Raw genomic sequence first — 72,089 nt, 5'->3', positions numbered from 1 at the left:
CAGTTTCCTCTCTCCAGAGACCAAATACTGTTACCAGTTTTTAAAATACCATTCCACAGATATTCTACACACATACATGCTTATGTAGTTCCCATCTTTGTTACACAGATGGCAGCATGCTGCATACACTCTTATGGACCTTGCTTTCTTTTTTTTATTTTTAATTATTATTTTTTATTTACAATTTTTTTTTCTTTTTATTATTATTATCATTATTATTATTATTATTATTATTATACTTTAGGCTCTATGGTACATGTGTGCAACGTGCAGGTTTGTTACATATGTATACATGTGCCATGCTGGTGCGCCGCACCCACCAACTCGTCATCTAGCATTAGGTATATCTCCCAGTGCTATCCCTCCCCCCTCCCCCCACCCCACAACAGTCCCCGAAGTGTGATGTTCCCCTTCCTGTGACCATGTGTTCTCATTGTTCAATTCCCACCTATGAGTGAGAATATGCGGTGTTTGCTTTTTTGTTCTTGCGATAGTTTACTGAGAATGATGATTTCCAATTTCATCCATGTCCCTACAAAGGACATGAACTCATCATTTTTTATGGCTGCATAGTATTCCATGGTGTATATGTGCCACATTTTCTTAATCCAGTCTATCATTGTTGGACATTTGGGTTGGTTCCAAGTCTTTGCTATTGTGAATACTGCTGCAATAAACATACGTGTGCATGTGTCTTTATAGCAGCATGATTTATAGTCCTTTGGGTATATACCCAGTAATGGGATGGCTGGGTCAAATGGAATTTCTAGTTCTAGATCCCTGAGGAATCGCCACACTGACTTCCACAAGGGTTGAACTAGTTTACAGTCCCACCAACGGTGTAAAAGTGTTCCTATTTGTCCACATCCTCTCCAGCACCTGTTGTTTCCTGACTTTTTAATGATTGCCATTCTAACTGGTGTGAGATGGTATCTCATTGTGGTTTTGATTTGCATTTCTCTGATGGCCAGTGATGGTGAGCATTTTTCATGTGTTTTTTGGCTGCATAAATGTCTTCTTTTGAGAAGTGTCTGTTCATGTCCTTCGCCCACTTTTTGATGGGGTTGTTTGTTTTTTTCTTGTAAATTTGTTGGAGTTCATTGTAAATTCTGGATATTAGCCCTTTGTCAGATGAGTAGGTTGCAAAAATTTTCTCCCATTTTGTAGGTTGCCTGTTCACTCTGATGGTAGTTTCCTTTGCTGTGCAGAAGCTCTTTAGTTTAATTAGATCCCATTTGTCAATGTTGGCTTTTGTTGCCATTGCTTTTGGTGTTTTAGACATGAAGTCCTTGCCCATGCCTATGTCCTGAATGGTAATGCTTAGGTTTTCTTCTAGGGTTTTTATGGTTTTAGGTCTAACATTTAAGTCTTTAATCCATCTTGAATTGATTTTTGTATAAGGTGTGAGGAAGGGATCCAGTTTCAGCTTTCTACATATGGCTAGCCAGTTTTCCCAGCACCATTTATTAAATAGGGAATCCTTTCCCCATTTCTTGTTTTTGTCAGGTTTGTCAAAGATCAGATAGTTGTAGATATGTGGCATTAATTCTGACGGCTCTGTTCTGTTCCATTGATCTATATCTCTGTTTTGGTACCAGTACCATGCTGTTTTGGTTACTGTAGACTTGTAGTATAGTTTGAAGTCAGGTAGTGTGATGCCTCCAGCTTTGTTCTTTTGGCTTAGGATTGACTTGGCGATGCGGGCTCTTTTTTGGTTCCATATGAACTTTAAAGTAGTTTTTTCCAATTCTGTGAAGAAAGTAATTGGTAACTTGATGGGGATGGCATTGAATCTGTAAATTACCTTGGGAAGGATGGCCATTTTCATGATATTGATTCTTCCTACCCATGAGCATGGAATGTTCTTCCATTTGTTTGTATCCTCTTTTATTTCCTTGAGCAGTGGTTTGTAGTTCTCCTTGAAGAGGTCCTTCACATCCCTTGTAAGTTGGATTCCTAGGTATTTTATTCTCTTTGAAGCAATTGTGAATGGGAGTTCACTCATGATTTGGCTCTCTGTTTGTCTGTTATTGATGTATAAGAATGCTTGTGATTTTTGTACATTGATTTTGTATCCTGAGACTTTGCTGAAGTTGCTTATCAGCTTAAGGAGATTTTGGGCTGAGACAATGGGGTTTTCTAGATATACTATCATGTCATCTGCAAACAGGGACAATTTGACTTCCTCTTTTCCTACTTGAATACCCTTGATTTCCTTCTCCTGCCTAATTGCCCTGGCCAGAACTTCCAACACTATGTTGAATAGAAGTAGTGAGAGAGGGCATCCCTGTCTTGTGCCAGTTTTCAAAGGGAATGCTTCCAGTTTTTGCCCATTCAGTATGATGTTGGCTGTGGGTTTGTCATAAATAGCTCTTATTATTTTGAGATACGTCCCATCAATACCTAATTTATTGAGAGTTTTTAGCATGAAGTGTTGTTGAATTTTGTCAAAGGCCTTTTCTGCATCTATTGAGATAATCATGTGGTTTTTGTCTTTGGTTCTGTTTATATGCTGGATTACATTTATTGATTTGCGTATATTGAACCAGCCTTGCATCCCAGGGATGAAGCCCACTTGATCATGGTGGATAAGCTTTTTGATGTGCTGCTGGATTCTGTTTGCCAGTATTATATTGAGGATTTTTGCATCAATGTTCATCAAGGATATTGGTCTAAAGTTCTCTTTTTTTGTTGTGTCTCTGCCCGGCTTTGGTATCAGGATGATGCTGGCCTCATAAAATGAGTTAGGGAGGATTCCCTCTTTTTCTATTGATTGGAATAGTTTCAGAAGGAATGGTACCAGCTCCTCCTTGTACCTCTGGTAGAATTCGGCTGTGAACCCATCTGGTCCTGGACTTTTTTTGGTTGGTAAGCTATTGATTATTGCCACAATTTCAGCTCCTGTTATTGGTCTATTCAGAGATTCAACTTCTTCCTGGTTTAGTCTTGGGAGGGTGTATGTGTTGAGGAATTCATCTATTTCTTCTAGATTTTCTAGTTTATTTGCGTAGAGGTGTTTGTAGTATTCTCTGATGGTAGTTTGTATTTCTGTGGGATCGGTGGTGATATCCCCTTTATCAATTTTTATTGCATCTATTTGATTCTTCTCTCTTTTTTTCTTTATTAATCTTGCTAGCGGTCTATCAATTTTGTTGATCCTTTCAAAAAACCAGCTCCTGGATTCATTAATTTTTTGAAGGGTTTTTTGTGTCTCTATTTCCTTCAGTTCTGCTCTGATTTTAGTTATTTCTTGCCTTCTGCTAGCTTTTGAATGTGTTTGCTCTTGCTTTTCTAGTTCTTTTAATTGTGATGTTAGGGTGTCAATTTTGGATCTTTCCTGCTTTCTCTTGTGGGCATTTAGTGCTATAAATTTCCCTCTACACACTGCTTTGAATGCATCCCAGAGATTCTGGTATGTTGTGTCTTGGTTCTCATTGGTTTCAAAGAACATCTTTATTTCTGCCTTCATTTCGTTATGTACCCAGTAGTCATTCAGGAGCAGGTTGTTCAGTTTCCATGTAGATGAGCGGTTTTGAGTGAGATTCTTAATCCTGAGTTCTAGCTTGATTGCACTGTGATCTGAGAGATAGTTTGTTATAATTTCTGTTCTTTTACATTTATTGAGGAGAGCTTTACTTCCAAGTATATGGTCAATTTTGGAATAGGTGTGGTGTGGTGCTGAAAAAAATGTATATTCTGTTGATTTGGGGTGGAGAGTTCTGTAGATGTCTATTAGGTCAGGTTGGTGCAGAGCTGAGTTCAATTCCTGGGTATCCTTGTTGACTTTCTGTCTCGTTGATCTGTCTAATGTTGACAGTGGGGTGTTAAAGTCTCCCATTATTAATGTGTGGGAGTCTAAGTCTCTTTGTAGGTCACTTAGGACTTGCTTTATGAATCTGCGTGCTCCTGTATTGGGTGCATATATATTTAGGATAGTTAGCTCTTCTTGTTGAATTAATCCCTTTACCATTATGTAATGGCCTTCTTTGTCTCTTTTGATCTTTGTTGGTTTAAAGTCTGTTTTATCAGAGACTAGGATTGCAACCCCTGCCTTTTTTTGTTTTCCATTTGCTTGGTAGATCTTCCTCCATCCTTTTATTTTGAGCCTATGTGCGTCTCTGCATGTGAGATGGGTTTCCTGAATACAGCACACTGATGGGTCTTGAGTCTTTATCCAATTTGCCAGTCTGTGTCTTTTAATTGGAGCATTTAGTGCATTTACATTTAAAGTTAATATTGTTATGTGTGAATTTGATCCTGTCATTATGATGTTGGCTGGTTATTTTGCTCGTTAGTTGATGCAGTCTCTTCCTAGTCTCGATGGTCTTTACATTTCGGTATGATTTTGCAGTGGCTGGTACCGGTTGTGCCTTTCCATGTTTAGCGCTTCCTTCAGGAGCTCTTTTAGGGCAGGCCTGGTGGTGACAAAATCTCTCAGCATTTGCTTGTCTGTAAAGTATTTTATTTCTCCTTGACTTATGAAGCTTAGTTTGGCTGGATATGAAATTCTGGGTTGAAAATTCTTTTCTTTAAGAATGTTGAATATTGGCCCCCACTCTCTTCTGGCTTGTAGGGTTTCTGCCGAGAGATCCGCTGTTAGTCTGATGGGCTTCCCTTTGATTGTAACCCGACCTTTCTCTCTGGCTGCCCTTAACATTTTTTCCTTCATTTCAACTTTGGTGAATCTGACAATTATGTGTCTTGGAGTTGCTCTTCTCGAGGAGTATCTTTGTGGCGTTCTCTGTATTTCCTGAATCTGAATGTTGGCCTGCCTTGCTAGATTGGGGAAGTTCTCCTGAATAATATCCTGCAGAGTGTTTTCCAACTTGTTTCCATTCTCCCCGTCACTTTCAGGTACACCAATGAGACTTAGATTTGGTCTTTTCACATAGTCCCACATTTCTTGGAGGCTTTGCTTGTTTCTTTTTATTCTTTTTTCTCTAAACTTCCCTTCTCGCTTCATTTCATTCATTTCGTCTTCCAGGGCTGATACCCTTTCTTCCATTTGATCGCATCAGCTCCTGAGGCTTCTGCATTCTTCACGTAGTTCTCGAGCCTTGGTTTTCAGCTCCATCAGCTCCTTTAAGCACTTCTCTGTATTGGTTATTCTAGTTATACATTCTTCTAAATTTTTTTCAAAGTTTTCAACTTCTTTGCCTTTGGTTTGAATATCCTCCCATAGCTCGGAGTAATTTGATCGTCTGAAGCCTTCTTCTCTCAGCTCGTCGAAGTCATTCTCCGTCCAGCTTTGTTCCGTTGCTGGTGAGGAACTGCATTCCTTTGGAGGAGGAGAAGTACTCTGCTTTTTAGAGTTTCCAGCTTTTCTGCTCTGTTTTTTCCCCATCTTTGTGGTTTTATCTACTTTTGGTCTTTGATGATGGTGATGTACAGATGGGTTTTTGGTGTGGGTGTCCTTTCTGTTAGTTTTCCTTCTAACAGACAGGACCCTCAGCTGCAGGTCTGTTGGAGTACCTGGCCGGCCGTGTGAGGTGTCAGTCTGCCCCTGCTGGGGGGTGCCTCCCAGTTAGGCTGCTCGGGGGTCAGGGGTCAGGGACCCACTTGAGGAGGCAGTCAGCCTGTTCTCAGATCTCCAGCTGCGTGCTGGGAGAACCACTGCTCTCCTCAAAGCTGTCAGACAAGGACATTTTAGTCTGCAGAGGTTACTGCTGTCTTTTTGTTTGTCTGTGCCCTGCCCCCAGAGGTGGAGCCTCCAGAGGCAGGCAGGCCTCCTTGAGCTGTGGTGGGCTCCACCCAGTTCAAGCTTCCAGGCTGCTTTGTTTACCTAAGCGAGCCTGGGCAATGGCGGGTGCCCCTCCCCCAGCCTCGCTGCCGACTTGCTGTTTGATCTCAGACTGCTGTGCTAGCAATCAGCGAGACTCCGTGGGCGTAGGACCCTCTGAGCCAGGTGTGGCCTATATTCTCCTGGGGCACCGTTTCCTAAGCCTGTCGGAAAAGCACAGTATTCGGGTGGGAGTGGCCCGATTTTCCAGGTGCCGTTTGTCACCCCTGGAAAGGGAACTCCCTGATCCCTTGCGCTTCCCGAGTGAGGCAATGCCTCGCCCCTGCTTCGGCTGGCGCACGGTGCACTCACCCACTGACCTGCGCCCACTGTCTGGCACTCCCTAGTGAGATGAACACGGTACCTCAGATGGAAATGCAGAAATCACCCGTCTTCTGCGTCACTCGCGCTGGGAGCTGTAGACTAGAGCTGTTCCTATTCGGCCATCTTGGCTCCTCCCTCCTCGTTTCTTAATTTTATTTTGAATTGTTCATTGTTTGTGTATAGAAATACAACTCATTTTTAAGTGTTAATCTTGTATCCTGCAACTTTGTTGAATTAATTAGCTCTAACAATTTTTTGTGGATTCTTTAGGGTTTTCTATATATAATATCATGTCATCTGCAAATATAGTTTTACTTCTTTCTTCCCAATATGGATGCCTTTTATTTCTATTTCTTGCTTAATTGCTGTGGCTAGAACTGTGCTTAACCGAACTGGCAAAAGTGGGCATCCTGATCTTGTTCCTAGTCTTAGTGAGAAAGCTTTCAGTCTTTCACCATTGCATATTATGTTAGCTGTGGTTTTCCATACACAATGATGGTCCTATATCATGTTGAGGTAGGTCCCCCCAACTTTTTTTTTCTTTTTTTCTTTTTTTTTTTTTTTGAGACAGTCTCACTCTGTCACCCAGGCTGGGGTGCAGTGGTGTGATCTTGGCTCACTGCAACCTCCACCTCCCAGGTTCAAGCGATTCTCATGCCTCAGCCTCCCAAGTAGCTGGGATTATAGGCATGGGCCACCATACCCGACTAATTTTTGTATTTTTAGTAGAGACAGGGTTTTGCCATGTTGGCCAGGCTGGTCTCAAACTCCTGGGCTCAAGCAATCTGCCCACCTCAGCCTCCCAAAGTGCTGAGATTATGAGCCATCACCATACCCAACTGGAAGTTCCCTTTTAATCCTACTTTCTTGGATATTTTGTCTTAAACTGTTGTTGAAATTGTCAAATGCTTTTTCTACATGCAAGTACAACTTTTTTTATTTTATTTTTATTTTTTTTGGAGACAGAGTCTCGCTCTGTCACCCAGGCTGGAGTGCAGTGGTGCGATCTCAGCTCACTGCAACCTCTGCCTCCCGGGTTCAAGCAATTCTCCTGCTTCAGCCTCCCGAGTAGCTGGGACTACAGGCGCATGCTGCCGTTCCTGGCTAATTTTTTTGTATTTTTAGTAGAGACGGGGTTTCACTGTGTTGCCCAGGCTGGTCTTGAACTCCTGAGCTCAGGCAATCCGCCTGCCTCGGCCTCCCAAAGTGCCAGGATTCAGGCGTGAGCCACCGCGCCTGGCCGCAAGTACAACTTTTTAAAGAATTAGAAACAATACCCAGAGGTTGTCTTGTCCCTTCTCCTATTTCATGCTCAAGCCATGCAGGAAAGGGAATCAAGTTTTATTTTCCACTGTGATTAACCATAATTAGCCCTTCTTGAAGTCATTAATGAAAATAATGGTTAATATTTGCCCAAGAAAGTGTTTAAAGAACAACAGAGAATTTCCAGAATTTGTCTTAGAAATTTGTCATGACAGAGTGAAGGTTGGGGCTGGTTGTGTGACTTCCATCACCTGTATCATTTCACGTAGGATACACTAGGCGTTTCATATCTTGCCAACAGAATATAAATGTTACTCAAAAAAGGCAATAAGGACTAGCATCTCTTTTGACTAGATGAGTTCAACTGTCAAATGGCTCAGGAAACAGCGAAATCTCCAATGGACCGTACAGGCAAACACAAGAAACTTGAGAAAGAAAAACAGAGAAAACAAGAAAATCCTCCATGACAAGATCATCTGGGAGCTGAAAAGCAATTTGGATGTAGTGCTTCATAACACAAAACTTAAGCTTCTTTAAAGCAGTGCAAGCCCCGTTAAGTCTTTGTGGTGTTTTTTCATTTCTTCACACATGATTTAAAATTCACTTATTTCAAAAAAGATGTACAATGAAAAAAGAAGACAATAAACAATAAAAATAGAGATAATTTATAAAATTGTAACAAAGGAAGGGAAGGATATATGCAATTAATAATTAAATATGAGCGACAGTGAGATGCAAGGAACACTGACTGAGATGGCTATAATTTTAAAAGAAAAGAAAAAATGGAAAATAACAAATGTTGCAAGAATGTGAAGAAATTGTAACCCTTATACATTGCTGGGGGAGTGTAACATGGCGCAGCCACAGTGGAAAACAGTTCACCAGTTCATCAATAAGTTAAACATAGAATTATCATATGACCCAATAATTCCACTCCAAAGGAAATGAAAACAGGGACTCCACCAGATACTTGTGTATCTATGTCTTTGCAGCCTTATTTACAATAACCAAAAGATGTAAACAGCCCAAGTGTCCATCAACAGATGAATCCAGAAATAAAATGAGGTTTATATATTTCAACGGAAGATGAAAAGGGATGAAATTCTGACACATGCTACAAGATGGATGAACCTTGAAAACACTTTGCTAAGTGAAAATAGCCAGACACAAAAACAAATACTTTACAATTTTACTTAAACGAAGTATCTAGAATAGGCAAAACTCATAGAAAAATAAAGTTAATTAGAGGTTACCAGGGGTTGGGAGAAGGGAAAATGAGGAGTTATGGCTTCATGGTTAGACAGTTTTTGTTTGAGGTGATAAAAAAAAAAGTTTGGGAATAGTGGTGGTGGTTGCATATGTTGTGAATGTAATTAATGCTACTGAATTGTACACTTTAAAATGTTTAAAATGATAAATTTTATGTTTATAAAACATAATATGTATATATATATGTGTGTGTATATATATACACACACATATATATGTAAAACCACAATAAAAAATTAAATTAAATACAGCTCTAAGCATCCTGATGCCCAAGGCAAAGCGGAGAAATGAGGCTTCCACGCTAACAAGTTCAAGGCTGCTGGCTCTCGTCCATATGGGCTAGATACCCTCCAATTGAGGACAGTTCTGATACCAACCGCGTCCTTGTCACACACCAGATCTGTAACCCTATTCGCACCCTTTGGTCACAAGTTATAGCGACTGTGAATGGCTCAGGGCAAACCATTTGCCTTCATGAGAAAGAAACTCAGAGTGAGGGGGTGTGGCCTCCTTGTTGAGGTCAGTTCATTTTCCCCCAAATATGTGAAGTGGGATAATTTGGGGAGCAAGAGTGAAAGGGACAGATATGCTCTGGGTCTTACCAGGCGACAGCACTTTGGGTCCACTGGAGGGATGGGGTCTGGAAGCCCCTGGAGCCTCAGATTCCAACTCCCCAATCCTACCCCCATCTTCCCTGTTTAAAAATTCCATCAGGCAGAATTGAGCTCTCTTTGGCAATTCCAATTAATCTGGCCAATTCCCTCGAAATATTTGTTCTTGTCCTTCCCCGTTGCCCTTGCCTGGGTCCTTGTTCCTTTCACTCCCCGCTTGGATCCATGGAAATTGTCACCCAAAAGGTTTCCTCCCTTCAAGGTAATCCCAGCACTAACTCATCATATGGACTGCTGGTAAAATAATACTCCTACACACACGAGTGCAACAGGAAAAGTCTGATGGTGCCATCGAGCAGCCTCTCTCAAACTCCCATCTTAATGTGCCAACAGCCGGGAGGGGGAGGTGTCACTGCAATGGAGCTGTCGACAGTTGCTAGAACAGCCACACACCTTGTGAGACTTGAGTCACTGTTCTATTAGGTTGGTGCAAAATTAATTGCGGTTTTGCAAAACCACAATTAATTTGGCACCAACCTCGAATGTTGTAATACTCTACAAGAAAATGAAAATGTAGTAATTTTCTTAAAAATAAGTAAAATTAGGAGTGATTGTTTCAACTACTGGTATCAACTATGATCATGAAATCTCTGCCACCCAGCCTAAACAATTATTCAGCATCACCTCCACCTAAATAACATTCAAATCCCTCTTCTGCACCACTATGTCTCATTGTTCCTCACTGCTTTGGGGAGCTCAGGCATCTCAACCTGGCTGTGAAAATTCTTCCAAATCTAACTAACCACCATCTAGCTTATCCAAACCACGTCTGCTTTGCCCACATAAAACTCGCCGTATCACAAACTAAGGATGTTCATTTTCAAATTGCTTAAGCAATTCCCTTACCTAAAGTCCTCAGCGTTGTTCCTCCTCCTTTTCAATTCCTACTACCCACGAACAACAGCTGTCACTCCACCTCCTCCAGGAAGCCTCCCCTGACTACTCTCTCCCATTGATTTTTTTCACCATAAATATGTTGTTTGAATGGAATGCTAAATGATGACCTTTCATTGGTCACCATCTTTTATCACGATGGACCTGTTGAGTGTAGATTTCTTTTGTCCATTGAATTGTGTCTTCTTTATCCTACCTCATCATGATTCTTGTAGGTCAGGTTCCCTAGGACACAGACACTGAGATGGGAATTGGTATTCAGGGAATGTAGGAAGATTTGGGCCAAGGGGGAAGCTGAGGCATGACAGTTTCAACAAAAGTCACAGCTAACCCCACTGGGAAGTTCTGAAGCTGATCAGACCCTTCTGAGCCTCAAGTTGGGGCTGGGGCCTGGGCCTTTATATGCTGTGTTGATCATGTCTGAGGGCTGCTCCTGGAACAGGCAGCAGCCTTGTGTGAGGTGATTCCAGAAGAGGCTGTGTGGTGAGGTGAAAGCTGTTTGTGGAAGCTTTCCCAGCAGCCAAGAAGGGGAGTGATAGGGTTTGCCTTTGTCTCCACCCAAATCTCAACTTGAATTGTATCTCCCAGAATTCCCAAATCTCAACTTGAATTGTATTTCCCAGAAAGGGACCCAGGGGGAGGTAATTGAATTATGGGGGCCAGTCTTTCCCATGCTATTTTCATGATAGTGAATAAGTCTCATGAGATCTTATGGGTTTATCAGGGGTTTGCACTTTTGCTTCTTCTTCATTTTCTCTTGCTGCCACCATGTAAGAAGTGCTTTTCACCTCCCGCCATGATTCTGAGGCCTCCCCAGCCACGTGGAACTGTAACTCCAATTAAACCTCTTTTTCTTCCGAGTCTCGGGTATGTCTTTATCGGCAACTTGAAAATGGACTAAAACAGGGAGGGAGGGACAACTCAGTCCTTCAGTCCTGAAAGGGGGATCTTGGTGTCAACTATGATGGCCTTAAAAAAAAAGAGAATGAAAGGAAAGGAAGAGAATGGAGGAAGAAGAGGAAAGAAAGGAAAACGTCCATCACACTTGTTTGTCAGGTCTTATTTGGAACAGAGTGTGCCAAGGCAGTCACTCCCTATAGAGAGAGGCGAGCTGCAAGAAGGCCACAGGGACAATGTGCAGCGCAATGAAGCCTCCTGCCCATAGTGACTGCATCAGCGACCTGGTGGTGACCAGGCAGGCATTTGCACCTGCTGGGCCCCAGAGCTCCCCTTCTTTCTTCACTCAGTGACAGCAAACCAAGACTTGGGACACATCATTTCTGGGGAAGTATGTGGAGATGCTGAAAGAATAATGGGAGCAAAAAGAACAAGAATCTTGAAAGTCTTCTGTTTTCTCTATGACCCTTAGAAACCAAAAGAAAATTTTACGATAGGAAAATAATCCACTGCACAAACTGTATTTTTAAAGGTGAGAGCTGGACGGGTGCAGTGGCTCATGCCTATAAACCCACCACTATGAGAGGCTGAGGTGGGTGGATCACCTGAGGTCAGGAGTTCAAGACCACCCTAGACAAAATGGCAAAACCCCGTCTCTATTAAAAACAAAAAAATCAGCCAGGCATGGTGGCGCATGCCTGTAATCCCAGCTACTCAGAAGGCTGAGGCAGGAGTATTACTTGAACCCAGGAGGTGGAGGTTACAGTGAGCCAAGATTGCACCATTGCACTCCAGTCTGGGCAACAAGAGTGGAAACTCTGTCTCAAAAGAAAAAAAAAAAAAAAAAAAGTGAAAGGTAAGTTTGCTCAGAGGAAGGGGATCCAGAGACTGGATTTCTGTAAAGTCCAGAAAAAAAGTTCAGATTTTGCAAGATAAAAACATGTGCCTGGAATGTGCTGGAATCAGAAATTATAAACATCAAAGAAACTCTGAGGAGGAGGCGTGGTAATGACTCTCTCCTACCACCCATAGGAAATCAAATTCCAGCAAAGACAAAGATCTATACAGGAGAAGAAAGGCTGGGCAGAGAAAGTGAGAGAGCACTGATGGAACCTGGGCAACTGGAAAGTATTACTCCCTCCTTCCAAATTCTGAAGTTCATTTACAGCTGCCAGTCAGCACACCAGGGAAACAGAAACCACCAGAGCCTTTCTCTGCAGCTGGAGAATTTGAATTCATTTCAGAAACTTCCTGGAGAGGAATGAAAGGCAAGGGCTTCCAGAAATCAGAATACCTTCTGCCCCAGGGTCTTGGACAGAATTGGCATTTTCATCACAGAACGTGAAGTAAGATAGTGAGTGAGGGGATTTTCTTAGACTCTATACTTAAACTCATGCATTTTTCAAAATATCCCATGCTTTTCTCTGAAACCTATAGCTATCATTCACTGACAAGCAACGCATGAGTAAGATATTTCTTTATGTCCCTCTATAGTCATCCTATTAATCTAGACATTAAACTTATAAGTATCATCTTGTCTTGATTTATTTTTCTAATCTATACTTTTCTCAATGATGTGTTTCCTAATTGACATTTCCAAATTACAAGCCTTGGGGTTCTTTTAATCATTTTGGTTTTATAGCACTTTTTTATTTTGCTTCTCCAAAGTTAGTTAGAAATTGCAACTACTGGTTATTCCAGGGCTGATGGTTCAGTTACAGGATCTGGAGCTAAATCCCCTGGTCCTGGCTACCCTAAACTTCACGCAGCTCTTAGTAGGGGAGTAAATTAGCCTGCAGGAGAACGTGAGTAATTCTTGACATTATTACAGCCCTCCTTTCCAATTTCGCCTTCCTACGAGCAGCTTAAAATGCAGAAGAGATCAGCTGAGACACACACTCTCCTCCACGTGCTCCCTCTCCCTCCCCACCTGATCCTGCTTCTATCCCCTCACCCCTCCTGATGAGGGAGGGAGGAGAGCACAACAGGTGGAAAGATGAGCCAGTAAGAATTTCAAACCCAGTGGAGTCCCCACTCATGGGATGTGACCTGTTTGTACAGGATTCTGGCAGTTATTGGGTGGTCTTTATTATTGTTGACTCTGGGAAACTTTTCATTCTTGACCCAGAGTCTTCATTAGAGGTCTTTTCATGAGAAAAGGGGCATTTTTAAGAGCTGAGGTTTGAATGCATGGAAATTTTTAAAAACTACGTTTGGTCATGTGAAAAGAAAGCAGCTGGCAGGGTGGTGGGGGAAGGAGCCCATCTGCTAATTAAAACTCCAAGAGTAATAGGAGGAACAATTACTCTAAGGCACTATCTCTCCCCACGTTCCTGCAATCAAATTAGCTTCAACACCCACAACAGTAGGAAAACAAATGCCAATTATGCCTAGATGTTTCCTTGAACCTGTTTTCTCTTCCCTATCTCCAACTGATCCTTAACACTGCTTTGATAGTGGGTTGGAGATAAGCCCATTGCTTATCTGGAGAAATGATTTCCACCCACTTTTATTCTAAAGCAAATCCGCAGCAGTGAGGAGGCTGGGACCAACATCAAGCCCAGATCCCTTTCCACACATAGAGCAAAACTCTTCATTTTGGTTGAGTACCAACAATAGTAGTTTATAACATAGGAAAGGAGTGTGCCTTTAATTATTAAATTTCAGTGTAAAACATAATCAAAGATTAAAACAGTTTTATGAAGGCAGATAACATTATGGCATGTATTAATGTATAGAGGATGCGCATCCATTTATTTCCAACTGCAGATATAATGGGGTACCTGACTGAGACTAGATCAAATGATTTTGGTTTTATTCTTGGTTGCTTCCAAGTTTTGGCAAGTATGCAATTATGAATAAATATGCTATAAACAACCATGTGCAGGATTTTTTCTGTATATAACTTTATTTTCTCCATATGATTTTCTAAAATCTTGATGGAGACAAGCAGTGGGTGAGGAAGAAAGATGGCTAAAGTTGCAGGCACTTTTTCAGTTTCTCTGGAGGCAGAGGTCTGAATTTCACCTGTGATGTCAAGCAATTTCTTTGTCTAAGCCTTTTTGTAATGCCAAAGTAAAGCAGCAGTCCCTTCTGGAACAGAGAGGTTTAGGAGCAACAAGGAGGGAAACAGGGCTGCTTGGCCCCATAAAAGAGCATTTCCCTATATGTGGCATGCTTCTCTGTTCATCACGTTCCCTTTAGGGGAAAAAAATTTCTCTAAATGTGGACTTAGACTATCCCTAAAAAAATTTTGCTTGTTTCCCAGAGGTGTGTGTGAGTGTGTGCAGGTGTGTGTGTGCATGTGTGTTGGTGTGTGTACACAGCCTTTCTTGTTCAGGAACTCACCCATCTGTGTGGTTAGGAGCAGAATGAAGCTATGATGGGAGCAGGAAGGATGCGGTGGCATGTCTTCATGACATGCTCTCTTTTTTAAACTTCACACCAGGTATCCTGGCAGATTTAATAACTCTGACCTCAGGAAAGGTCCCTCTTTTGGGGGTTTTGCATTGTTTAGGTAAGGAGAAGGACTAAGGCAAGGCCTTAGAAGGATCCTTTGTTTCTGATGGGAGTAGACATTCTGGGTACCAGATACCCTGGAGATGGGCTGGAATGTGAGGTCTGAGGAGTTGAGTCTCAAACTTGAAGGTGGAGAGAAATCCTCAAGGACCTTTGTGTTGAGATGTTTAACCCTTCCAATATGGTCATTTGGAACAGCCATATCCAGTGTCTGGCACTTTTCTCTGATTCCTTGTGAAAAACACTGATTATCACATAGGGCACTAAGGCAAGGGCTGTGCCAGTGCTGCAGACCTTTCTCTGGGAAACCACAGGAGGGAAACCTGGCAGGACTAACACTTCCTGGTTGAACGGGACATTTAAGAGAGGAAATGCCAGCTAGAGACATCTGAATTATCTAGATCAATGGTTCTCAACAGGGTTGATTCTGCTCCCAGGAGATAACTGGTGGGGTTGGTGGTGGCTACTGGCATCCAGGGAGTAAAGAACAAAGATGCTGCTAAACATCCTACAACATGCTAGATAGCACCCACCCCACCCCCAACAAAGAATTATTCAGCCCAAAATCTCAATAGTGCTTAGGTTGAGAATCCCTGACCCAGGAGGAGGTAGTAAAAACATTTAGATGTTCATATGTAAATAGAATAAAAGCTGAATCTCAAAAGTATGAATAATGTTGATCTAAAAAGAAAAGTTTACCCGGCAAAAGACAACACAAGGGATATTTATTGAGAGTCTAATATGTGCCAAGTTTTGTTCCAGTTTCTAGCAACCAACAAGACAACTTCTCATTCTCATAGAATTGATGTTCTAGTTGGGAGGGAAGACCTCTAAAATATCATATATATTTCAGATCATAATTATAATAAGAGCCCCCTTGTGAATTGATTCATTTAATCCTCCCAACAACCCTATGAGATTTGTGCTATTATAATCTCCATTTTAGAAGACACTGAGGCAGAGGTAAGTGGCTTGTCCAAGGTCCACAACAGATAGACTCCATCTGGCTTCTTCAGAGCATTTAAAGTTCCTCTTATGGTCAACAGACTTTAGAGCTTAACTAGCTACATAATGTGGGGGGTATGACTTAATTTCTCTTGATTCTTCCTTCATGTGTGGCATGGAGGTAATAAAAGTATCTCATCAGATTGTGTAAAAACTGAGTATTTTGACATAGAGAGTGCTTAGAACAGTGTTTGGCATACAGTGAGAGCTAATAAGTTATATAACAAAATGGAAAGTAGGTAGAGAATGACTGAGAATCCTACTTTACACCCGTGGTTCCCAAAGCATGGTCCCTGGATCAGCAGGACCAGCATCCCCTGGGTACTTGTTAGAAAGGCAGATTCTTGGCCCCTAGCCCATGTAACAAGAAAAACCCAGAATCATACAGAAAAACCATCTCCCAAGCTGGGAGGAAGCACAGAGACCAAAAAGTGACTCAAACAAATACAGCTTTGTGAGTAGATGAGTTTATTAAGACTTGCATACAAGGCATTCCGGGGCAGCAGCAGGGCACCTCTAGAGATATGTGCTCTCTCCCATCTCTAAGCTGTTTTAAGCTAATTTTCTGGCTCTTTGCCTACTGTGTGTGTGTGTGATGGGACTGTTTTCCTTAGTAGGGTCTCAGATACTCCCTGGGATGTTTATCAGGGACACCTGCTCCTCGATGGGGCCCCATGGTCTTGGCTCATCACCTCTAGGGTTCCGGCAGCAGACACATACCCTTAAGTAATCTGATGGGGGACTCATCACATTACAGCCCAGACATGACTCTGGGGTGGCCCCAGAAATCTGCTTTAACAAGCTTCCCAGGTGACTTTGATGTCAGCTGAAGTTTGAGAACCCGTGAATTAGGCCATTCTGAGGAGGTGATGTTTGGGCTGTGATACAGCAGTTTGTCTTGACCCTGCCCTAATGCCTTCCCTGACAACAAACCTTTAAAAAGAACCAAAACTCTGTATATGTCCTCCCTTCTCTTGTGCTGTTTCTTTAATTCTACTTGGCTTTAGGCTTAGATAGCTTCTTCTCAGCTTCTAAGACCAGATGTCTTCCTTGATATCCTTAAACACCCTCAACTGTTCTCCATCCTCAGTAAGCTGGTTCTTGGTTCTCTTCATATCTTTCCTCATTCATTCATTCATGTGAGTTTATTAAGCCTAAGCCAGGCCTTGGGTGAGGTGGAAGTGGGGTGCATGGCAGGGAAAGCTGAGAGACGCTTGGTGCCCAGCCATATCCTCAGGGAGCCTACCATCTAGTAGAGAGGCAGAAGTGCATCCCTGTGTCAGCACTAGCTTCTGGGGCCAGTCACAGCAGGGGCACCAGCTAGGACTGGGACTGGGGCAGATGTAGGGATAGAGACCACCTTCTCGAAAGGGGTAATGCTTGGTCTGAGACTCGATGAGCAAATAGAAATAAAAAAAGCCCTGATAAAACAATATTAAAAATCATCTGGAAGAACACACAAGGGAAATAATATCAAAGAATGAATGTTTTTTAATAACAGCAAAAAAGGTAACCATGGGAGATACACGGAATTACTAAAGGCAAAGAATCGGCTGAGTGAAAATGATAGAAATGTTCTATGTATACTTCCTTTAAAATCAAAAATTGACAAGCCTGAAGTGAATGAACAGCCATCTAGTCAACATTGGGTACTTCCTGATTATTCTTGTGGTTTTGTTTTGTTGTTGTTGTTGTTCTTTTGCCTCCAGGCATTTGCTCACCCTCCTTTCGCCAAGTATTCCTCCATCCTCTTCTCCCCACACTTGCTGGTGAAAATCTTCCTCATATTTAAGATTCAGATCAAAAGCTGCCTCCCTCAGAGGCCTTCTCTGATCCTCCTCGTTGGAGGTGATTTCTATCCCCAGCAAGGCCAGAAACCCTTGTTGGTGCTGCTAATCAACCATTAGCACATTTTGCTGCATCGTGGTTATTCGGTAAGTAGATTTTATTCTGTGATAGATGAAAGAGCCTCTGAGATCAGGAAATCATCACACCTATCTTTGTATGACCAAGATGTCTTGCCCTCAGTAATCAGTCCCTTCCCTGGATAAGATTATATACAACATGCAGGTAAGAGGGCCGAGCCACCACCTCCTGCTACATTCAACAACCACCACCGTGGGATCAAAGAATTACACTTTTAATCTAGTCATAAACTCTAATGACACAAATGGAGGACAGGAAAGTGATTTATGATTACTAAGTTGAAGATATTAATGGAGACGAGAATTAATGTGTTTTATTATGTAAAAAATTTATTCAACAAAATGTAATAAACACGAAGAGTAATAGAGAAAAATTATGTGACAAAAACTGATTAAAATATGCTCTCTAAATGCATTAAAGTTGATAAATATTCATAAAATCAACACCCATATTCCTTTATAGAGTAGTTTAAAGTGAATGAACAGCTTTTATGCAAGAATAGATAGATAATAAACACCATATGGAAATACGTAGCAGTTTTAGCAATTAAAAATGCAAATGAAGCTGGACATGGTAGCTCATGCCTGTAATCCTAGCACATCAGGAGGCTGAGGTAGATGGATCACCTGAGGTCAGGAGTTTGAGACCAGCCTGGACAATGTGGCGAAATACCGTGTCTACTAAAAATAAAAAAATCAGCCAGACATGCTTGTGCGTGCCTGTAATCCCAGCTACTTGGGAGGCTGAGGCAGGAGAATCGCTTGAACCCAGGGGGCAGAGATTGCAGTAAGCAAAGATCTCGCCATTGCACTCCAGCTTGGGCAACAAGAGTGAAACTCTGTCTCACAAAAAAAAAAAAAAAAAAAGCAAAAAGCAAATCAAAATAATTAAAATACATCATCATACACCAATTGAACATTGTTTCTAATGATAAAAAATTTGTTTTAGCAAGGCTGTTCATTTCTTGTTTCTCCAAAGCCAGGGCTAAGAAAACTGACACCATTAAATTTTTCTGAGGTACAATTTGAAAATGCATAAAAAGAACAGTTACACCATTCCTATATTTTAACTCCATAATTAAATTTGGGAGAAAATGTATCAAGAAAATAAACCCAGGCAGGGCACCTGTAATCCCAGCACTTTGGGAGGCCTAGGTAGGTGGATCACTTGAGGTCAGGAATTTGAGAGCAGCCTAGACAACATGGTAAAACCCCATCTCCACTAAAAATACAAATATTAGCCCAGCGTGGTGGTGCATGGCTGTAATCCCAGCTATTTGGGTGACTGAGGCAGGAGAATCACTTGAACCCAGGAGGTGGAGTTTGCAGTGAGCCAAGAAGATGCCACTGCACTCCAGCCTGGGTGACAGAGGGAGACTCTGTCTCAGAAAAAAAAAAAAAAAGAAAAGAAAAAAGAAAAGAAACCCAAAAGAGAAAAAAAAGTGCTAATTGTAATTTTTAAAAATCAGTAAACTGAATGCTTGTCATATACTGTACAGGGTTGAGATTTTACCCTACTTGCAAGCTCACAAGCTACCCTGTTACAATTTCATAGATGCTGGCAGAAGACATTAGACTCCTGAGTCAGAGACAACAAACTTTAATACTCTAGGCAAAAGCCATAGCCAGAGCTTCATCTTTGTTTGTGATAGCTCTCCATGTTTCCCAGTTCTCATGTGGATGATAGAAAGGGCTCATGCTGAATTCCTGCCCAGTAGTGAGCAGAGTCACAGAGAGAAATGCTGAGCTTGGAATTCACCACTTTGATATTAAGTGGAAGCAAGCATGCCCCTTGCCCAGAGGAGAGGTTACTTCATCTTTTAAGGTTGCTTGCTACAAACACAACACTCAGGAATGGCCTAGGAAATGAGCAGTCAGGGCCTTGCATTCTTGGCACACAGGAGGAGAAGTTTCAGGGGATGCTCAGGGCCTATGAACCACTTCTCTCAACAATGCCTCATTTATTTATTTAACTCATTCCGATGTATTGAGTCACCTACTATGTGCCCGGCACAGAATAAGATGCTAAGGATATTGCAGTGAACAAATTCCCTGCCCAAGAAGAGCTTATACTTTAGTGGGGGAAGGCATTTAGATAATGGAAAGGGAATTAAATAATAATATGATGTCACTTCTGTGAAGAGCTACGAAAAGAGAGTGGTAGGATAGAGGAGTGGGAAATGGGGGTCAGAGAACGGAGTCCCAGCTATCAGTCTCAAAGAAAGTGTCTTGGTCTGCTCAGACTGCTATAACAAACACCTTAGACTGGGTGCCTTAGACAACAGAAATTTATTTCTTACAGTTTAAGGGGCTGGGAAGTCCAAGATCAAGTTACCAGCAGATTCATTTCCTAGTGGGTACCCTCTTCCTGGCTTGTGGGCAGAATCCTTTTCACTGTGTCTTCACATGATAAGGAGAGACAGAGTGAGGTCTCTGGTGCCTCTTACAAGGACACTAATTCTATCAAATCAGGGTATTACCTCTTTGTAGGCCCTTTCTCCAAATATAGGCACACTGAGGGTTAGGGCTTAAATATATGAATCTGGGGCAACACAATTATGTCCATAGCAGAAAGTCAACAAATCTCTCTTCATTTCTTCTTCTGCAAATGAGAATGATGCCTAAAATGACTGTGGGTAAGATCAACTGAAGTAAAGTGGTGAAAGTGTTTAGTTGTTACAAATATTTTAGAGAATATACCTATCTAAAAATATAATCTACCTCAAAGATCAGAAGATAACTGAATCTAAGGTTTAGACTAGAAGTTAGAAAGAGCAGGAACAGTCATCATTTATTGAACACTTACTCCTGTGCTACTGGCTCTACCTCTAGTTTTATAATGATCTCATGACAAGTATAATTATCCCCACTTTTAAGATAAGGGAAAATGTCTCAGAAAGCCTAAGTTGCTCAGAGTCTCCCAACTGATAAATGGTACCCTATAACAAGTGGAAATATGAAGACAATATATAATAACATGAAAAGTGCTAACAGAAATCTGTAAATAAAAAATTGATTTTACCTATAAAAAATGTATGTGGAGGTGAGTGCGGTGGCTCATGCCTGTAATTCCAGCACTTTGGGAGGCCGAGGCAGGCGGATCACGAGGTCAGGAGATCGAGACCATCCTGGCGAACACTGTGAAACCCCGTCTCTACTAAAAATACAAAAAATTAGCCAGACGTGGTGGTGGGCACCTGTAGTCTCAGCTACTCGGGAGGCTGAGGCAGGAGAATGGCGTGACCCCAGTAGGTGGAGCTTGCAGTGAGCCGAGGTTGCGACACTGCACTCCAGCCTGGGTGACAGAGCAAGACTCCATCTCAAAAAAAAAAAAAAAAAAAAAAAATGTGGATAGGGACAAAAGATGAGAGTAAAAGCATGTGATCCATCTGGCTAGTGCAATATGAATGTTTTTACATTTCTAATATTCTTTGCTCTTATTATAATGTTTGTTCAATAAAATGGAGAGATATTGTAAAAATATTTCAAAGGCTAGTCTTCCTTTTCTTCTAACAAATTCTCTTCATCAGGTCAATTTTCTCAAAATCTTCTCAATTTCAGCTTTCTCCATGATCAAGTCCAAACCTGCTTCTTGGTGTTTGCACCTTGTGTGTTTCATAGCCCCTTCCTCCCCCGTTCCCGGGTCATTCAGGCACCAGCCAGGTCAGCCTGCTTGAAGTGTAACCCTTCTCACCTTGACAAGAGAAGGGGCGGTTGGGGCTCTGTGTTCTTTGTGTTTCTATTCTACTCCCAGGAACACAGATTTAGATTGAGTTAATTATGATTGAAGTATTTTTTAAGTGTGAGAGGCTGGGGGAATTTCACTTTTCTAATTGGTTCCTACTTTTGCCCAAGGCTCAACAAAAATAACCAGTTTGAACCTGGATATGAAGACATATAGTCAGGAATGTTAGAAACTGAAAGGACAGGGCTGGGTGGAGAGTGCGCTTATGTTGGGGGTGGGGACATGATGGGGGAGGTTAGAGTTGGCGAAGATGATGGTATAAAGGGTTCCTCTTCCAGATCTCTGCCAGATTGCTTAGAAGCCGCGTTCTTTCCTCATAGAGCCAGGGAGTGAACTTCTCAAGGAGCCACCAAGCCCTCGCCGGGCAGACGTGCTGGAAACGAAGCGGCGGCAGGATGGGGCTGGGCTTAGGAGCTTTCTGTTTTATATACCCCAACACCTGGGTTTCCTATTTCGAGTATAGGTAGAATCGAGATTACAGGAAACCAGAAGCCCCCTGGCCGGGGCAGGGCGTGACACTTGTTTCCCAGTGTCAAACCGTGCCACCAGCAGGTCCGAGGGGTCCGCAGAGGTGGTGGCAAGGGACTTTCTCCCCATTGTAAACCTTTCCCGGAGACTACCTCAGTTAGTGTTCTCTCTGCTTGGCAGAGTCAGGGAGACCAGCGGGGACAGTGTCGAAGGCCCGGCTCCTATTGGTGGGTTCTCCAGCTACCCCCCTGCGTCCGCCCACCTCCGCCCACTCCAGGTGCAGCCAGTCTCCCGACGCCGCTGGGTGGGGGAGGGGGCAACTCTCCAAGCACAATCTGCGCTCCGTCACCCGGCCGCGCTGATTCCCAGCCCCCTGACGGCCAGTGGCACCCGGGACCGCTAAGAGAGGTGGTAGGAGGGACGGGCGAGCCGAGCGGAGCTAGACTGAGGGGTCCTGCTCTCTTTCATTCTTTCTACTGGAAAAGAGGCTCTACGGGGACCGCAGGCATACGTGCCAAAGGTGGGCTGCTGCCCGCAGGAGGGATCAGGATAGGACGACCTGGACCCCTCTTCTACCCTCCCCCGGCAGGCAGTACCCCCTCCACGCCCCCACCTGCCCTGTCCACGCCGAGCTCACTGACGACTCGTGTGCCCCCTGTCCTGGAGCTGCGATCCCGAGCGCCATGGAAGCCGCTAACCTTTCAGTGGCCACCGCCGGCGTTGCCCTTGCCCTGGGACCCGAGACCAGCAGCAGTAGCCCAAGCCCGAGAGGGATACTCAGTTCGACCCCGAGTGGTGCCGTCCTGCCGGGTCGGGGGCCGCCCTTCTCTGTCTTCACGGTCCTGGAGGTGACGCTGCTAGTGCTGCTGATCGCCGCCACTTTCCTGTGGAACCTGCTGGTTCTGGTCACCATCCTGCGGGTCCGTGCCTTCCATCGCGTGCCGCATAACTTGGTGGCCTCGACGGCCGTCTCGGACGTACTAGTGGCAGAGCTGGTGATGCCACTGAGCCTGGTGAGTGGGCTGTCGACTGGGTGACGTTGGCTGCTGGGCCGGAGCCTGTGCCACGTGTGGATCTCCTTCGACGTGCTGTGCTGCACCGCCAGCATCTGGAACGTGGCGGCCATCGCCCTGGACCGCTACTGGACCATCACACGCCACCTGCAGTACACGCTGCGCATCCGCAGCCGCGCCTCGTTGCTCATGATCGCGCTCACCTGGGTGCTGTCGGCGCTCATCGCCGTCGCGCCGCTGCTCTTTGGCTGGGGCGAGGTGTACGACGCTCGGCTCCAGCGCTGCCAGGTGAGCCAGGAACCCTCCTATGCCGTCTTCTCCACCTGCGGCGCCTTCTACCTGCAGCTTGGCGTGGTGCTATTTGTCTACTGGAAGATCTACAAGGCGGCCAAGTTTCGTTTCGGCCGCCGCCGGAGAGCTGTGCTGCCGTTGCCGGCCACCATGCAGGTGAGAGGAGTGGGCTGAGGAATGTTGCTTTGGGGAAGGGGTTGCTAGAGAAGGAAGCAGCTTCGCGAATGGGAGAGTGGGCGGAAGCTTGTACGATTGGAGCGCGCGCCCAAAGATCACCTGAGGCGCACGAGGAAAAGTTTGCCATTAGTTCTTCTGAAGTGTGCACCGAGGGGCTTGTCACCGGCGCATCTGGCACGCAAGTGAGGGGTTCGCCAGCTGCGTACTTGGTGCGCGCAGAGGAAAGGGTTTCACCATCTGCACATTAGGGAAGCAGATCTGACACCGACCCACGACGCACGATATGGCCGGAGGGGCTTGTAGGTTCAGCCTGTCTCAGTAGCGATGAGGGCACATCTTGTTACCTGCACTATCTGTTATTTTCCCCCTCAAGTGCCCCTGTCCATGTGAGTCCTAGAGCCTCCGACTTCCTTGTCCCAACTAGACCTAGAGGGGATGCAGTGGACTGGGAATTCAGAAATTCCTGTGGCCAATCATGCCTTATTTTCTGTCTCCACCGTACCCCAGTCTATCCTCTGCAGTTCAGAGACTATTCCCCAACTCCATTAGCCAGCACCCTGCCAAGGGGAAAAGTGAGGATTTTAAAATATAATAATTGGTGTCACTTTGCTTTCCTTAACCCCAGAGCTATCCTCTAGTGATTTAGGAAAGAGAACCGTGGATTCAAATCCCAGCTTGGGACATTAGGACAGTTGCTTAATATCTGTGGGTCTCATTTCTTCATCTTTAAACATGTTCATTCGTAATTGATAGGGCTCTTGGTGAGGATTACATGAGATGAAGAATGTAAAGCCCCTGGCATAGTGGCTGGCACACACTGGGTGGCAGACTGGCTGGAGAAAGAAGGGGTTCAACAGGATATTGCCTGGCAGTCCATAAGGAGCAGGAAGATAATGCTGGAAATGTAATCAGATGAGCAAAATTGCAGTTGGCAGATCTTCTCTCACCGTATGTATTATTCTGTCTGAAGCTTTCTGCCTTTTGGCCAGGATCTAATAGGTGCTCAGCATCCTTCTCACTCTGGAAGCCTCAACTTTCTCTTTTGAGGGTGTCAGGTATTTCAAGTAACATGCTCCCAGTCCTATAGATTAACAGGATTTATTGCCTTTTGCAAATACAATACATGGGTGACGGAAGAGGTGCATATGAGAGGAAAAAGAGACAAGGAAAGTTTTTTGTTGCTAGTTTTGTTTTAATTTTGGAGAATTAACTCAGATACTTAGGCTACAGAACAAATACATGTGATTTTTAAAGTAGGCCTTTTTTCTTCTTCATTAAATGGCAGAGGAATTTTGCAGCATAAAATAGGAATGTCAAGACTATAATTGGAAAGTGTTGGTGAGGGAGAGCTTTATTCAGAATTAATGATGTTCTTTGAAAGGTCCCTTGGAAATGCCTGGGGTGATTATAGCTTTTCTGTCTGATTGCTGAGGTAGGGCTGACTTTTAATAGCTACATCAATCCAATGTGCACTTAGAGAAATCACGGTGAAATGGATGCCGGAAAACCTTGCCAAGCCTGATTTTAGTGTTCATTTTTGACAGCTCCCATTCAGGCAGGTGACATAGGGAAGAGGTGCCTGGATGAGAGGCTGGCCAATCTGGAGTGTCCACTGGTGGATAGAGAGAGCTCTGAGAGGAAGAGGAACTGTTAAAAATTTAGCCACTCCCGGCAGGAGGACCTGCGGCAAGCCCTTCCCCACTTTGGGCCTCAACTTCTCTAACATACAGTATTCTTCTAAGTCATGTCTAAGGGCCTTGAATCACAGGATGCTGAGATTGTAGATGGGGTAGTGTTCAGGAGCATGCTGCTTCTATGGGTCACAGCAAGCCCTCACTCAAACTTCTGGGTAATGTTCCTGAGTCCACCTTTGCAAGCCTTCTGGCAACAAGACACCTAAACAAAAGTGTAAAACACTGCGCCAGGAATACTTTCTCTCTACTTTCCCCCACCTGCATCATTCTACACTCCAGGGGAAATGAGTTGGATTGTGTTTAGGCTCTGCAAAGTGTCTGTACTGTTTTCTGTAGGGAACAGGAGCCTATGTGAAGCCTGAAGGCCTCTGTTGATGAGGCTGTGTAAGACCTTCATCTTTTTCAGAATTCTGTGTCTAGGTCCCAACACTAACATATTATAAGAAAGGGGTCTTATCAGAATGTAGTTTTTGGACAATGATTAATCCTTTGGGGCAAAATGCAGTTTTTGAAAGTTGAGAGGGGAAAGAAATGTTTATTGAGTGAATTGTCTGTTCCAGACACATTTCTGATGCTTTACATTCACCCTTTCATTTCATTCTCACAATTCAGTAAAGTTGGCATTAAGTCTCTATTAGTCAGGATAAGCTAAGGCATGCTGTGGTAATGTGTAACCCCAGACCAGAAGTTTATTTCACTCTGACTTAAAGTTCAACGTGGGTCTGGTGGCCCACCTGCATAGCACTCTTCCAGGCAGTCTCTCATGAATTTGGGCCATTTATCATTTTTAGCTATGCTGTCTTGCACATGTGCCTTCCAGATTTAATGTGGGAGAAGAGCTACATATGGAGATATGCCAGCTTTTTACTGTCTTACCCTGAACTGGAAGTATGTCACCACTATTTGCAGCCCATTGGCCAGCCATTGGCAGTGAATTGGAGGGGAGCATGTGGCTATCTGGTGAGCACTGTCTTTGCCATAAGGCCCTCATTTTACAGATAAGAAAACTGCAAGAGAAAACTGTGCTAAGGCACCACAAACCTAGTTTATCCAAAACCACACAGTTACTGGGTAGAGAGGCTGACATTTGTACCAGATCTAAGAATCACTATTTTCGGCCAGGTGCGGTGGCTCATGCCTGTAATCCCAGCACTTTGAGAGGCCGAGGCAGGTGGATCACGAGGTCAAGAGATCGAGACCATCCTGGCCAACATGGTGAAATCCCATCTCTACTAAAAATACAAAAATTAGCTGGGCGTGGTGGCACACGCCTGTAGTCCCAGCTACTCTGGAGGCTGAGGCAGGAGAATTGCTTGAACCCGGGAGGTGGAGGTTACAGTGATGCGAGATCATGCCACTTCATTCCAGCCTGACGACAGAGCGAGACTCCAACTCAAAAAAGAAAAAACAAATCACTGTTTTCATTACTAAAATATATCACTGTTTTCATTACTCCATGCTGTCTCCAGGGACTTGACTTCTGAGGCCTGCCCTTCTGCTCATGGGCGTCTCAGCTTGAGAGGAATGAGGCAGTCATAGCCCAGTCAAGGTGGGTCCCACGAAGCAGGATCTCAAAACTACTCATGTGAACTCTCCTTTCCAGGAGAGCTGAACACAATTGAGCACAAAAGCCTTGCCTGCTTCCCTCAGGGGACAGGTTTAATTCCTGCCCTGGTGTCTTTTCTTTCAACATCTTAAACTGAGACTCTGAGCATCCCATGTACAGTATAATCTGCTCCCCACCCCAAAGCAACCCCCATGGGTTACAATTACTTCCTACTGCCCTATGCCCTTCACTGTTTAGAAAAGAAGAAACATTATTTCTTTGGCTTTTAAAATGTGACATCAAAAGGGTTTGTTTTTTTTTTCTGTCTCTCTTTTCTTTGCTATTGCTTGTTTGATTTCTGTGTGCAATTTGATGCTGGGACCTAGTAATCCATCAGGCGTAGTAGGCGTACTACTTAGAACCAGAATTCTTTTAGGGACCCATAGAAATGTTTTAATTTTAATTTCTTTAAAAATTAGAGGAAAAATGAATATAACACTAATGAATATATTGTAATGAATCCAGTCTTTCTTATGCTTGCTTATACCAGTCTTTAAATTAACATGATTTTAAGTATTTCTTAATGAAGGAAGGGATACATGAAGGCAAAGATGTCTAGGGACCACACAAATTATAATGAAGCTTTGGTTAATATCTTGCCCTCATTCTTTTTTTAATCATACTATTGCTTTCTTTTTAAAATTTTTAAATATATTTTTTGATAGCTTTGGGGCTACAAGTGGTTTTTGATTACATGGATGAATTATATAGTGGTTAATTCTGAGATTTTAGTGCAATTGTCACCAGACTAGTGTCCCCTTCTAAGTCTCCAAAGTCCATTATATCACTCTGTGTGCCTTTGCATATATTGATACCTTAGCTCCCACTTATAAGTGAGAACATATGGTATTTGGTTTTCCATTCCTGAGTTACTTCTCTCAGAATAATGGCCTCTAGCTTCATCCAAGTTGCTGCCAAAGACATTATTTTATTTCTTCTTATGGCCAAGTAGTATTCCATTATGTATACATACCACATTTTATTTATCTACTCATTTGTCGATGGGCACTTAGATTGGTTCCATATCTTGGCAATTGTGAACTGGGTTCTTTCACTCATTCTTAATAAGTATATATTGGGAGATAATGTACACAGTGGTTAAGAGCATGGGACTTGGAAACAAAGAAACGTGGGTTTCAATTTTTTTGACTGCCACTTATTAGCACTTCAGCCAAGTGACTTAATCTACATCTGCAATCCTGCATATGTAAAATGGAAATATTACCACGTGTATTTTAATATTCTTGTGAAGAGCAAATGAAATTCTATCATATGTGGAGTCCCTTAAGTAGTAAACCATAAATAATAGCTACCGCATTACTTTTGTTATTTTTCTATTTCTCTTTAATAATAAAAGTATTATTTTATTTCTCTTATTGCTATTCCTTATAATGATAGGTAGATTATTTATTGCTTGTGTAGAAAATTATCCCACAGTTTAGTGGCTTAAAAGAACAAACATGTATTAACTCACAGTTTCTGTGGGTTGGGCATTGGGAATGGCTTAGCTGGGTGGTTCTGACTTGACATCTCTTTTGGCTGTAGGCAAGACATTGCATGGGGCTGCAGTCATTCGAAAGCTTGACTGAGGCTGGAAACTTTGCTTCCAAGATGGAGCACTCACATGCCTGTTGAAAAGAGGCTTCAGATCCTTGAGAAAAGGACATCTCCAAAGGGCTGCTTGGGTGATACCACATGATAGCTGACTTTCCTCAGGGCAAGCCATCCAAGAGAGTGAAGCAAGAAGGAAATTGCAGTGCTTTTTATGACTTAGTCTCAGAAGTCACATATGATTATTTTCTATTCATTAGCAGTGAGTCACTAAGTCCAGCTCACACTCAAGAAAAGAGGAATTAGGCTTCACCTTTGGGAGAAGTGTTTTCCAAAACATATTGAATGCAGTATTCAAAATTACTCGATTGACTTACTGATCTTATGTATCAGGCAATGTCCTCTGAGGTTTCAAAGAATGAATAAGCAGTTTCTGGCTCCCAGTGGATTTTTAGTAGATTGTAATTATAGAATTATAAATGCAATAAAGTCTTATAAGACTAGAAATCTGTCCAAAGTACAATGGTATCTGAAAGATTTAATAGTGTATGGGAAAGCACTATGTAAACTGTGAAGGGCAAAGTAAATGTGAGGTATTGAGCTTTAGGGTTTATGTCAACTTGGAACATAGGTTTTAGATAATGCTGTATTACAAAAATTTGATGTTCTAAGCCAGTCCTCTTTGTTGACATTTTGTTTGAACAATGACACACTGCCATAAAGGTTATGTGCAGTAGGCCCCAAGTGACCCAAAATCTGTACAGAGCCATTTATGTTTATATATTTATTTTAAATTGACAAATAATAATTGTATATACTTACGGGATGCAATGTAATTTTTAAAAATTTTGTATTTTTAATTTTTGTGGGTATACACTAGATTTATATTTTTATACAGCACATGAGATATTTTGATACAGGCATGCAATGTGTAATAACCACATCAAAGTATATGGGTTATCCATCACCTCAAATATTTATCCTTTTTTATGTTACAAACAATCCAGGCCAGGCGTGGTGGCTCATGCCTGTAATCCCAGCACTTTGGGAGGCCAAGGCGGCCTGATCATGAGGTCAAGAGATTGAGACCATCCTGGCCAACATGGTAAAACCCCATCTTTACTAAAAATATGACAATTAGCTGGGTGTGGTGGCATACGCCTGTAGTTCCAGCTACTTGGGAGGCTGAGGCAGGAGAATTGCTTGAACCCGGGAAGGTGGAGGTTGTAGTGAGCTGAGATCGTGCCACTGCACTCCAGCCTGGCAACAGAGTGACACTCTGTCTCAAAAAAAAAAAATCCAATTATACTATTTTAGTTATTTTTAAATGTACAATAAATTATTTTTGACTATATTCACCCTGTTGTACTATCAAATACTAGATCATATTCATTCTATCTAACTGTATTTTTGTACCCATAAACCCTTCCCTCTTACCCCCTCCCACTACCCTTCCTAGCCTCTAGTAACTATCATTCAACTCTCTATCTCCATGAGTTCAACTGTTTAAATTTTTAGCTCCCACAAATAAGTGAGAACATGTGAAGTGTGTCTTTCTGTGGCCAGTTTATTTCACTTGACATAATGACTTCCTGTCCCATCCATGCTGTTATGATGGGATATCACTGTTTATATGTATGTACTACATTTTCTTTATCCTTCATCTATGAATGGCCACTTAGGTTTTTTCCAAATCTTGGCTATTGTGACTAGCACTGCAATAAACATGGGAGTGCAGACATCTCTTCTATATACTGATTTCCTCTCTTTTAGATATATAGCTGGCAGTGAGATTGCTGAATGATATGGTAGCTCTATTTTTAGTGTTTTGAAGACCCTTCAAACAGTTCTTCATAGTGTCTGTACTAAGTTACATTCTCACCAACAGTGTACAAGGGTGCCCTTTTCTCCACTTCGTCACCAGCACTTGTTATTGCCTATCTTTTGGATACAAGCTGTCTTAACTAGGGTGAAATGATATCTTATTGTAGTTTTGATTTGCATTTCTCTGATGAGCAATGATGTTGAGCACCTTTTAGTACACCTGTTTGCTATTTGTCTTTTTTTGAGAAATGTCTATTCAAATCTTTTACTCACTTTTTAATCAAATTATTTGATTTTTTCATATAGAATTATTTGAATCCCTTATATATTCTGGTTATTGAATCCCTTATATATTCTGGTTATTAATCCCTTGACAGATGGATGGTTCACAAATATTTTCTACCATTCTATGGGTTGTCTCTTTGTTGATTGTGTCCTTTGCTGTGCAGAATCTTTTTAACTTGTTGTGATCCTACTTGTACATTTTTGCTTTGGTTGCCTGTACTCGTGGGGTATTAAGAAACTTTTGCCAAATCTAGTGTTCTAAAGAGCTTCCCCAATGTTTTCTTGTAGGAGTTTCATAGTTTGAGCTCTTAGATTTAAGTCTTTAATCCATGTTTAATTGATTTTTACATATGACAAGAAGCAGGTGTCTAGTTTCATTCTTCTGCATATAGATATTCAGTTTTCCTAGCACCATTTATTGAAGAGACTGTCCTTTCCCCAGTGTATGTTCTTTGAACCTTTGTCAAAAATGAGTTTGCTGTAGATGTATGGATTTTTTTCTGGGTTCTCTATTTTGTTCTATTGGTCTTTGTGTCTGTTTTATGCCAGTTCCATGCTGTTTGGGTTACTGTAACTTTGTAGCACAGTTTGAAGTCTGGTGATATAATTCCTCCAGTTTTGTTGTTTTAGCTCAGGACAGCTTAGGCTACTCTGGGTCTTTTGTGTTTTTATATAAATTTTAGGATTGTTTTTTCTATTTCTGTGAAGAATGTTATTGGTATTTTCATAGAGCTTGCATTGAATCTGTAGATTGCTTTAGGAAGTGTGAACATTTTAATAATATTTATTCTTCCAATGAATGAACATGGAATACCTTTCCATTATATTGATTGTATCATCTTCAATTTCTTTTTTTTTTTTCTTTTTTTTTTTTTTGAGACAGTCTCACCCTGTTGCCCAGGCTGGAATGCAGTGGCATGATCTCGGCTCACTGCAACCTCTGCCTCCTGGGTTCAGGTGATTCTCCTGCCTCAGCCTCTCGGGTAGCTGGGATTACTTGTTATCTTCAATTTCTTTCATCAGCCTTTTATAGTTTTTATTCTAGATATCTTTTACTTCCATAAGTTAATTCCTAGGTATTTAATTTATATGTAACTATTGTAAGTAGAATTACTTTTTAAATTTGTTTTTTCAGATTATTTGCTATTGAAATATAGACATGCTACTGATTTTTGTATGTTGATTTTGTCTCTTGCAACTTTACTGAATTTGTTTTTTAGTTCCAATGGTTTTTCAGTGGAATCTTCAATTTTTTCCAAATCTGCAAATAATGACAATGTAACTGGACTTCTTCCTTTCCAATTTGTATGCTCTTTATTTCTTTCTCTTGTCTGATTGCCCTAGCTAGGACTTCCCATACTATGTTGAATAATAGCAGTGACAGTGTCCTTGCCATGGACAATGTCCATGTCATGATCCAGTGTCCTTATCATGGACAATGTCCATGTCATGATCCAGTGTCCTTGTCATGGACAATGTCCTTGTCATGTTCCAGATCTTAGAGGGAAAGACTTTCAGTTTTTTCCCATTTAATATGGTACCAGCAGTGTTTCTGTCTTTTATGGCTTTTATTGTGTTGAGATATGTTTTTTCTATACCTAATTTTTAAAGAGTTTTTATCATGAAGAGATGTTGAATTTTATCAAATGCTTTTTCAATATCAATTGAAAAGATCATATGGTTTTTGTCCTTCATTCTGTTGATATGATGTGTCACATTGACTGATTTGCACATGTTGAGCCATTCTCGCATCCTGAGATAAATCCCGCTTGGTCATGATGAATGATATCTTTAACGTGTTATTGAATTTGATTTGCTAGTATTTTGTTGAGGATTTCTGCATCAACATTTATCAGGGATATTGGCCTACAGTTTTTTGATTGTTTGTTTGTTTGTTTTAATGTGTGTTTGTCTGGTTTTGGTATCAAGATAATACTGCCCACCATATAATGAGTTTGGAAGTATTCCTTCCTCTATTTTTCAGAATAGTTAAAGTAGGTTTGGTATTAGTTCTTCTTTTAATGTTTGGTAAAATCCAGCAATGAAACCACTGGGTCCTGGGCTTTTCTTTGCTGGGAGACTTTTTATTATGGCTTTGGTCTTGTTACTTGTTATTGATCTGTTCAAGTTTTGGATTCTTCATGGTTCAACCATGGTAGAAGTCTATCCATTTCTTCTAGGCTTTCCAATTTATTCGCATATAGTTGCTCATGGTAGCCTCTAATAATCCTTTGAATTTCTGTGCTGTCAGTTGTAATGCCTCCTTTTTCATCTCTGATCTTATTTATTTGGGTCTTCTCTCTTTTTTCCTTAATCTGGTAAAGGTTTGCTGGCTTTGTTTATATTTTCAAAAGATTAACTCTTAATTTTCTTAATGTTTTTATTGTTTTCTTCATTTCAATTTCATTTATTTCTGGTTAGATCTTTATTGTTTATTATCTTCTAATTTTGAGTTGGGTTTGCGCTTGCTTTTCTGGTTCTTTAAAATGCATCATTAGGGCTTTTTGTGAAGTTTTATTTTATTTTTTGATGTAGGCAATTATAGCTATAAATTTTCCTCTTAATACTGCTTTCACTGTGTTCCATAGGTTTTGGAGCTGGGATTACAGGCACGTGCCACCATGCCCAGCTAATTTTTGTACTTTTAGTAGAGACGGGGTTTCATCATGTTGGCCTGGATGGTCTCGATCTCTTGACCTCGTGATCCGCCTGCCTCAGCCTCCCAACGTGCTGGGATTCTGTCCAGCCTATAAATTTTTAAATTCCTTCTTAACTTCTTCATTGACCCACTGGTCATTCGGGAGCATACTGTTTAATTTCCATGTGTTTGCATAGTTTCCAAAATTCCTCTTGTTATTGATTTCTAGTTTTATTCCATTATGGTCAGAGAAGATACGTAACATAATTTCATATTTAAAAATTAATTAACACTTGTTTTGTGGCCTAACATATTGTTTATCCATGAGAATGATCCATGTACTGAGGATAAAAACGTATATTCTGCAACTGTTGGGTGAAATGTTCTCTAAGTATCTATTAGGTCCATTTGGTCTATAGCACAGGTTAAGTCCAAAGTTGGTTTGTTGATTTTCTGTCTGGATAATTTGTCCAATAATGAAAGTAGGATGTTGAAATCTTCAGCTAATATTGTATTGCGGTCTATCTCTCTTTTTAGTGCTAAAAATATCTGCTTTATATATCTGAGTGGTCCAATGTTGGGAGCATATATATTTATAATTGTTATATCTTCTTGCTGAATTGACCCCTTTATTTATATAATGACCTTTTTTGTCTCTTTCACAGTTTTTGTCTTGAAATCTGTTTAGTTACATATAAATATAGCTCTCCTTTTTACTTTTTTTCCTTTTTTTTTTTGTTTTTTTGAGATGGAGTCTCACCCTGTCACCCAGGCTGGAGTGCAATGGTGCAATCTCAGCTCACTACAACTTCCACCTCCTGGATTCAATCGATTCTCCTGCCTCAGCCTCCTGAGTAGCTGGGATTACAGGCATGTGCCACCTCGCTTGGCTAATTTTCTGTATCTTTAGTAGAGACGTGGTTTCATCATATTGGCCTAGCTGGTCTTGAACTCCTGACCTCGTGATCCTCCCACCTCGGTTTCCCAAAGTGCTGGGATTACAGGCGTGAGCCACTGTGCCCGGCCTCCTCCTCCTCCTCCGCCCCCTCCTCCTCCGCCCCCTCGGCCTCCTCCTCCTCCGCCTCTGCCTCCGCCTCCTCTGCCTCCACTGCCTCCGCCTCCGCCTCCTCCTCCGCCTCCTCCTCCGCCTCCTCCGCCTCCGTCTCCGCCTCCGCCTCCTCCTCCTCCGCCTCCTCCTCCTCCGCCTCCTCCGCCTCCTCCTCCTCCGCCTCCTCCGCCTCCTCCTCCTCCGCCTCCTCCGCCTCCTCCTCCTCCGCATCCTCCGCCTCTGCCTCCGCCGCCTCCTCCGCCGCCTGCTCCGCCGCCTGCTCCGCCGCCTCCTCTGCCACCTCCTCCGCTGCCTCCTCCGCCTACGCCTCCTCCACCTCCGCCGCCTCCTCCGCCTCCTCCTCCGCCTCCTCCTCCGCCTCCTCCTCCTCCGCCTCCTCCTCCTCCGCCTCCTCCTCCGCCGCCTCCTCCTCCTCCGCCGCCTCCTCCTCTTCCTCCTCGTCCGCCTCCTCCTCCACCTCCTCCTCCACGTCCTCCTCCCCCGCCTCCTCCTCCTCTGCCTCCTCCTCCTCCTCCGCCTCCCCTCCTCCACGTCCTCCTCCGCCTCCCCTCCTCCTCCACGTCCTCCTCCACCTCCTCCTCCTCCTCGTCCTCCTCCTCCTCCGCCTCCTCCTCTTCCACCTCCTCCTCCTCCACCTCCTCGTCCTCCTCCACCTCCACCTCCTCATCCTCCTCCACCTCCACCTCCTCCTCCTCATCCTCCTCCACCTCTTCCTCCTTGTCCTCCTGGTCCTCCTCCACCTCCTCGTCATTCTCCGCTGGCTCCGCCTCCTCCTCCGCCTCCTCCGCCTCCTCCGCCTCCGCCTCCTCCGCCTCCGCCGCCTCCGCCTCCGCCGCCTCCGCCTCCGCCGCCTCCGCCCCCGCCGCCTCCGCCTCCGCCGCCTCCGCCTCCTCCGCCTCCTCCGCCTCCTCCTCCACCTCCTCCTCCACCTCCTCCACCTCCGCCTCTTCCTCCACGTCCTCCTCCTCCGCCTCCTCCTCCACCTCCTCCTCCGCCTCCTCCTCCTCCGCCTCCGCCTCCTCCTCCGCCTCCTCCTCCTCCGCCTCCCCTCCTCCTCCCCCTCCCCTCCTCCTCCCCCTCCCCCTCGTCCTCCTCCACCTCCTCCTCCTCGTCCTCCTACTCCTCGTCCTCCTCCTCCTCCGCCTCCTCCTCTTCCACCTCCTCCTCCTCCTCGTCCTCCTCCACCTCCACCTCCTCGTCCCCCTCCACCTCCTCCTCCTCATCCTCCTCCACCTCTTCCTCCTTGTCCTCCTGGTCCTCCTCCACCTCCTCGTCATTCTCCGCTGGCTCCGCCTCCTCCTCCGCCTCCTCCGCCTCCGCCCCCGCCGCCTCCGACCCCACCGCCTCCACCTCCGCCGCCTCCGCCTCCTCCGCCTCCTCCACCTCCTCCTCCACCTCCTCCTCCTCCACCTCCTCCTCCGCCTCCTCCTCCGCCTCCTCCTCCTCTGCCTCCTCCTCCTCCTCCTCCACCTTCGCCTCCTCCTCCACGTCCTCCTCCTCCGCCTCCTCCTCCGCCTCCTCCTCCTCCACCTCCGCCTCCTCCTCTGCCTCCTCCTCCTCCGCCTCCCCTCCTCCTCCTCCCCCTCCCCTCCTCCTCCTCCTCCTCGTCCTCCTCCACCTCCTCCTCCTCGTCCTCCTACTCCTCGTCCTCCTCCTCCTCCGCCTCCTCCTCTTCCACCTCCTCCTCCTCCTCCTCGTCCTCCTCCACCTCCACCTCCTCGTCCCCCTCCACCTCCTCCTCCTCATCCTCCTCCACCTCTTCCTCCTTGTCCTCCTGGTCCTCCTCCACCTCCTCGTCATCCTCCGCTGGCTCCGCCTCCTCCTCTGCCTCCTCCCCCGCCTCCTCCGCCCCCGCCGCCCCCGCCTCCGCCGCCTCCGCCTCCTCCGCCTCCGCCTCCTCTGCCTCCTCCGCCTCCTCCTCCGCCTCCTCCACCTCCTCCTCCTCCTCTTCCTCCTCCTCCGCCTCCTCCTCCTCCTCCACCTCCGCCTCCTCCTCCACGTCCTCCTCCTCCGCCTCCTCCTCCGCCTCCTCCTCCACCTCCGCCTCCTCCTCCGCCTCCCCCTCCTCCGCCTCCCCTCCTCCTCCTCCACCTCCCCTCCTCCTCCTCCACGTCCTCCTCCACCTCCTCCTCCTCGTCCTCCTCCTCCTCGTCCTCCTACTCCTCGTCCTCCTACTCCTCGTCCTCCTCCGCCTCCTCCTTTTCCACCTCCTCCTCCTCCTCATCCTCCTCCACCTCTTCCTCCTCGTCCTCCTGGTCCTCCTCCACCTCCTCGTCATTCTCCGCTGGCTCCGCCTCCTCCTCCGCCTCCTCCGCCTCCGCCTCCTCCGCCTCCGCCTCCTCCGCCTCCGCCTCCACCGCCTCCGCCTCCGCCTCCTCCGCCTCCGCCGCCTCCGCCTCCTCCGCCTCCGCCTCCGCCCCCGCCCCCTCCGCCTCCTCCGCCTCCTCCGCCGCCTCCTCCTCCGCCTCCTCCTCTGCCTCCGCCTCCTCCTCCTCCGCCTCCTCCTCCGCCACCTCCTTCTCCGCCACCTCCTCCTCCGCCTCCTCCTCCTCCTCCGCCTCCTCCTCCTCCGCCTCCGCCTCCTCCTCCTCCGCTTCCTCCTCCTCCGCCTCCTCCGCCTCCTCCTCCGCCTCCTCCTCCTCCTCTTCCACTTCCTCCTCCTCCTCCGCCTCCTCCTCCTGCCTCTGCCTCCTCCTCCACCTCCGCCTCCTCGTCCTCCTCCGCCTCCTCCTGCTCTGCCTCCTCCTCCTCCTCCTCGTCCTCCTCTGCCTTCTCCTGCTCCGCCTCCTCCTTCTCCTCCTCCGCCTCCTCCTTCTCCTCCTCCGCCTCCTCCTCCTCCTCCGCGTCCTCCTCCGCCTCCGCCTCCTCCTCCGCCTCCGCCTCCTCCTCCGCCTCCTCCTCCCCCTCTGCCTCCGCCTCTGCCTCCGCCTCCTCCTCCGCCTCCTCCTCCTCCGCCTCCTCCTCCTCCGCCTCTGCCTCCTCCTCCGCCTCCGCCTCCTCCTCCTCTGCCTCCGCCTCCTCCTCCCCTGCCTCCGCCTCCACCTCACCGCCTCCTCCTCCGCCGCTGCCGCCTCCGCTGCCTCCTCCTCCGTGTCCGCCTCCTTGTCCACCTCCTCCGCCTCCTCCTCCGCCACCTACCGCGCCTCCTCCTCCGCCACCTCCTTCACCTCCTCCTCCACCCCCGCCTCCTCCTCCCCCCTGCCTCCTGCTCCTCCACCGCCTCCTCTTCCTCCACCGCCTCTTCTTCCTCCGCCGCCTCCTCCACCTTCTCCGCCTCCTCTACCTCCTCCGCCTCCTCCGCTTCTGCCTCCTCCGCCTCCACCTCCTCTGCCTCCTCTGCCTCTGCCTCCGCCTCCACCTCCCCCTCCTCCACCTCTGCCTCCTCTGCCTCCGCCACCTCCTCCTCCTCCTCCGCCTCCGCCTCCGCCACCTCCTCCTCCTCCACGGTCTCCGCCTCCTACTCTGCCTCCTCCGCCTCCTCTGCCTCCACCTCCTCTGCCTCCTCTGCCTCCACCTCCTCCGCCTCCTCTGCCTCCACCTCCTCCGCCTCCTCTGCCTCCACCTCCTCCGCCTCCGCCTCCTCTGCCTCCACCTCCTCTGCCTCCGCCTCCTCCTCCTCCGCCGTCTCATCCTCCGCCGTCTCCTTCTCCGCCGTCTCCTCCTCCTCCGCCGCCTCCTCCTCCGCCGCCGCCTCCTCTGCCACCTCCTCCTACTCTGCTGCCGCCTCCTCATCTGCCTCCTTCTCTTCCTCTGCCACCGCCTCCTCCTCCGCCACCTCCTCCTCCGCCGCCGCCTCCTCCGCCACCTCCTCCTACTCTGCTGCCGCCTCCTCGTCTGCCTCCTTCTCTTCCTCTGCCACCGCCTCCTCCTCCGCCGCCTCCTCCTCCGCCGCCTCCTCTTCATCCTCCTCCGCCTCCTCCTCCGCCGCCGCCTCCTCCTCCGCCGTCGCCTCCTCCTCCTCCGCCGCCTCCTCCTCCTCCGCCGCCGCTGCCTCCTCTGCCGCCTCCTCCTCCTCCGCCGCCTCCTCCTCCGCCGCCGCCTCCTCCTCTGCCTCCTCCATCTCCGCCTCCTCCTCCTCCGCCTCCACCTCCTCCGCCTCCTCCTCCTACTCCTCTGCCTCCTCCTCCTCCGCCGCCTCCTCCTCCTCCGCCGCCTCCTCCTCCGCCGCCGCCTCCTCCTCCTCCGCCGCCTCCTCCTCCTCCGCCTCCTCCTCCTCTGCCTCCTCCGCCTCCTCCTCCTCCGCCTCCTCCTCCTCCACCTCCGCCTCCTCCGCCTCCTCCTCTGCCTCCTCCTCCGCCTCCTCTGCCTCCTCCTCCGCCTCCTCCTCCTCTGCCTCCTCCTCCTCCACCTCCGCCCCCTCCGCCTCCGCTGCCTCCTCCGCCTCCGCCCCCACTGCCTCCGCCGCCTCCTCTGCCTCCTCCTCGCTGCCTCCCCCGCCTCCTCCTCCCCCGCCTCCTCCTCCCCCGCCTCCTCCTCCCCCATCTCCTCCTCCCCCGCCTCCTCCTCCTCCGCCACCTCCTGCTCCTCCTCTGCTGCCTCTGCCTCCCCCCCGCCACCTCCACCTCCCCGTCTGCCACCTCCTCAGCCTCCACCTCCACCTCCTCCTCCGCCTCCACCTCCTCCTCCGCCTCCACCTCCTCCTCCTCCTCCACCTCCTCCTCTGCCTCCACCTCCTCCTCCGCCTCCTCAGCTTCCGCCTCCGCCTCCTCCGCCACCTCCTCCACCTCCTCCACCTCTTCCGCCACCTCCTCCTCCTCTGCCGCCTCCTTCTCCGCCTCCTCCTCCGCCTCCTCCCCCGCCCCCTCCTCCGCCTCCTCCTCCGCCCCCTCCTCCTCCTCCGCCGCCTCCTAATCCTCCTCCTCCTCTGCTTTCTCCTCCAACTCCGCCGCCACCTCCTCCGCCTCCGCCGCCTCCTCCTCCGCCTCCTCCGCCTCCTCCGCCTCCGCCTCCTCCGCCTCCGCCTCCTCCGCCTCTGCCTCCTCCGTCTTCTCCGCCTCTGCCTCCTCCGCCTTCTCCGCCTCTGCCTCCTCCGCCTCCTCCGCCTCCTCCTCCGCCTCCTCCGCCTCCACCTCCTCCACCTCCGTCTCCTTCTCCTCTGCCTCTGCCTCCTCCTCCTCTGCCTCCGTCTCCTCTGCCTCCGTCTCCTCTGCCTCCACCTCCTCTGCCTCCGCCTCCTCCTCCTTTGCCTCCGCCTCCTCCTCCTTTGCCTCCGCCTACTCCTTCTCTGCCTCCTCCTTCTCCTCTGCCTCCTCCGCCTCTTCCGCCTCCTCCTCTGCCTCCTCCGCCTCCTCTGCCTCTGCCTCCTCCTCTGCTTCCGCCTCCTCCTCTTCCACCTTCGCCTCCTCCTCTGCCTCTGCCTCCTCCTACTCCTCCGCCTCCTCTTCTGCCTCCTCAGCCTCCACCTCCACCGCCTCCTCCTCCACCTCCTCCTCCGCCTCCTCCTCTGCCTCCGCCTCCTCGTCCGCCTCCACCTCCTCCTCCGCCTCCTCTGCCTCCATCTCCTTCGCCTCCTCCTCTTCCTCTGCCTCCGCCGCCTCCACCTCCTCTTCCTCCACCTCCGCCGCCTCCACCTCCTCCTCTGCCACCTCCTCATCTTCCTCCGCCACCTCCCCCTCTCCCTCTGCTCCCTCCTCCTCCACCTCCGCTCCCTACTCCTCGGCCTCCTACTCCTCCACCTCCTCTTCCGCCTCCTCCACCGCCTCCTACTCCGTCTCCTCCACTGCCTCCTACTCCGCCTCCTCTGCCACCTCCTCTCCTCTGCCTCCTCCTCTGTCTCCTCCTCCACCGCCTCCTCCTCCTCTGCCTCCTCCTCCACCTCCTCCTCCGCCTCCTCCTCCTCCACCTCCTCCGCCTCCTCCTCCTCCACCTCCTCCGCCTCCTCCTACTCCACCGCCACCTCCTCCGCCTCCTCCTCTGCCGCTTCTGCCTTCGCCTCCGCCTCCACCTCTGCCTCCACCTGCTCCTCTGCCTCCACCTCCGCCTCCGCCTCCACCTCTTCTGCCTCCTCCTCCACAGCCACCTCCTCGTCTGCCTCCTCCGCCTCCTCCTCCGCCTCCTCCGCCTCCTCCTCCACCTCCTCCTCCACCTCTGCCTTCTCCTCCACCTCTGCCTCCTCCTCCGCCTCCGCCTCCGCCTCCGCCTCCGCCGCCTCCTCCTCCACCTCCGCCTCTTCCGCCTCTGCCGCCGCCTCCTCCACCGCCTCCTCCTCTGCCTCCACCGCCTTCTCTGCCACCGCCACCTCCTCCGCCGCCTCCTCCGCCGCCGCCTCCTCCTCCGCCGCCTCCTCCTCCGCCGCCTCCTACTCCACTGCCTCCTACTCTGCCACCACCTCCTCCTTCGCCACCTTCTCCTCCGACGCCTCATCATCCGCTGCCGCCTCCTCCTCCACAGTCTCCTTCTGTGCCGTCATCTCCTTGTCCTCCTCCTCCGCCTCCTCCGCCACCTCCTCCGCCGCCTCCTCCTCCTCCTCCTCCTCCGCCACCTCTGCAGCCTCCTCCTCCGCCACCTCCTCCTCCACCTCTTCCTCCTCCACCTCCTCCTCCTCTGCCGCCTCCTCCTCCGCCGCCGCCGCCGCCTCCTACTCCTCTTCCTCCTCCTCCTCCGCCTCCTCCTCTGCCTCTGCCTCCTCTGCCTCCTCTGCCTCCTTTTGGTTTTCATTTGCGTGGAATATCTTTTTCCATCTCTTTATGTCTATGTGCGTCTTTATAGTTGAAGTGTATTTCTTGTGGGAAATAGATTATTGGGTCTTGTTGCTTTTTAAAAATCGTTCAGCCACTCAATCTCTTTTGATTGTAAAGTTTTATTTACATTCAGTGTTATTACTGGTAAGTGAATACTTATTTCTTTCATTTTGTTACTTGTTTTCTGGTTGTTTTGTGGTCTTTTTTCCCTCATTCTGGTCTTCCTTTTAGTGAAGGTGATTTTCTTTGGTGATATGTTTTAATTTCTTGCTTTTTATTTTTTGTGTATGTGTTGTGTGTTCTTTTACTTGAGATTACCATGAGGCTTGCAAATAATATCTTATAACCCAATATTTTAAACTGATGACAACTTAACACTGATTACATAAGCAAACAAATAAGCCAAAAGAAAATGAATAAAAATTCTATACTTTAAGTTTGCTCCCCTGCTTTTTAACTTTTTGTTGTTTCTATTGATATTGTATGGTACTATGTCTTGTAAAGTTGTCATAGTTATTTTTTTTATTGGTTTATCTTTTAGTCTTTCTGCTCAAGATTGAGTAGTTTATACACCACAATTACAGTGTTATAATATTCAGTGCTTTTCTATGTACTTAGAATTACCAGTGAATTTTGTACCTTCAGATGATTTCTTACTGCTTTTTAGCCTACCTACCTTCCTCCCTGCCTTTCTTTTTTTTTCTTTTCTTTCTTTTTTTCTTTTCTCTTTTTTTTTTTTTTTAAGATGAAGTCTTGTTCTATCACCCAGGCTGTAGTGCAGTATCTTGGCTCTCTGCTACCTCCCCTTCCTGGGTTTAAGCAATCCTCCCACCTCAGTCTTCCAAGTAGCTAGTGTGAAAGGGTATCTTGGGGCCCCCAAATCACCAAGCTAAAGGGAAAAGTCAAGCTGGGAACTGCTTAGGGCAAACCTGCCTCCCATTCTATTTAAAGTCACCCCTCTGCTCACAGAGATAAATTCATATCTGATTTCCTCCTTTGGAGAGGCTAATCAGCAACTCAAAAGAATGCAACCATTTGTCTCTTATCTACTTATAACCTGGAAGGCTTCTCTCCACTTCAAGCTGTTCCCCCTTTCCAGACCCACCCAATGTTCATCTTACATATGTTGATTGATGTCTCATGTCCCCCTGAAATGTATGAAACCAAACTGTGCTCTGACCACCTTGGGCACATGTCATCAGGACCTCCTGAGGCTGTCATGGGTGCACATTCTCATCCTTGGCAAAATAAACCTTCTAAATTAACTGAGATGTGTCTCAGATTTTCTGGGTTCACACTAGGATTACAGGCATGCGCCACCACTTCAGGCTTTTTTTTTTTTTTTTTTTAAGTAGAGATGGGGTTTTGCTATGTTGGCCAAGCTGGTCTCAAACTCTTGGCCTCAACTGATCTGCTCAGCTTGACCTCCCAAAGTGCTGGGATTACAGGCATGTGCCACTGTTCCCAGCCTATCCTTTTCTTTCCGATTGAAGAACTCCCTTTAGCATTTCTCATAGGACAGGTCTGTTGTTGAAATCTCGCAGCTTCTGTGTGGTAAAGATTTTATTTCTTTTTCATGTTTGAAGGATATTTTGCTGGATATGCTATTCTAGGATAAAAGTTATTTTCCTTCAGCACAATAAATATGTCATGCCACTGTCTCCTGGACTGTAAGTTTTACACTGAAAAGTCTGCTGCCAAATGTATTGGAGCTCCCTTGTAGGTTATTTCTTTTCTCTTAATGCTTTTAAGATCTTTTCTTTATCCTTGCCTTTTGGTAATTTGATTATTAAATGTCTTGAGACAGTCTTATTTGGGCTAAATCTGCTTGGTACTCTATAACCTTCCTGTACTGGGGATTGATATCTTTCTCTAGGTTTGGGAAGTTCTCTGTTATCTCTTTAAATAAACTTTATACTCCTCTCTCTCTCTCTCTCTCTCTCTCTCTCTGCCTCCTCTTGAAGGTGAATAACTCTTAGATTTGCCCTTTTGAGGCTATTTTCTAGATCTTGTAGGCATGCTTCATTCTTTTCTATTCGTTTGTCACTTTTGACTGTGTATTTTCAGGTAGCCTGTCTTCAAGCTTACTTATTCTTTCTCCTGCTTGTTCAATTCTGCTGGTAAGAGACCCTTACGTTCTTTAGTATGTCAGTTGCATTTTTCAACTCCAGAATTCTGCTAGATTCTTTTTAATAATTTCAATCTCTTTGTTAAATGTATCTGATGAGATTCCAAATTCTTTCTTTGTGTTATCTTGATTTCATTGAGTTTCCTCAAAAGAGCTATTTTGAATCATCTATCTGAAAGATCACGTATCTGTCCCTCCAGGGTTGGTCCCTGGGGCCTTATTTAATTGATTTGGTGAAATCATATTTTCTTGCATGGTCTTGATGCTAGTCAATGTTTGTTAGTATCTGGGCATTGAAGAATTATGCATTTATTGTATTCTTCACAGTCTGGGCTTGTTTGTACCCATCCTTCTTGGGAAGGCTTTCAAGGTATCCAAAGGGACTTCAGTGTTGTAATCTAAGTTTTCAGTCACTACAGCCATATCTGAATTAGGGGGCAATGCAATCCCAGTAATGCTGTGGCTCTTGTAGGCTTGTAGAGGTATCACCTTGGTGGTCTTGGTTAAGATCTGGAAGAATTCTCTGAATTACCAGGAAGAGCCTCTTATTCTCTTCCCTTTCTTTCAAAAAAACAAAATTGCTCTGTGCTGAACTACCTGGAGCTAGGGATGCAGTAACACAAGCACCCCTGTGGCCACCAGCACTGGGACTGTGCTGGGTCAGACTTGAAGCCAGCACAGCACCAGGTCTTGCCCAAAGCCCACAGTAACTACTACCTGGCTACTGCCTAGGTTCAGTCAAGGCCCTAGGGCTCTGCAATCAGCAGGTGGTGAGGCCAGCTAGGCTTGTGTCCTTCCCTTCAGGGTGGCAGGTTCTCCTAGGCCATGGGCAGGTCCAGAGATTCTGTCCAGGAGCCAGGGCCTAGAGTCGGAAACCTTAGAAATCTACCTGGTGCTTTATTCTACTGCAGCCAAGCTTGCACCCAAGCCACAAGACCATGTTCTTCCCACTCTTCCCTCCCCTTTCCACAAGAAGAGGAGTCTCTCTCCATGGCTACCACCACTTTAGGCCTGTGGCAAGTACTGCCTAGCTACCATTAATATTCACTAAGGCCCAAGGGCTCTTCAGCTTGTGGTCAATGCTGCCATGCCTGTGACTCTCCCTTCAGGGCGGTGGGCTCTCCTCTGACCCAGGATGGGTCTAGAAATGCTGTCCAGGAGCCAAGGTCGGGAACTGGGGACCTGAAGAATCTGCTTGGTGCTCTACCCTACTTAGGCCAAGATGGTATCTGAGCTGCAATACAAAAGCTCCTTTACTCTTTCCTCTCCTTTTCTCAAGCAGAAGGAGTCTCTCCTCATAGCTGCCACAGCTGGGAATGTGCTGGGTCACACCTGGAGCCAACACATCCCTGAGTCTCATCCAAGGCCTATGGCTTGTACTGCCTGGTTATTACTCCCGATTATTCATGGCCCAAGGGCTCTTTAATCAGCAGGTGATGAATCCTGCCAGAATTGGGTTCTTCCCTTCAAGGAAGAAGTCCTCTTCTGGTCCAGATGTGTCAAGAAATGTTGGCCAGGAGCTAGGATCTGGAATGGGGGCCTCAGGACTCTGCCTGATGCCATATCCTACTATGGCTGAGCTGGTATCAAAGGTATAAGACAATGTCATCTTTATCTTCCCTCTCCTCTCCTCAAGCAAAGGGAAGTAGTTTCTCCTGAAACTGTAAGCTGTGCTGCCTAGGGTTTGCTGAGGGGTGACACAAGCAGTCCCTTGGCTGCCCTGGTTGGTGTCTCACTAGGTTACTCTCCCCCAAAGTCCACTGACTCCAAGTCCAGCGAAGCACCAGGACTTGCCCAGGAATTATAGTCCTTGTGGCCTAGATTGCTTTTTAAGTTTATTTACAGTCCCAGAACACTTTAGGCCTGCAGTGGTGGGACTTGCCAGAAGTCAGGTTCTGACCACTGGCATGGGAAATTCTTCTATGGTTAGGCTAGGTTTGGTCTAAATGCTTCCTCTCTAGGCATCAGCTGAGTTCTGCCTGGCATTGCTTTCTGCTGTGACAAGGCAGCACTGAGTTTTAATGCAAAGTCCCACAATCACTGCACTTTCCCTCCAACAAGCACACAGATTCTCTCTCCACACCACATAGCCACTGCCAGGGGATGCTGGAGGGGTGGCATCAGCAATTCAAGACTGTCTTTCCTATCGTCTTCAGTGCCTCTTTCAGTGATATGAAGTTAAAACCAGAAACTGTGATTACTCACTGTGATGGCTAATATTGAGTGTCCACTTGATTGGACTGAAGGATGCAAAATATTGTCCCTGGGTGTGTCTGTGAGGGTGTTGCCAAAGGAGATTAACATCTGAGTCCATGGACTGGGAGAGGCAGAGCCATCCTCAATCTGGGTGGGCACCATCTAATCAGCTGCCAACGTGGCTAGAATAAAAGCAAGCAGAAAAACATGGAAGGACTTGACTCACTGAATCTTCTGGCCTTCATCTTTCTTTCTGTGCTGGATGCTTCCAGCCCTCAAACATCTGACTCCAAGTTCTTCAGTTTTCAGACTCTTAAACTTACACCAGTGATTTGCCAGGGGCTCTTGGGCCTTCGGACACATCCTGAAGGCTGCACTATCAGCTTCCCTACTTTTAAGGTTTGGGGACGTGGACTGGCTTCCTTGCTCCTCAGCTTGCAGATAGACTGTTGTAGGATGTCACCTTGTGATCATGTGAGTCAATACTCATTAATAAACTCCCCTTCATATATACACCTATCCTATTAGCTCTGTCCCTCTAGAGGACCCTGACTAATACACTCACCAAATTTTTGGTTCTTATGAGGGTGCTGCTTTGTGTGGATAGTTGTTCAATTTGTTGTTCCTGCAGGGAGGACAATAAATGAAGACTTCTATTTGTCCATCTTTGCTCTGCCTCTGAATGAGCAATTAATGTTTTGGGATACACACACACACACACACACACACACAAACACATATTATGGATATCAAGAAAATTAACCTACGTATCACTTCACATGTTTTATTTTTTTGTAGTGACAAAATTTAAAATATATTGTTTTAACAATTTTTAAATATTCATCACATTATTATTAACTTTAGTCACCTTGCTGTGCAATAGATTTTGAAAGCTTTTTCCCTTTGTCTAACTGGAACTTTGTACCATATAGTCAAAGTCTCTCCATTCTCCAGTCCCCCTACCCCCTACTCTCCAGCCTCTGTAGCCACCACCCTATTCTCTACCTCTATAAGTTTGATTTTTTTAGATTCCACATAAAAGTGAGATCATGGAGTATTTGTCTTGCTATGCCTGGTTTATTTCAATTGGCATCATGTTCTCCAGCTTCAACTGTGTTGCCAAGAATAACAGAATTTCCTCCTTTTTTAAGCTAAATAGTATTTTTATATATATATATATACACACACACACACACACACACACACACCATATTTTTCTTATTCATCTATTGATGGACACTTAAGTTGATTTAATATCTTGGCTATTGTGAATAATTCTGCAATGAACATGGGGTGAAAATATCTCTTCAATATACTGATTTTAATTCTTTCAGAATTGAAATACCCGGAAGTGGGATTGCTGGATCATATTATAATTCTCTTTTTAGTTTTTTGAGGAACCTCCATACTGTTCTCCACAATGGCTGTGTTAATGTAAATTCTCACCAACAATGTGCAAGCGTTTTGTTAGTTCCACATCCTTACCAATACTCCTCTTTCATCTTTTTGATAACTTCCATTCTAACAGATATGATATCTCATTGTGATTTTAATTTGCATTCTCTGATTAGTGATGTTGATTTTTTTCCATAAACCTCTTGGCCATTTGTATATCTTCTTTTGAGAAATATCTATTGAAGTCTTTTATCCATTTTTAATCAGGTTATTTGTTTTCTTGCTGTTGAGTTTTCAAATTCCTTATATATTTTTAATATTAGCCCCATATCAGATATATGGTTTGCAAATATTTTCTCTCATTCTGTGAGTTGTTTCTTCACACTGTTAATTGTTTCTTTTGCTGTGTAGAAGCTTTTTGGTTTGAAGTAATCTCATTTGTCTACTTTTGCTTTTGTTGCCTGTGCTTTAAGGATCGTATCCCAAAAATCATTATCTAACCCAATGTCAAGGAGCTTTTCCCCTATGTTTTCTTCTAGTAGTCTTATAGTTTCAGGTCTTTATTTAAGTCATTAATATATTTTGAGTTGATTTTTGTATAAGAGGTAAGATAAGGGCCCAATTTTATTCTTTTGTATGTGGATATCTAGTTTTTATTGAAAAATACCTAGTTTAATTTCATTTTATATCTACTATTCATTGAAGAGACTGTTTTTTCCTATTGTGTGTTCTTGGCACATTTATAGGAAATCAACTGACCACAGATACATGGATTTATTTCTGGATTCTCTATCCTGTTTCTTTGGCCAAAGTGTTTTTATTCCAGTGCCATGCTGATATGGTGTGGCTGTGTCCCCATCCAAATCTCATCTTTAATTTTAATGCCTATGTGTCATGGGAGGGACCCAGTGGAAGGTAATTAAATCATGGGGGCAGTTTCCCTCATGTTCTCATGATAGTGAGTGAGTTCTCATAAGATCTGATGGCTTTATAAGTGTCTGGCATTTTCCCTGCTGGCTAGTCTCTCTCCTGCTGCCATGTGAAGAAGTAGGTGTTCACTTCACCTTCTGCCATGATTGTAAGTTTCCTGAGGCCTCCCCAGCCATGCAGAACTGTGAGTCAACTAAACCTCTTTCCTTTATAAATTACCCAGTCTTGGGTATTTCTTTATAGCAGTGTAAAAATGAACTAATACAGTAAGTTGGTACTGAGGTAGTGGGGTGCTGCTATTAAAGATATCTGAAAATGTGGAAGCAACTTTGGAACTGGGTAATGGGCAGAGGCTGGAAGAGTTTGGAGGGCTCAGAAGGAGACAGGAAAATGTGGGAAAGTTTGAAACTTCCTAGAGACTTGGAGGGCTTAGAAGACAGGAAGATGTGGGGAAGTTTGGAACTTCCTAGAGACTTGTCGAATGGTTTTGACCAAAATGCTGATAGTGATATGGGCAATGAAGTCCAGGTGGTCTCAGATGGAGATGAGGAACTTCTTGGGAAAGCATCTCTTGCTATGCTTCAGCAAAGAGACTGGTGGCATTTTGCCCGTGCCCTAGAGATCCGTGGAACTTTGAACTTGAGATGATTTATGGTATCTGGCAGGAGAAATTTCTAAGTGCCAAAGCACTCAAGAGGTTGCAAAGCATAAAAATTTGGAAAATTTGCAGCCCGATGATGTGATAGAAAGGAAAAACCATTTTCAGGGGAGAAATTCAAGCCTGTTGCAGAAATTTGCATAAGTAAAGAGGAGCTGACTCTTAATCACCAACACAATGGGGATAATGTCTTCAGGGCATGTCAGAGACCTTTATGGCAGCCCCTCTCATCATAGGCCTGGAAGCCTAGAAGGAAAAAATGGTTTCATGGGCTGGACTCAGGTTCCCACTGTTCTTTGCAACCTCGAGACATGGTGCCCTGCATCCCAGCTGCTTCAGCTTCAGCCATGGCTAAAAAGGGCAAATGCACAGCTCAGGCCATTGCTTGGAGGTTGCAAGCCCCAACCCTTGGCAGCTTCCACGTGGTGTTGAGCCTGCAGGTACGCAGAAGTCAAGAATTGAAGTTTGGGGACCTCTGCCTAGATTTCAGAGGATGTGTGGAAACACCTGTATGTCCAGGTAGAAGTTTGCTGCAGGGGCGGCGCCCTTATAGGGAACCTCAGTAGGGCAGTGCAAAAAAGGAAATGTGGGGCTGGAACCCCTACACAGAGTCCCCACTGGGGCACTGCCTAGTGGATCTCTGAGAAGAGCACTGCTGTCCTTCAGACCTCAGAATGGTAGATTCACCAATAGCTTGCACTGTGAACCAGGAAAAGCCACAGACACTCAATGCCAACCTGTGAAAGCAGCTGAGAAGGGGCTATATCCTGAAAAGCCACAGTGACAGAGTTGCCCAAAGCCACGGGAGCCTACCTCTTGCATCAGTGTGACCCGGATATGAGACATGGAGTCAAAGGAAATCATTTTGGAACTTTAAAGTTTAATGACTTCCCTATTGGATTTTGGACTTGCATGGGGCCTATAGCCCCTTTGTTTTGGCCAACTTCTCCCATTTGGAATTGGTGTATTTACCCATTGCCTGTATTTCCATTGTGTCTGGGAAGTAACTAACTTGCTTTTGAGTTTACAGGTCCATAGGCAGAAGGGACTTGCCTTATCTCAGATGAGACTTTGAACTTGGACTTTTGGGTTCATGCTTAAATTAGTTAAGATTTTGGAGGACTGTTGGGAAGGCATGATTGTGTTTTAAAATGTGAGGACATGAGATTTGGGAGGGGCAAGTTATGGAAGGATATAGTTTGGCTGTGTCCCCACCCAAATCTCAACTTGAATTGTAATCCCCACGTGTTGTGGGACAGATTCAATGGGAGGTAATTGAATCATGGGGGCAGTTTCCACTCTGCTGTTCTCAGGATAATGAGTTCTCATGAGATCTGATGGTTTTATAAGTGTCTGGCATTTCCCCTGCTGCCACTTCTCTCTCCTGCTGCCATGTGAAGAAGGACATGTTTACTTCCCCTTCCACCATGATTATAAGTTTCCTGAGGTCTCTCCAGCCATGTGGAACTGTGAGTCAATTATAAATTATAAATTATCCAGTTCTGGGTATTTCTCCATAGTGGCATGCAAATGAACTAATACACATGCTATTCTGGTTACTATAGCTTTGTAGTATAATTGGAAATCAGGTAGTGTGATGCCCCCAGCTTTGTTCCTTTTGCTTAATTACTTTGGCGTAGGGTCTTTTGTGGTTCCATATAAACTTTAGGATTTTTTTTCTGTTTATGTGAATAATGTCATTGAAATTTTGATAGGGATTGCCTTGTATCTCTAGATCACTTAGTTAATATGAACATTTTAACAATATTAATTCTTCCAGTCCATAAACTTGGCATATCTTTTTATTTATATCTTCTTTATTTTCTTTCATTAATGTTTTATAGTTTTCAGTATACAGATCTTTCACCTCCTTGGATAAATTTATTTCTAAGTCTTTTGTAAGCTATTGTAAATGAAACTGTTTTCTTAAATTTTTTCAGGTAGTTCATTGTTAGTGTATGGAAACACTACTGACTTCTGTATATTAATTTTGTATCCTGCAACTTTACTGAATTTGTTTACTCGTTCCAGGTTTTTTGGTGGAGTATTTAGAGTTTTCTATATATAAGATTATGTTGTCATCCAGGCACTGTGACTCACGCCTGTAATCCCAGCACTTTTTGGGGCTGAGGCAGGTGGATCACGAGGTCAGGAGATCTAGACCATCCTGGCCAACATGGTGAAACCCTGTCTCTACTAAAAATACAAAAATTAGCTGGGTGTGGTGGTACACGCCTGTAGTCCCAGCTACTCAGGAAGATGAGGCAGGAGAATTGCATGAACCTGGGAGGCGGAAGTTGCAGTGAGCCAAGATCACACCACCACACTCTAGCCTGGGTGACAGAGCAAGACTCTGTCTGAAAAAAAAAAGATATGTTGTCAACAAACACGATTTCCACTTCTTCCTTTTATATTTTGATGCCTTTTACTCCTTTCTCTCTCTTTTCTTTTTTTTTTTTTTTTTTTGCCTAATTACTCTGGCCAGGACTTCACAAGTATTATATGTTGAAAAGAAATGAGACTGGGCATCCATGTCTTGTTCCTGATATTAGAGAAAAAGCTTTCAACTTTTCACCACTGGTATGATGTTAGCTGTGGGCTTGTCATATATGGCCTTTACTGTGTTGAGTTGAGGTACATTACTTCTATGCCTAATTTGTTGAGAATTTTTCTCATGAAAAGATATTGAATTTTGTCCAGGATTTTTTCTACATCTATTGAGATGATCATATCATTTTTGTCCTTCATTCTGTTAATGTGGTATAGCACATTTTTTGACTTGTGTATGATGAACCATTCTTGCATCCCAGGGATAAATCCCACTTGATCGTGGTGACTGCTCCTCTTAATGTGCCATTGAATTCAGTTTGCTGGTATTTTGTTGAGGATTTTTGCATCTATGTTCATCAGAGATATTGGCCTGTAACTTTCTTTTCTTGTAGTGTCCTTGTCTAAACCTTTTATGTTTTTACTGCTTTTCCAATGCTTACTTGTAACCTGGATCACCTGAAAGACTGAGCAGCTGGTGGGCTTGCAGATAGAACCACAAATGAGAGCTGGGTTCAGCCTGAGCTCAGATATGAAAAGAGGGTGGTAGAAAATCACCACCCTTCTTCTGATTCTATTTTAAAAACTGTGGGCTCAAACACATTCTCATGCCAGACTGCAAGGTTATTTTAACTTCAGAAAATTAAATGTTATGAATCAAATTGTATCAGTGATAACAAAACATCTGGCTTATGGTTCAATTCCTTTAAGAATGGCACCTAATTGTCTGAAAATGTTCAAAAATACTTGGATGCATCAAGTATTTTCCCTATACCTTCAGAAATATCCCTGGTTCTCTAAGTCTCTATAAAGTTCTTCCTTGTTCCCCCTACATCATTATGTTCACCCTGCCTCTTTATCTCTGTTTCCCTGTCTATTTTCTCTCTTATTGGATTGTTACAGAATAATGGAGGAGGAGGGAGAGAAACAAAAGAGATAACAAGTATGGTATAGGGATCGTGTCTCCACACATGGCCTTGCAAAAGGCTATTTCTTATATCTGTGTAGTTTTTGGAGAACATTGGACTTCTCAGTGGAAAAATGAGACCTAAACTCCATTCTTCTTAACCTTTTGGGGTAGGTCACAGAATTCCCTTGCAAAATTAAAGAAAGCTTTTAACTTGTTACTCAGAAAGCTATCTAGCTGCTAGCTTGTCCAATTTGCATGCAACAATTCCTGAAGCTCTTCCCTGGAGGATGAAGCTCAGCCTTCTCTAGCACTGTCTCGCCTGCAAGGAGGCACCCACAGTGGGTATTAACTAGCACTCTTGGAGTCAAAGGTAGTCTTCTGTCCTGGAGCCCTGGCCCTGTAAGCCACATATCAGAACACTGAAGCTAAATAATGCATGTGAAAAAGACACAACTTCTGCTCTCCCCATTGCGTCCACCCCCTGTACAAGGAATCAGCTTCCACTAGTAGAGGGGGATAATTTTAGATCAGATGATAGCAGAGCTGAAAAAACAAATGTACTTAATCTTAATTAACACACTTGATTACACCTTCCCCTTCTCAGCATTAACTCTGGTAGGTCTTTAGCCATGCCAGGGTGACTAAACCCCCAACCAAAAAAAAACAAAAACAAAAAAAAAACACCAAAAAAAAAAAACCACCATATTTTCCAAATAGCAATAGCAATTGTGCCTTATGTTATGATCACACCCAAGAGCTTAGGAAGACTACATTCTGTAGTGGCTATAATTACCTTAAAGGGAAAGTTTATCTTCTTCAAGCCTAGCAGTGTTCTCCTTTTCTTTTTACAAGAAAATCTCCTTAAGAAACATCTCAGAAAATTTTCTGTTTTAGGTCCTAAAATAAGCCAGCCACATTTGTTTACTTTGGGGGCTATTTTGATTAGTTATCTCATTAAAGTGCCTTGAAGAGAAATAAGACTTGGGCTTGGTTATATCACTAAACCTTGGACAGAGAGAGTAAAGCCCCAGGTGTTCTGAGCCCTGATCTGCAAGCTCTGGTGAGAAATTGTACTTTCCAGTTATAATCCAGATGACCTTCAAGCTTAATTGGAAAGTTCTCAATGTCTTCTCCTCAGATGTGGTAGGACTTGAGTCGCTGTTAGGATTAATGTGGTCCCCTGACACCAACTTTGTAAAGTATCTTGCTGTAGTCAGTGTGTGACCCTTGTCACAACACAAAGCGGTAAGTTCCACAAATGATTAAGGAACTATCCTCCTTCTTTCTGATATTTTTCTATTTCTTCTTCCTAAGACATGTATCTGACAACATTAGAGGATTGAAGATTTGTAGGTTTTTTTCTGTGGCAGCTGGCATTTTTTAGAAGGATGGGATGAGATGGGTGCCATGAAGTTGACCTTTACTGAGGGCCTACTCTGTACCACTGTCTCCTTCAGTCCTCCCAATGAGCCTGTGATAGAAGTAAGGTTCTTCCTGGTGGGAGATTAGAGATGGGGACCCAGCTTGGAGGTGGAGCTAATCTTTAATGTGCTCTGAGCCTTGGTTTCCTCCTTCCTTCCTTATGTGGTTGCTGCTATAACTGAGTAGGACCGTGTGTGGAGCCACCTAGCCAAGTGCTAGACATATGTCAAGAATTATGAAGGGTCTGAGATTTTACCCTGCCTGCAGGCTAACAGGTCAGCCCGCCATTGCCCAATGCTGGCAGAAGACATGAGGCTCTTGGATTGGAATTGAAAGACTTTACTACACAGTGTGAGCCTCAATTATGGATCGGTTCCCCTTTCACTCAAAGTCCCACAGGAGGGATTTGGATGGTTCTGATGGATTTGCAGCACAGAAGAGAACTCCTGGATTAGGGAATCTGAATCTCTTTTGCCTAGTGTTGGACAGTAAACAAGCCTTCCTTCTGTTCTTATTTTTTGTATTATTATATTACATATTTCTTATATTATAAAAGAAGCCTGCATCTTTTATAATGGGTTGCAAGCAAGTTTACCCTCTCTTCCACTGGGAGATAGTGTCTCTATCTTCCAGAGCTGTTTGCTATACAAACATCCTTGAAAAACTGGTTTATAACAAAGGCTGCCAGAATCTTTGCTAGCAAAATGTGCAGGAATGCAAGAAACTTGCAAGAGAATTATCTCTCCTAAACATTTCTTTATTCAATAGATGTTTATTGAGTATTTCCTGTATACCATATATCACACCAGGTGCTAGGGATTCTTCAGTGAACAGAACACTCAAGGTCTCTACACTCGTAGAGTGTTGGTCATGACACAATATTCTGAATGACATCTCCAAATTCATGCCCTGATATCAGAGTACTTATGGGAATAGTGGGACAGAATATTTAAAATTGAAACCTCATGAGAAATTTCAGTACATTGTCCCTATGCACACAGTAGGTGATCAACCAAGGTCTGAGCATTTGTTGTCTGGCAGATTTGATCCTTAGTTAATTTTGAATGGAAAAGCCCTAGACTCTATGAAGGCATTTAGGTAAATTCATCTTTTAGGTCAGGTTTTGGCATGGCAGAAAGAAACCCTGTGGTCCTGGAACCACAGAGACTGGGCAGGCACCTTTGTTCTGCCTTTCCCTGCATGTGTGGCCTTGTTTATAGTGTTCCTTCTCTCCAGCCTCTGTAGAGCACTTCTCCTTGCACAACAGGACTAGAAAGTGCCAGGTAGTACTGGTTGTGTGGATTCAACAATTCATATTCTCACCTTCCTGATGAGAAGATTCTAAATCCAGGGTCAGAGGCCTCTTGACCATGAGTGATCATCAGACACGTGTGCAGAGGTGGCATTGAGGGCCAAAGGCTGAGGAAAGACAAGAGGAAAGAGGGAAACTCTGGGTGCCCCCAGAGCTGGTTGCTAGAGGCCCCAGGAATTGCCTGAGGAGCCATAGATGCCCATTCTGCAAACCTCCCCAACATAAATATGACCCTTAAAATCGATTCTGTAGGAACCCATTCAGATCAATCACTTTTACTCAAAGATGTAGAGTAACATGTAGGGGTTAAGAGTGTGGACTCTACTTCAAATTGCCCAAATTTCACTTTCAGCTCTAACAATAAGCAACTGTGTGACTTTGGACAAAGGTATCTAACCTTTCATAGTGGTTTCTCAGCTGTGAAGTGGGGATAATATAATTCCTTAAGGGTCTGGTGTGAGGAAGAATGAAAGTCATCCATTGCAGGCATGTAGCACAGTATCTGTTTCATAGCAGCTTCTCAGGAGTTGTACTGCTTCTTGTTTGTTTCTGTTGGTTTCCTAATAGACATTACCCACTGAACTGAAAAACCAACCTAGTCATCTCCCAGCAAAAAAATAATAATAATAATAATCACCCACAATTGGCTCATTTTCTTTGGGGCTGTTTCTGGAAAGATTCTATTGTCTTACAGCATCACTCTGCACAGGCTGTGCCAGGCTCAGGCTGAAAAGCTGTGAACATGGGGCTTCTAGCAAACAGACATCTTGACAGACCACAGGTGGACCCTGCTCAATATTGCAGTGGTAGAGCCGGGTGTGTTTTAAATGAACTGATTCAATTAGACTTGCCTTTTCTGTTTCTCTTCCTCCAGGATCTCTTTTAACTGAACTTACCCCATCAATTTCCATACTTCAATAGCTTGACGAGGATTTGGAATTTCATTACACAGTGGAGGAATCAAGTGCCTGGAAGGTCATTTAGGTCAGCAGAGAAATGGCTGGAAAAGTGCCCATTATTGAGCTTAGTGGGAGAAAAATAACAAAATCACTTTCCACTTCCTTTCATGCTCTGATGATGTTTTTTCTCTCCCAACAAGGGACTGCTAAATATTCACGGGGTGATTTCAGGATGCCACTTTTTGTCATTCAGACTTCCTCTGGTGACTTGATGAGAGTCTACAAGGATGTGGATGGGTCAGTATTATCTCTTGTAAATGGAAAAGGTGATGTGCAGCTCCCACTGCCTGGGGACTCGGAAACCTTGGAATGGCTCATTAAAGAGGGGCTCTGGCTGGCAGGCCAGTTCTCAGCTGCCTCTTCAGAGAGTACGTGTTTGCCATCCCAGATGAGGGGGATACTGTTTGTTCTCTTTCCCTCCACGTGGCAGGTGGGGAGGATGCTGGATGTATACTGGCAAAGGAAAGGACTCTCTGTCCTCATCTCCATGATCTGTTTTTGGGCTGACTAAATGATTTTCCAAATTGTAGGATAAACACACCTGACACAGTAACTTAAGCACGCCCATAGAATGACCCTATATGGCAGATGCACCTGAATGTGTTTCGAGCTAGATAATCCAGCAGTGGCCAACCTGCAGATTCATTCCTTGTCTCTGAGGAACAACTGAGCCCCCTGTCCCATCCCACCCTGTGGGACATGGGCCATAGAGGGGATTCAGGCCCTGAGCTTTGGGTTACATGAAGGTTTCCAGGTGGAGGTTGTTAAGAGGAGGGTGTTCTGTGAAAATGCAATATAAACTACATGCTGTTTGCAAGCGGTTGTGGTTTTCTTGTCCAGCCCACCACTGAAGGCAAGACAGTTCTCCTGCCCAGCCCACCACCATTGTACTCTCTCCCCTGTATGTAAGCCCCTGATAAAACCCCATGTCTCGTTTGCTGGCTCTTGGTCTCTTCTTCAGTCTCTTGAACCTGGTGCCTCCCCAACTGAAGTTCATAAGGGTTCAGCACAACACAAATAGTTAGATCCAGGGAGTGCTGGGGGGAGTAGCAGAAGATGCAGGATCTGAAGGTAGTATCAAGAATGAGGAGTCTTGAGTTTGTGAGAGCCAGGCCATTAGAGCCCCTTGCACTCACTCAGCTTTGGCCACCCTGATGCAGGTGACTGGAGGCAAGTGTGTCAGCCATGAACCACATCAAGTGCCCACAGTTGAGTGGTCATCCTGATAGTTGCTTCTAGTTGTGCCTGGGAGAAAAGCTAGACACAGTCGTTGCTGGGAGGCTCTGTCCATACGTGCAGCAGTACCTGAGGCCATCCCTGGCAGCGTTCCGAGGGGGAAGAGAAATAGGTCACTCTGCTGTAACAATACACCATTAGTGATATATATTTACTGGGCACCCACTAGGTGCCTGTGCTGTTGCCAGGTAGGTAGGAAGACACAGCCTTTGTTCAGCTTGACCTGGGATGGGAGAGCCAGGCATCAGGAAAATAGTCACACAAATCACTGCAAAGGAGGAAAACATGGCACCAAACAGGGAGTCATGGTTGAGTCTGGAGGATCAGGGAAGATGGCTCTGGGAGGACTGGTGGTCTTTAAGCTGAGACCCAAAAGGTAAACATGAGTTAACCAACAAATGGAGGTGAAAGGTGTGGAGAGTAATGCTGGAGGCTCCTTAATTTGAAGGTAGTTATGATCACAAAGGCATTTACAGTCAGTTTTCTTTTTATAAAGGTGGACAGTGCAGAATTATCACCCAATTTAAACTGAATCTGTTTACCACAGTAATTATGCAATCTCTTGCAATATTCATGTTTACAGGCTGTCTCTCTAGCTGTAACCTTTTTGAGGGGCAAGATTGGGTCTGTTCTATTAGTGGTCCTAGTCCCAGCCTCAACCCCATTCCATGTGTACAGAATAGGTGAATGCATATGCCAGGCAGTAGTGCTGGGCCCAATCAGGCATTCCCAATTCATTGGCAGGACATCCTTAGCTGGGGAGAGGACTTTCATCACCCAGCATCATAGCTGGAGAAACGGGCTTAGAGAGGCAGAGGCGTTTTCCCCGTGGTCCTGGGACTCCAGCCTGGGTCTGACACGAAGGCTCCCACTCTTAATCACCCCCCTTCCTGTTTATATCATATTATTTGAGGTTGTGGGGACCATCATTCTCTCTCCTTGATGAATCTTCGGATATTATTTTAACATACAATTTCAGTGACCTTTTCACCTAACATTGTTTGATGGGTTATGGCATAAATGCATTTTGAATGAAGTTGGAGGAGAGGTTCTGGACAAGACTGGAGTAACCTCCCATTGCTTTAATCATACAGTATTATAGTTTGTCTATGGCCATACCACCCTGAATGCATCTGATCTCATAAGTGTTATATTTTACTTATTTACTTAAATTAATAAAGTTAATTTTTTAGAGCAGTTTTAGGTTCCCAGCAAAATTGAATGGAAAGTATAGAGAGTTACCCTATACTCCCCACCCCCACACACATACAACCTCCCCTACCATCAACACCCCACACCATAGCAGCACATTTGTTAAAATTGACAAACCCACATTGACAGTGACAATAATTATCAAGAAAAGTCCATAGTTTACATGAGGGTTCACTCTTTGTGTTCACATTCTATAGGTTTGGACAAATGTATAATGATATGTATCCACCACTGTAGTTATCATAAGGAGTAGTTTTTCTGCCCTAAAAATCCTTTGTGCTTTGCTTACTTGTCCCAACCTCTAGCAACCACTGACTCTTTATTGTCTCAGTTGTTTTGCCTTTTCCAGAATGTCATATAATTGGAATAATACAGTATGTACCCTTTTCAGATTTGCTTTTCTATTTACTGAGTAATATGTAGCTTTCTCATTGCCTTTCCATGGCTTGATAGCTCTTTTCTGTTTGTCACTGAATAATATTTCACTGTCTGGATGTACCACAGTTCATCCATCCACTTACTGAAGGGCATCTTGGTTGTTTCCAGGTTTTGGCAATTATGAATAAAGCTGCACTGCCATAAACATCTGTGTGCAGGTTTTTGTGTGGACATTAAGTTTTTAACTCCTTTGGGTAAATACCAGGGATCATGATTGCTGCATTGTATGGTAAAAGTATGCTTAGTTTTGTAAGAAGTCACAAAACAGTCTTCCAAAGTGGCTCTACCATTTTCCATTCCCACCAGCAATAAATGAGGGTTCCTGTTGGTCCACATCCTTACCAGCATTTGGTGCTGTCAGCATTCTGGATTTTGACTATTCTAGTAGGCATGTAGTGTTATCTCACTGTTTTATTTTCCCATTTCCCTGATGACATATGCTGTGGAACATCTTTTCAAATGTTTACATGCCATCTGTATATCTTCTTTGAGGTGTCTATTAAGATTTATGGCCCATTTTTTAAATGGGTTGTTCATACTCTCATTGAAATTTAAGAGTTCTTTGTGTATTTTGGATAACAGTATTTTATCTGATAAGTCTTTTGCAAATATTTTCTCCCAGACTGCGGCTTATCTTTTGATCATCTTGTCAGTGTCTTTTACAGAGCAGATTTTTGTTGTTGTTTTTGATGAAGTCTAGCATGTCAATTCTTTCTTTACTGGATTGTGCCTTTAGTATTGCATCTGAGAAGTCATCACCAAACCCAAGGTCATCTAATTTTTTTTTCTATGCTATCTTTTAGGAGTTTCATAGTTTTGCATTTTACATTTAGCCTATGATCCATTTTCAGTTAATTTTTGTGAAGGGTGTAAGGTCTAGTTCTAGATTAATTTTTCTTTTCCTATGAATATCTAGTTGTTAAAGCACTATTTGTTGAGTAGACTGTCTTTTCTCTGTTTATTGCCTTTCCTCCTTCATCAAAGGTCAGTTGCCTGTATTTATGTGGGTCTATTTCTGGGCTCTCATTTCTGTTCCATTGATCTATTGTCACTATTTTTTCACCAATGCCACAGTCTTATTTACTGAAGCTTTATAGTGTGTCCTCAAGTCAAGTAGTTATAATCCTCCAAAATTCTTTTCCTTCAATATTATGTTGGCTATTCTAGGTCTTTTGCTTCTCCATATAAACTTTAGAATTAGTTTGTCAATATCCACAAAATAACTTCCTGGAGTTTTGATCAGAACTGCATTGAATCAAGTTGGAAAGAACTCACATCATGACCTGATAGAGTCTTCCCATCCATGAACAAGAATATCTCTCAATTTATGTGGTTCTTTGATTTATTTCATTAGAGTCTTACAGTTTTCTTCATATAGGTCTTCTACATATTTTGTTAGATTTATGCCTATTTCATTTTTCAGATACTAATGTAAATGGCATCATTTTTTACTTGTGCATTGTTAATGTAGAAGAAAATGTTCAATTTTTTTGTATTAACTCTGTATCCTGCAACCCTGCTATAACCACTTATTATAATAGTTCAAAGGGGTTTTTTTTGGTTGATTCTTTCAGATTTTCCACATAGATAATCATGTGATCCGTGAGAAAAAGGCAGTTTTGTTTCTTCCTTCCCAATCTGTACAATTTTTATTTCCTTTTCTTGTCTTATTGCATTAGTTAGGACTTTTGAATATGATCTTGAAAAGCAGTGGTGAGGAGGGACATCCCTGCCTTGTTCCTGACCTCAGTGAGAAGCTCATTAATTGTGATGGCAGCTGTAGGTTTTTTGGTAGATATTTTGTATTAAGTTGATGAAGTCCCCCTCCCTCTATTCCTACTTAAGAGTTTTTTTAAAAAATCATGAGTAGGTGTTGGATTTTGTAAAAATGTTGTTTTTGTATCTATTATTATTATATATTTTTTCTTTTTTAGCCTATTGATGTGTTAGATTATATTAATTGATTTTTGAATGTTGAACAAGAATTGCATACCTGGGATAAATTCCACTTGATTGTGGTGTATAATTCTTTTTTTTTTTTGTACATTGTTGGATTAATTTGCTAATATTTGTTGAGAATTTTTGTATCCATGTTCATGAGATATTGATCTGTAGTTTTCTTGTCTTTGTCTGATTTGGGTATTAGGATAATGCTGCCTCATAGAATGTGTTAGAGAGTATTCCCTTCTGTTTCTATTTCCTGAAAGAGATTGTTGAGAATTGGCATAATTTCTTCCTTAAAATGTTTAATAGAGTTTTCCAGTGAATCAATCTGGGCTTGATGTTCTCTGTTTTGAAAGGTTATTAATTATTAATTCTCTGTATTTAGTAGCTATGGGCCTATTCAGATTTTCTATTTCTTCTTGTGTGAGTTTTGGCAGCTTATGTCTCTCAAGCTTGTGTCTTTGAAGGGATTGGTCTGTTTCATCTAAGTTATCAAATTTGTGAGCATAGAGTTGTTCATAGTATTCCTTTGTCCTTTTTTTTTTATGCCGAGATGGAATCTTGCTCTGTTGCCCAGGCTGGAGTGCAGTGGGAGGATCTCAGATCACTGCAACCTCTACCTCGTGGGTTCAAGTGATTCTCCTGTCTCAGCCTCCCGAGTAGCTGGGATTACAGGCACATGCCACCACGCCCAGCTAATTTTTGTATTTTTAGTATGGACAGGGTTTTACCATGTTGGCCAGGCTGGTCTCGAACTCCTGACCTCGTGATCCACCTGCCTTGGCCTCCCAAAGTGTTGGGATTACAGGTGTGAGCCACCATGCCCAGCCTCCTTTGTCCGTTTAATGTCCATGGGATCTATAGTGTTATCTCCTCTTTCATTTCTGGTATTATAATTTGTTAGATTTTTTCTTAGCCTAGCTAGAGTTTATTAATTTTATGTATTTATTTAAAGAACCTGCTTTTGGTTTCATTGGTCTTCTCTATGGATTTCCTGTTTTCACACATTGATTTCTGCTCTAATTTTTATTTTTCTTCTGCTTATTTTGGATTTAATTTGCCCTTGTTTTTCATCAGTTTCTGCAGGTGAAAGCTTGGATTAATGATTTTAGATATTTGTTCTAATATATATAAATATATAAAGTGTTATAAATTTTCATCTAAGTACTATTTTGCAGCATCACACAAATTTTGATGTTTGTTTTCATTTTCATTTAGTTGAAAATATTTTAAAATTTTCCTCAATTTTTTTCTTTGACCCATGTGTCATTTCAAAGTGTTTTTTAAGTCTCCAAGTATTTGAGAATTTTCTATTATTTTTGTGGGAAAAAAAATAAAAAAACAGACCTTGTATGCCTTCTCTTCTTTTAAATTTGTTAAAGTGTTTTATGGCCAAATGTGGTCTGTCTTGGTGAATGTTCTAGGTGAGCTTGAGAGGAATGTGTAATCTACTGTTGTAGGTTGTGTAGTCTATAGATGTCAATTATATCACGTGATTGATGGTGTTGTTCAGTTCAACTACGTCTTGTTGAGTTCAACTATGTCTTTACTGATTTTCAACCTGCTCTATTTGTCCATTTATCATAGAGAAGTGTTGAAGTCTCCAACTATGATAATGAAGTCATCTGTTCCTTCTTGCAGTTCTATCAGCTTTTGCCTCACATATTTTGGTTTTCTATTTAAGCACATACACATTAAAAATTGTTATGTCTTCTTGGAGTACTGACTTTATCATTGTGTAATGTTCCTCTCTGTCTCTGATAACTTTCCTTGCTTTGAAGTTCGCTCTGCCTGAAATGAAATTAGCTACTCCCTCTTTCTTTTGATTAGTGTTAGCATGGTATATCTTTTTCCATCCCTTTATGTTTAATCTATATGTGTCTTTATGTTTAAAGTGGGTTTCTTATAGACAATGTATAGTTGTCTTGTTTTTTGATCCACTCTGACAATTTCTTTTAGTTGGTGCCTTTAGACCATTGATGTTTGGGGTGATTACTGACATAAATAAATATGTACCATATTTGTTACTGTTTCCTATTTCCTGTCCTTTTTCATTGTTCCCATTTTTCTCTTGCACTCTTTTTCTGCCCCTTGTTGGTTTCTTGTTTATTTTGCTATGTTGCCCAGGCTGTTCTCAAACTCCTGAGCCTGAAGCAATCCTCTTACCTCTGCCTCCTGAGTAGCTGGGATAATAGGTCTATGCCACTGTGTCCAGCTCTGCCCTTTATAATTTTAATTGAGAATATTATTTCATTTTCTCTCCTTTCATAGCATATTAGTTATACTTCTTCACTTTGTTTTTAGTGGTTGCCCTTGAGTTTGCAATACACATTTACAACTAATCCAGGTCCACTTTCAAATAACACTATACTATTACATGGGTAGTACACATACTTCATAATAACAAAATAAGTCTTTCTTTATTATACTTTAAGTTTTAGGGTACATGTGCACAACATGCAGGTTTGTTACATATGTATACATGTGCCATGTTGGTGTGCTGCACCCATTAACTCGTCATTTAACATTAGCTATATCTCCTAATGCTATCCCTCCCCCCACCCCACAACAGGCCCTGGTATGGATGTTCCCCTTCCTGTGTCCAAGTGTTCTCATTGTTCAATTCCCACCTATGAGTGAGAACATGTGGTGTTTGGTTTTTTGTCCTTGTGATAGTTTGCTGAAAATGATGGTTTCCAGCTTCATCCATGTCCCTACAAAGGACATGAGCTCATCATTTTTTATGGCTGCATAGTATTCCATGGTGTATATGTGCCACATTTTCTTAATCCAATCTATCATTGTTGGACATTTGGCTTGGTTCCAAGTCTTTGCTATTGTGAATAGTGCCGCAATGAATGTACGTGTGCATGTGTCATTATAGCAGCATGATTTATAATCCTTTGGGTATATACCCAGTAATGGGATGGCTGGGTCAAATGGTATTTCTAGTTCTAGATCCCTGAGGAATCGCCACACTGACTTCTACAATGGTTGAACTAGTTTACAATCCCACCAACAGTGTACAAGTGTTCCTATTTCTCCACATCCTCTCCAGCACCTGTTGTTTCCTGACTTTTTAATGATCGCCATTATAACTGGTGTAGGATGGGATCTCATTGTGGTTTTGATTTGCATTTCACTGATGGCCAGTGATTATGAGCATTTTTTCATGTGTCTTTTGGCTGCATAAATGTCTTCTTTTGAGAAGTGTCTGTTCATATCCTTCACCCACTTTTTGATGGGGTTGTTTGTTTTTTTCTCGTAAATTTGTTTGAGTTCATTGTAGATTCTAGATATTAGCCCTTTGTCAGATGAGTAGATTGCAAAAATTTTCTCCCATTTTGTAGGTTGCCTGTTCACTCTGATGGTAGTTTCTTTTGCTGCGCAGAAGCTCTTTAGTTTAATTAGATCCCATTTGTCAATTTTGGCTTTTGTTCCCATTGCTTTTGGTGTTTTAGACATGAAGTCCTTGCCCATGCCTATGCCCTGAATGGTATTGCCTAGGTTTTATTCTAGGGTTTTTATGGTCTTAGGTCTAACATTTAAGTCTTCAATCCATCTTCAATTAATTTTGTATAAGGTGTAAGGAAGGGATCCAGTTTCAGCTTTCTACATATGACTAGCAAGTTTTCCCAGCACCATTTATTAAATAGGGAATCCTTCTCCATTTCTTGTTTTTGTCAGGTTTGTCAAAGATCAGATAGTTGTAGATATGTGGCATTATTTCTGAGGGCTCTGTTCTGTTCCATTGATCTATATCTCTGTTTTGGTACCAGTACCATGCTGTTTTGGTTACTGTAGACTTGTAGTATAGTTTGAAGTCAGGTAGCATGATGTCTCCAGCTTTGTTCTTTTGGCTTAGGATTGACTTGGTAATGTGGGCTCTTTTTTGGTTCCGTATGAACTTTAAAGTAGTTTTATCCAATTCTGTGAAGAAAGTCATTGGTAGCTTGATGGGGATAGCATTGAATCTATAAATTACCTTGGGCAGCATGGCAATTTTCATGATATTGATTCTTCTTCCTACCCATGAGCATGGAATGTTCTTCCATTTCTTTGTATCCTCTTTTATTTCATTGAGCAGTGGTTTGTAGTTCTCCTTGAAGAGGTCCTTCACATCCCTTGTAAGTTGGATTCTTAGGTATTTTATTCTCTTTGAAGCAATTGTGAATGGGAGTTCACTCATGATTTGCCTCTCTGTTTGTCTGTTATTGGTGTATAAGAATGCTTGTGATTTTTGCACATTGATTTTGTATCCTGAGACTTTGCTGAATCTATCAGCTTAAGGAGATTTTGGGCTGAGACAAGGGGGTTTTCTAAATACACAATCATGTCATCTGCAAACAGGGACAATTTGACTTCTTCTTTTCCTAATTGAATACACTTTATTTCCTTCTCCTGCCTGATTGCCCTGACCAGAACTTCCAACACTATGTTGAATAGGAGTGATGAGAGAGGGCATCCCCGTCTTGTGCCAGTTTTCAAAGGGAATGCTTCCAGTTTTTGCCCATTCAGTATGATATTGACTGTGGGTTTGTCATAGATAGCTCTTATTATTTTGAGATACGTCCCATCAATACCTAGTTTATTGAGAGTTTTAGCATGAAGTGTTGTTGAATTTTGTCAAAGGCCTTTTCTGCATCTATTGAGATAATCATATGGTTTTTGTCTTTGGTTCTGTTTATATGCTGGATTACATTTATTGATTTGCATATGTTGAACCAGCCTTGCATCCCAGGGATGAAGCCCACTTGATCATGGTGGATAAGCTTTTTGATGTGCTGCTGGATTTGGTTTGCCGGTATTTTATTGAGGATTTTTGCATCAATGTTCATCAGGGATATTGGTCTAAAATTCTCTTTTTTTTGTTGTGTCTCTGCCCGGCTTTGGTATCAGGATGATGCTGGCCTCATAAAATGAGTTAGGGAGGATTCCCTCTTTTTCTGTTGATTGGAATAGTTTCAGAAGGAATGGTACCAGCTCCTCCTTGTACCTCTGGTAGAATTTGGCTGGGAATCCGTCTGGTCCTGGACTTTTTTTGGTTGGTAAGCTATTAATTATTGCCTCAATTTCAGAGCCTGTTATTGGTGTATTCAGAAATTCAACTTCTTCCTGGTTTAGTCTTGGGAGGGTGTATGTGTCAAGGAATTTATCCATTTCTTCTAGATTTTCTAGTTTATTTGCATAGAGGTGTTTGTAGTATTCTCTGATGGTAGTTTGTATTTCTGTGGGATCAGTGGTGATATCCCCTTTATCATTTTTTATTGCATCTATTTGATTCTTCTCTCTTTTCTTATTAGTCTTGCTAGTGGTCTATCAATTTTGTTGATCTTTTCAAAAAACCAGCTCCTGGATTCATTGATTTTTTGAAGGGTTTTTTGTGTCTCTATTTCCTTCAGTTCTGCTCTGATCTTAGTTATTTCTTGCCTTCTGCTAGCTTTTGAATGTGTTTGCTCTTGCTTCTCTAGTTCTTTTAATTGTGATGTTAGGGTGTCAATTTTAGATCTTTCCTGCTTTCTCTTGTGGGCATTTAGTGCTATAAATTTCCCTCTACACACTGCTTGGATGTGTCCCAGAGATTCTGGTATGTTGTGTCTTTGTTCTCGTTGGTTTCAAAGAACATCTTTATCTCTGCCTTCATGTTATGTACCCAGTAGTCATTCAGGAGCAGGTTGTTCAGTTTCCATGTAGTTGAGCGGTTTTGAGTGAGGTTCTTAATCCTGAGTTCTAGTTTGATTGCACTGTGGTGTGAGAGACAGTTTGTTACAATTTCTGTTCTTTTACATTTGCTGAGGAGAGCTTTCCTTCCAACTATGTGGTCAATTTTGGAACAGGTGTCATGTGGTGCTGAAAAGAATGTATATTCTGTTGATTTGGGGTGGAGAGGTCTGTAGATGTCTATTAGGTCAGGTTGGTGCAGAGCTGAGTTCAATTCCTGGATATCCTTGTTTACTTTCTGTCTCGTTGATCTAATGTTGACAGTGGGGTGTCAAAGTCTCCCATTATTATTGTGTGGGAGTCTAAGTCTCTTTGTAGGTCTCTAAGGACTTGCTTTATGAATCTGGGTGCTCCTGTATTGGGTGCATATATATTCAGGATAGTTAGCTCTTCTTGTTGAATTGATCCATTTACCATTATGTAATAGCCTTCTTTGTCTCTTTTGATCTTTATTGGTTTAAAGTCTGTTTTATCAGAGACTAGGATTGCAACCCTTGCCTTTTTTTGTTTTCCATTTGCTTGGTAGATCTTCCTCCATCCCTTTATTTTGAGCCTATGTATGTCTCTGCATGTGAGATGAGTTTCCTGAATACAGCACACTGATGGGTCTTGACTCTTTATCCAATTTGCCGGTCTGTGTCTTTTAATTGGAGCATTTAGCCCATTTACATTTAAGGTTAATATTGTTATGTGTGAATTTGATCCTGTCATTATGTTGTTAGCTGGTGATTTTGCTCATTAGTTGATGCAGTTTCTTCCTAGCCTCGATGGTCTTTACAATTTGGCAAGTTTTTGCAGTGGCTGTTACCGGTTGTTCCTTTCCATGTTTAGTGCTTCCTTCAGGAGCTCTTTTAGGGCAGGCCTGGTGGTGACAGAATCTCTCAGCATTTGCTTGTCTGTAAAGGATTTTATTTCTCCTTCACTTATGAAGCTTAGTTTGGCTGGATATGAAATTCTGGTTTGAAAATTCTTTTCTTAAACAAGGTTGAATATTGGCCCCCACTCTCTTGTGGCTTGTAGAGGTTCTGCCGAGAGATCAGCTGTTAGTCTCATGGGCTTTCCTTTGTGGGTAACTCGACCTTTCTCTCTGGCTGCCCTTAACATTTTTTCCTTCATTTCAACTTTGGGGAATCTGACAATTATGTGTCTTGGAGTTGCTCTTCTCGAGGAGTATCTTTGTGGCATTGTCTGTATTTCCTGAATTTGAATGTTGGCCTGCCTTGCTACATTGGGGAAGTTCTCCTGGATAATATCCTGCAGAGTGTTTTCCAACTTGGTTCCATTCTCCCCGTCACTTTCATGTACACCAATCAGATGTAGATTTGGTCTTTTCACATAGTCCCATATTTCTTGGAGGCTTTGTTCATTTCTTTTTATTCTCTTTTTCTTGAAACTTCTCTTCTCACTTCATTTCATTCATTTGATCTTATGTCACTGATACCCTTTCTTCCAGTTGATCAAATCAGCTACTGAGGATTGTGCATTCATCACGTAGTTCTCATGCCTTGGTTTTCAGCTCCATGAGGTCCTTTAAGGACTTCTCTGCATTGGTTATTCCAGTCAGCCATTCATCTAATTTTTTTTTCAAGATTTTTAACTTCTTTGCCATTAGTTCAAACTTCCTCCTTTAGCTCAGAGTAGTTTGATTGTCTGAAGCCTTCTTCTCTCAGCTCATCAAAGTCATTCTCCGTCCAGCTTTATTCCATTGCTGGTGAGGAGCTGCGTTCCTTTGGAGGAGGAGAGGCACTCTGATTTTTAGAGTTTCCAGTTTTTCTGCTCTGTTTTTTCCCCATCTTTGTGGTTTTATCTACCTTTGGTCTTTGATGATGGTGATGTACAGATGGGGTTTTGGTGTGGATGTCCTTTCTGTTTATTTGTTTTCCTTGTAACAGTCAGGACCCTCAGCTGCAGGTCTGTTGGAGTTTGCTGGAGGTCCACTCCAGACCATGTTTGCCTGGGTATCAGCAGTGGAGGCTGCAGAACAGCGGATATTGGTGAGCAACAAAAGTTGCTGCCTGATCGTTCCTCTGGAAGTTTTGTCTCAGAGGAGTACCTGGCCATATGAGGTGTCAGTGTGCCCCTACTAGGGGTTGCCTCCCATTTGGGGTACTCAGGGGTCATGGACCCACTTGAGGAGGCTGTCTGTTTGTTCTGAGATCTCAAGCTGCATGCTGGGAGAACCACTACTCTCTTCAAGCTGTCAGACAGATACTTTTAAGTCTGCAGAGGTTTCTGCTGCCTTTTGTTTGGCTATGCCCTGCCCCCAGAGGTGGCGTCTACAGAGGCAGGCAGGCCTCCTTGAGCTGTGGTGGGCTCCACCCAGTTCGAGCTTCCTGGCCATTTTGTTTACCTACCAAGCCTCAGCAATGGTGTGCGCCCCTTCCTCCAGCCTCGCTGCTGCCTTGCAGTTTGATTTCAGACTGCTGTGTTAGCAATGAGCGAGGCTCCATGGGTCTAAAACCCTCTGAGCCAGGCGCAGGATATAATCTCCTGGTGTGCCGTTTGCTAAGACCCTTGGAAAAGCACAGTATTAGGGTGGGAGTGACCCGATTTTCCAGGTGCCATCTGTCACCCCTTTCTTTGACTAGGAAAGGGAATTCCCTGACCCCTTTCACTTCCTGGGTGAGGCGATGCCTTGCCCTGCTTCAGCTCATGCTCAGTGCGCTGCACCCACTGTCCGACACTCCCCAGTGAGATGAACCTGGTACCTCAGTTGGAAATGCAGAAATCACCCGTCTTCTGCGTCGCTCATGCTGGGAGCTGTAGACTGGTGCTGCTCCTATTCGGCCATCTTGGCTCCACCCCAATAACAAAATAATTCTAATCCCTCACTCCCATTTCTTGTATCTTGCTGTCATTCATTTCATTTACATATAGCTTACATAAGTGTGTGTATGTGTGTGTGTGTGTATATATATATATATATATATCTTCAAATACATTGTTGCTATTATTTTTTGAACAAACTTGTTAGATCAGATAAGAAAAGTAAAAGTTCTTATTCTATGTTTACTTATTATCTGATGCTCTTCCTTTCTTTACATAAATCTGAGTTTCTGATATATAATTTTCCTTTTCCGAAGAACTTCCTTTAACACTTCTTCCAAGGCAGGTCTACTGGCAACAAATTCCCTCAATTTCTGTCTGATAAACGTTTGTTTGTTTTTTTTTTTCTCCTTCATTTTTAAAGGATAATTTTGCAGGATATAGAATTCTAGGTTGGTGGATTTTTTTTCTCTCCACACTTTAAATATTTTACTTCACACTCTTCTTGCTTGTATGGTTCTGAGGAGAAGCTGGATGTAATGCTTATCTTTGCTATCTCTAGGTTTTCCCTTTGGCTTCTTCCAAGATTTTTGTTTTTATTTTTGCTTTTCTCAAGTTTAAATATGATATACCTAGGTGTCTGTATTTTATATTTTCGTATTTATTCTTCTTTAACTTCCCTGGATCTGTGGTTTGGTGTCTGATATTAACTATGGGAAATTCTCAGTCATTATTGTTTCAAATACTGCTTATGTTTCTTTCTTTGTTCTCCTTCTGGTATTCTCATTAAGTGTATTTACAACTTTTTTAGTTGTCTCACCATTCTGGACTATTCTATTTTTATACATCTTTTTTCTATTTGTGTTTTGGTTTCAAAAGTTTCTAAGGTCATATCCTCATGCTCAGAGATTCCTTTCTCATCTGTGACCAGTCTAATAATGAACCTATGAAAGGGAAACTTCATTTCTTTTGGTGTTTTGACATCTAACATTTAAAAAATTGGTTTTTTAGAATTTCAATTTCTTTGCTTTACATTATTCATCTGTTCTTACATGTTGTTTCCTTTTTATTTTAAAGCTGTTATTAATCATAGTTTTTAAAAAATTCCTTGTCTGATAATTCTCACATCATGGCCATCTAAGACTCTGGTTTCATGCTTGTTCAGTCTTTTCAAACTGTGTTTCTTGTCTTTTAGTGTGCTTTGTAATTTTTTGTTGAAAGGTAGGCATGATGCACTGGGTAAAAGGAACTGTGGTAGATGGGCCTTTAGTTAATATGGTGGTGAGGTATGGGAGAAGGGGAAGTGTTCTGTAGCCCTGTGATTAGGTCTCAGTTGTTTTTTAGCCTGTGTGCCTGGACTGTAAACTTCACTAGTGCTTCTCAGTCCTACTTCCCCCTTAGGTGGGGCAGGATGGCTACAGGGGACTGGAGGTGGATATTTCCCTTCCTCCAGGTAGATTGGGCTCTGATAAAAGCCCTCAGGTTAGGCTCTGGTAAGTTAATTCTCATGATGGTAGGCCATATTAAGAACAGAATGGTTTGGCATATTTCAAAATGGATTCTTTTCCCTTCCCCTTGCCAAAAGCACAAGGTGATTTTTCTCCAGTATTCACTGTGAGGACCTGATAGAGACCCTTGAGATAATAAAACATAAAAATGTACACCTCTACCGTCTACCCCCTTCCATGACTAAGTCTTCCTGGAGTTTTTAACTGTCAGATTTTTCCACTCTGAGCCTCCAGCAATTTGTCAATTAGAGCTTACGTTTTCTTACCCCAGCACTGGTTCCTGCAGAAGTTTCTGGTTGTGGGTTTTTGCTCTGGTAAGCTGTGATGCTCTATATTCACCTGACCATTTTTAGAGCAGCATTTAGCCCTGTGATCTCACTTCTCTGACAAATCTAAGAGGAGTTGTTGTCTTTCTGGTTTGTTCAGCTTCTTCCTCGTTTTTCTGTTTTATTTTTAAATTCCATTATTTTCTTTGTTCCAAGGTAAAGGAAGCAGCTGATGAGGCTGAAATGGTGTTCACGGCACATTGCAGAGCAACGGTGGACTTCCAGGTGAGCGGGGACTCCTGGCGGGAGCAGAAGGAGAAGCGAGCAGCCATGATGGTGGGAATTCTGATTGGCGTGTTTGTGCTGTGCTGGATCCCCTTCTTCCTGAGGGAGCTCATCAGCCCACTCTGTGCCTGCAGCTTGTCCCCCATCTGGAAAAGCATATTTTTGTGGCTTGGCTACTCCAATTCTTTCTTCAACCCCCTGATTTACATAGCTTTTAACAAGAACTAAAACAATGCCTTCAAGAGCCTCTTTACTAAGCAAAGATGAACACAGGGGTTAGAGAGACATGGGTAGATTGTAAGGTGGAAGGAAACTTGGGACTTTTCATCAGTGATCTGAGATTCTTCCCTCCACAGCTGAGTGCTAATGCTGTCTTCAGAGTTATACCATTGGGCCTGGACTGTAGAAGCAGCAGAGCCAAGGCTCTCAAGAAAGACAGCAAAGCTCTGGCAGATGTAACTATGCCTTCTTCCCATGTGCATGGCAGACACTGCCAATTGGTCATGGCTTGGCTCCCCACTGAGCAGGAACTTGGTCTCAGAATCCTTTCCAGGACAGCACTCTAGGCAGCTACTGTTGATTATTTAAAATTGATGCAAGACTTGAAGCTGATTTGCTTTTCCTTTGTCAATAGTATATTCCTCAGAAGGGGGGTTCTCAGCACAGGGCCCCAGTGATCTGTTTGGTGGCCCACTCAGAAGACTTTCTCCTTTGTGAAAGAGCCCTCTAAATCTTTTATTCACCTTACTTAGCTTATCTTCCTCAGCCTCTTATGCTTCCCCAACAGGAGAGTGTATCCCAATTTGTGAGAAGATGAGGATGCCTGAAGTTTTGTTTTAAAACAAAAGGTGTTCAGTGCAAACCATACCTACTGAATCAGGCTCTCAAAGAAGAGGTCTGGTAATCCATCTCTTCAGTTGTCTAGATAACTTTCTTTTCATCAGTGAGAGATACTTCTGGATATTCCGGTTGCTCTTTAGGCCAACTAAATTGGTATTTCTGGGAGGTGAAACCCCAGGCAACAGTGTTTTTTAAAGCTTGCCAGGCAATTCATTTCTAGGCTCAGAATCATTCTTATGGTATACACACACCTGCATATGACACCGAGATGGGAAAAAATGATGTCTGTTGTAGGATTCAAAACCGACAACCCCTCACCCCTACCCAAAACTGCCACAGTGACTCATGGCCTTCCAGAAAATGTTAAATGTGGCCCAGATGTATAGGAATCCAAGGCATGGACTACATCATCTTGGCCACAGTCTACCTGATTTTGGAGGCAGAATAGCTGTCTATTGATTAGGCTTTTTAATTTGCAAAAAAGGGTCTGCTCCACCATTGGTTCATTTGATATCTGAGTTATATAGACATTCTTCACCCTTACACTAAAGAGTACCAGTATTTTAAGGTTTATTAGAGAATACAGGCCCACAGTTCCTTTTCCAAAGCCTTTGGGACCAGATGTGTTTCAGAATCCAAAATTATTTTTTGGGTTTTAGAAAGGCATACATACTATATAGACATGTATGGTATAGTCCATAAGTTAGAAAACACCCCTGACTGGGTCTAGGACAGCAGCATGTTATCAGTAATTTGAGTATTTCTGCAGTAAGATGTATGAATATATACATTGTGAGAAAAGGACTAGAAATAGCCTCATATTAGTGCA

The 72,089-nt window shown here is 44.0% G+C and overlaps 1 protein-coding gene across 1 annotated transcript; it reads left to right on the top strand.

Annotated features, from left to right (window-relative positions):
- The first annotated feature begins 22,427 nt into the window (after positions 1 to 22,427).
- LOC100447946 (5-hydroxytryptamine receptor 5B-like) lies at positions 22,428 to 70,687 on the top strand. The gene is given in 2 exon segments (XM_024243832.2): positions 22,428 to 23,219; positions 70,352 to 70,687. Coding segments are annotated over 2 exon segments (1,113 nt in total). The 5' UTR covers positions 22,428 to 22,442.
- The last annotated feature ends 1,402 nt before the right edge of the window (positions 70,688 to 72,089 follow it).

This window comes from Pongo abelii, chromosome 11, assembly GCF_028885655.2.
Source record: "Pongo abelii isolate AG06213 chromosome 11, NHGRI_mPonAbe1-v2.0_pri, whole genome shotgun sequence".
In the NCBI taxonomy this organism is placed as follows: domain Eukaryota; kingdom Metazoa; phylum Chordata; class Mammalia; order Primates; family Hominidae; genus Pongo; species Pongo abelii.
Note: the sequence above shows the minus strand (reverse complement) of the source record. Positions and strands in the feature narration are given on the sequence as shown.